This window comes from Aedes albopictus, chromosome 1 (assembly GCF_035046485.1).
Source record: "Aedes albopictus strain Foshan chromosome 1, AalbF5, whole genome shotgun sequence".
NCBI classification, from domain to species: Eukaryota; Metazoa; Arthropoda; class Insecta; order Diptera; family Culicidae; genus Aedes; species Aedes albopictus.
In genome coordinates, this window is record NC_085136.1 from 223,149,623 (window position 1) to 223,221,711 (window position 72,089).

Sequence of the window (72,089 nt, forward strand, 5' to 3'; positions counted from 1 at the left end):
TATCAGCCATTTTCGAGATAGAGGCATAAAATCAACAGAAAAATTAAATAAATCCAAGTAATTACAATTCCAAGGGCGATTTTCGAGTTGAAATTATTGTTTTGTGCAATAACTAAAGCTTATATTTTTATGTTGTCTCAAAAATCTGTATTAATCTGTAAAATTTTTCAGAAAATCTGTATACATATCTGTAAAATTTGAATAATTTCCAAATTTTCAAAAAATCTGTATTTCTGTATATACAGATTCTGTATCGAAAAAATCCGTAAAAATCTGTAAAATACAGATTATTCTGTATATGTGGCAACCCTGGTCGGAAGTAGTGCGCAGTGATGGAATTATTGCTGTGTGCGTACAAGATGCAAACGGTGCCCAAATGCGCTTCAAACGCGGTAACACATGTTACCAAAGGCAACGTAGCAACCATAGCCAATATCACCGCCAACCTAGGATCCAAAAGCTCCCACTGACATCGGGTTACTTGTTAGAAAATCTTACCGCAGTTGGTGCTCCCGCATTTGATATTTGCATTTTGAATGCACACAGCAGTACTCTTCTCATGAAGCAATTCGCGAGTGTAAAGCCAACACAAGACTTACTCACGATTCCGAGAGTAAACAGTGTGTGAGTTTATTCGCACCCGCCTGCTTCGCGAGTAAGAAGCAAAACAAAAACAGAAACACTCATGAGCTTTTACTCGTGAAGAACTAGTGTAGGTGCGGGAAGTGCATTTTGTTGTGGTTATAATAGCAAATCCAGTGATTATCCAACATAAACTATTGCGCCATTTGCACCCATTTAGAATCGACCGAAACTCATTTTAATCACAGTCGAATTTCGCACACGACTTCAGGCTGGAGCACACACCACGAAAAATGCATGTAATTTTGTGTCATTTAACGCCGACATATGACAGCGAGCAAAGTGACATAAAATTGCGATTGACTTTATTTTTACAAGAGGCCAGAAATGAAGCGCAATTGTAAATTTACTTCTCTGATGATGATTGTCTTGTAATATTACAGCAACTGAATCCGCTGGCCCGCTTGTCAACATAACCTCAATCCCTACATCCACTTTTTCCCAGACTTCGACTCCCCCGGGAAGTTTTTCAGACACATGTAAAATGAAATGATCAGAAATACCGTTTGAAAACACTTTATTTACTCTGCTTAATTCTGCTGATACAATTTGATTGCATTTTTAAATATCGATTCCACACCTCGGCCAACTTCAAGTTCCGGAATGTTGACTCGTTTTCCCTGGCTCATACCACTTTTGCATTGCCGTCATCGCGTCGCAACTGCATTTGCACGCGCGCTTACTCTTTTCCTCGATTGCTCACTTCACGGTGCACAATTCTCACTACGTACACAAGTAGGCATGTAATTCTTTTCTGGATATATTCCAAACTAAACTCCACAAAATTCCAATCACCACTTTGTTATGAATGATGGCGTATGACATTTCATCATCGCGAATCTTGCGTAGCTCTGTTGTGTTATTGATCATGTAAATATACGGTGCATCAAACTCAGAAATAAGCTTTGCGAATGAATATTGCAGGGAATTGCTTAAAAGTATGTCCAAAATGTTTCAACGGTATTCAACAAGGCCGGTTGAAGCTTTTTAATCATCAAAGACACAAAAATGAGTCTTATTTATGTTTATGTCATGATTGATTATGTCGGTTTGTTCAATTGTGTCACCATTAAAATTCAGAATTTCTTAGTGTGCACATAGGGTCCGTCGAGGTTTTCGTTTTTTAATCCATTTTATCATCCGTTGTACTAAAATCAGAAAACGCAAACCTAGACGGAGTGTAAAACACATTGCATCCGTTTTGTATCAAAACAAAGTGCAAATACAGAGGACATGTATATTAGAGTGGGTCATCGTTTATATGGAAAAAATGAAAAATTCAATGGTATCCCATCAGATCAAAGCTTTTTTGATCCCATTTCAGGACCCAAATAAGGCCGGAACAAATCTCATTTTCTTATTTTGTCACAGTGCTCGTTGACTCGTCAAGGGGGAGGATGATAAATAATAAATGTATTCGATGGAGAAATATCCAAACAATTAGGCAAAATCGGTAAACTCATCGGATTTATTAAGAAATTTTCTGGGAAAGTCTAATCATACCCTATTTTTTTTTTAATTTCTTGAACATTTTATTTGTGTCCCCCTCAAAATGTTGAATTCCGGCCAAAATTTTCCGAGGGGGCGGTGACATAAGAGAAAATCGAAATTTGTGTCAGCCTAAGTGTGCAAAATTTGGACACGGTCGGTTATGTCTACGTTTTGCGCATCGCGTTTGAAATTTGTATGGGGTTTTACATGGGAAAACACCCGTTTTTGTATTTCTCTCATAACAAGCTCGAATTTTACTAAAACCGTGTGACCGATAAAGTGAAAACATAGCCTAGAGTGTCCTGAAAAACTTTGTCGAAGACCGCGAAGTGATCTGATGCTTATGAAAAAAGTTATAGCGTTGGTATTGCTTGGCGAAACAGCATGATTTTGTTGCTATTGTTATTCCTTTACATGTTAAAACATAAACACATGCATGCGGTTCGTTGGTTACACTAGTTTACAAAATAAAACGAAAGTCGTGAACTTCTGTCAACGACCAAAAATTTTGAAGCATAATTTAGCGCTGATTTCGAAACCATGCTTCAAAAAATTTAAAGTAGAACAGTTTTTGAGTTTTAGCTCAATATCGACTTTTACAACTTTTTAAAATAAGGGATTTAATAAAACTCAAATATCTTGCGTTTTGTTCAACCAATTTTGAATCTTTTTCCATAAATTGAGAGCTCAATATAATACCGTTCGATCATCTGAATGCAGGTTTTGCGTCAGATTGATGAAATTCGAGATATTGACGAGTTTTGGAGAAAATCTCCTTAAATTTTAGCAAATTTTCCAAAAATATATGAAGAAATGTATTTTTTTCAATAAGAAAAAAACAATATAAAAATTCTTTCTCAACGTTTACTTGACATATCATATGTAGGCGAGTTACAGTAAAAAAATCAGCTCAATCGGAGCATTGCTTACGGAGAATGAGATGAGTGAAATGAGCGACTTTGCTTAAAAATAGAACAAAAATCGATTTCAAATCATCAACCTTGTATGGAAAGTCGAAAAAAATTCCGCTCTACTGTAATTTTTTTCCTTCGCGTTTTCGAACTCAGGGCATGATTCTACACCAAAAACGATCATCAGCTTACCGAGTTCAAAAATGCTGTAAACTAGTGTTATAACTATTTTCACAAGCATCGGATCGCTTTGCGGTGTTCGACAAAGTTTTTCAGAACATCCTAGGCTATCATTTTACAGTATGGGTTTGAAAGTTTCAGACAAACTTTATCAATTTATGGCTAAATTGCAAAAAAAGTATGTTTTCCCATACAAAATCCCATACAAATTTCAATTGCAATGCGCAAAGTGTAGACGCAACCGATCGTGCTCAAATTTTGCACAGATATTCAGGACCCGAAACGGAACCAAAAAAGCTTTGATCTGAGAAAACGGTTCCGATGACCCACTCTAATGTATATGGGATAAATCTATGCAATTCTGGCCATAATATTCTAACTAGGTGATTTGGAGCTGGTGAATCCAAGTGGAGATTTATCCTTTAGGGACCGTAGAAGCCATATAAGACTGAGGCTGCGACAGCAGCAGCAAAATAATCCGGCCCCAAAGGGTTAAGTTCTGGAAGAAAGGCTGGAGAATTGAGGATATGCTGGCGATTATTTCAACATTGCTGGGGGAAGTGGGGATTACATGTAGATTCGAGGAAATACCAGACAAGGAATTTGGGAAAGCATGAGAATCTGGCATGCAGTAGAAACAATCCTAGACGCTAGGCCCTGGTTATTAGAGATGACGGTTTTCTGTTTTTTAAAGGTTGGAGACTTGTGGGCGATGGGGGGGAGTTGGCAATGAAAATCTATGGTTACATTACTCTTCATAAGTATGGACAGTATACACTTACCCGAGCAGGAGAAGATAGATGTAGAATACCAAGCTCAACCCAATATCTACAACCTGAGTGAGGTATTAGAAAGCCCTGCCGGTAGAGGATAGCATTTGGGGCTCTCAGCAACTTAACTGCAGGGATTTTCTTTTCTGTGTATTTTAAATACTTCTAATCTTAGCGACGTAATCTTCGTTAGTCCTCAGGTTTTTTTTAAATATGATGGGTACTTTTTTGTCCGTCGGAACAGTTTAATACGATTCGCGATTAGTGTACTGGACCTGTCCGGCTGGGGAACGACGACGGACACAAACGAACAAACCGACGACGACGGCGCGACCAAAGAGCAGCAGGACAACGGAACTTTGTCACTAATCGCGAATCGTATTGAACTGTTCCGACGGACACAAACGAACAAACCGACAACGGAGTGGCCAAACCGCAGCAGGAAAACGGAACTCGTACCGCGAATCGTACTGAACCGGCTGGGGAACGACGACGGCGATTCAGTTCGCCAGAGGTGGATTACGCATACGTACCTGGTTTTTCCGTCCACGCTACCGACGAGAACCACTTTCGCTACCGAGAACCACTTTCGCTACCGACACTGAGAAACACCGACGATCGAGAAACGTTCCGCGACCGGTCGATCAAGCAAACTGGAAAGAAAATTTAATGACAAAAGACGCTCACGGACCAGCGCGCGCAAAGTTTGGATTGAATAAAACTTTGCGTTTGAGTTTGCGTTTTAGTACACGTTTAGTACTGCAACGCTAACTAAAACGTATCCAATGTGGGTATTAATTAATTGCCCCGTTTGATTCCAGGTGTTGGAAATCACCTGTCAAACGAACGAAAACCTCGACGGACCCTATGTGCTCCAGCCTTTCGCAGCGGCTGGCGTACACAAGTTCGGTTGAGTTCATGACAGGGGCGTCGGATGCACAACAGGTAAACAAAATAAGTTTGATTAGTGTGAAATTTCGCTGGGAAATGATGATTCAGTGGATTCTCAAATTACCACAGTAGTCTAAACATTAATGAGAAACTCAATAATGCTTTACGCTTCATTGTTCCTGAGAAGCAACACTGTCAGTCGTTAATACGCGTTTTTCGTCAAAATGCTTTAACTCACGAAGCTTCGCGAATCACATGCGAGTGCTTGCCAGCTTCGTTTACTCACGAATAAAGAAGTCCGAGTATTCTCAGGCCCCTGTTGTTCACGAGTATTTTTGTTTTGGTTTGTGTCTGCTCAGCTGCAATCTTCATCATTTTCCATCCCTGGTAGTGCGCTGTATAGTAAATCTGATGCTCTATACAGTGCACTACTTCCGACGTTAGGGGCTGTCCATAAACCACGTGGTCATTTTTTTGGGACTTTTTAACCCCCCCCCCCCCCCCCCCCCGCGTGGTCATTAATCCATACAAAAATTTTTAGTTGTCCATACAAAATGGTCATTGGCCGAACCCCCCCCCCCCCTCATGACCATGTGGTTTATGGACAGCCCCTTATGTTTAACGCATAGGAAAGGCAGCGGAAGTCAATGAAGTTACTTCCGACACCAATTTAGTGCTAAATCCACAATACCACGCGTCGAAGTCGAACGCCGCGGCTCAACTTCGAGAAGCTGCGTAACGTAAAAATGGCTCAAGACTACGCGCAGCAGCTAGCAGTGGCCCTACTAACGGAAGAGCAACTTGGCGCAGCTACACTTGAAGATGACTGGAAGAACATCCGATCTGCCATAGGTAGTACCTCGGTTGTAGCACTAGGCTTTGTGACTCCAAATCACAGAAACGACTGGTACGACGGCGAATGTGAACATTTGAAAAACGAGAAAAATGCAGCATGGGCGAGAATAAATAAACACGCAGGAGGGCGAATGAGGCACGTTAAAGACAGGCGCGGAACAGGCAGAATTCTGCCTTCCAGAGGAAGAAGCACCAGCAGGAAGAACGAGATCGCGAAGCTAAGGACACACGGAAGTTCTACGAGAAGTTGAACCGTTCGCGCAGAGGCTTTGTGCCACAAGCCGACATGTGCCGGGACAATCACAGGAATCTTCTCACGAGCGAGCGTGAGGTGGTTGAGAGGTGGCGGCAGCTTTAAGATGAGCACCTCAAGGGCGAAGGTGCAAACACTGAAGGTGGCGTAGTAACAGATCTAGGAGTGCGCTCGCGCGCATGACGAAATATTTCCAGCCCCTAATCTTCAAGAGATTGAGGAGGAGGTTGGCTGGTTGAAAAACAAAGCCGCTGGAGCAGGTCAACTACCAAACGAGCTTCTGAAATACGGTGGAGAAGCACTGGTGAAAGCACTGCACTGGGAATCACCAAGATTTGGGAGGAGGAAGTATTACCGGAGTAATGGAAGGAAAGTATCGTGTGTCCCATCTACAAAAAAAATATATCAATATCAGGCAATAGGTATCAGGCTGGATTCATACACAGATAAAAATAATGACATTTACACGTCATGTAAACTTGAGTTCAGTCATGTAAACTTAATGTTATGATGGTTTACATGATACATCATGTAAATTTGTGTTATATGTCATGTAAACACACAAATTCATGCTGAATTACATGACATATAATGGAAGTTTACATGATGTTTTATGACTTTTACATGATATGTCATGTAAACTTCTGTGATATCCCACGCTCCAATCATGTGCATCATATGTCACAGAATTTTACACTCTTTTTTCGATCTGTGTAGGTAAACGCACTACAACACGGATCGCATGTTCGCCATATGCCATGTGTTACAGAAATGAAGCGAATACAACGTGCCCACACATCACTTGTTCATCGATTTCAAATCGGCGTATGATACAATCGATCGAGAACAGCTATGGCAGATTATGCACGAATACGGGTTCCCGGATAAACTGATACGATTGATCAAGGCGACGATGGATCGAGTGATGTGCGTAGTTCGAGTATCAGGGACACTCTCGAGTCCCTTCAAACCTCGCAGAGGGTTACGACAAGGTGATGGTCTTTCGTGCTTGCTGTTCAACATCACCTTGGAAGGTGTTAGGAAAGCGGGGATAAACACAAGTTGAACGATTTTCACGAAGTCCATTCAGCTGCTTGGTTTCGCTTATGATATTGATATTATAGCTCGTAAATTTAAAACGATGGCGGAAACGTGCATCCAACTAAAGAGTGAAGCCTGTCGAATCGGATTAGTCTTTAATGTGTCGAAGACAAAATACGTGATGGCAAAGGGCTCCAGAGAGGAATCACCGCCCGAACAGAAGGGCATACCTTACAAATACCATGCGAAGAGCAACATGTGATCTAATACCTGAAATTGTTATTACCGCGTTATTCTACGAAATTTTCTGAGAACATCACAATAACTGTTGGAGGTATTTGAGGAGAGGTTGGTATTGTTGTGGTATTTGTTGGTTTAGCATAGATAATAGCCGAAGAACAAGTTTTGCTATTATATCATGAAGTCATCGAACAAATGAAACATTTGATAACAAGAAATGTTATTAGTTTGTTATTCAATAACTTTATGATTACAAATACAGCACTTGAAATATTAGGTATGCATTCATTTTTGAAATAATAAGACTTGTTATTTTCTAGGTGTTATTTATACTAAACTTTGGTATTCGTCTTTGTTATTTTGCCTCTTATTAATAATAGAGGGCATATCAAGGTATGATAGTATTCAAGATAAATACCGTAATCCGGGGTATCATTGATCAGCGGGGTAACATTGATCGGCTTGGTCCACCTCAGGAAATGTTCAAACAAGCATTTTACATTGAATCAGTTTCTGTTATCGAATGGTATATCGTAATCTGCTATCATTTAGCTAATAAATGACATGCAATTCATGAAAATGAATTTCATAAACATTGAAATAAATCGATTTTTCCATAACTGTGTTTCGTAACGCAATGAGATACATTGTCAAACATTCATGCTTGGCATGAATACTAGATAAAATATGAGGTTTGAAATCACTGTATTACTTCAATATGATATCCTAGAGTTGGATTAAATAAACGAAACTTTTATGAAAATGCTCTTTTTCAGTAAAGTATACGATTTATTAGAAGTCGGCTATCAATTCCTTAAACCATTGCCTATTTTTAGGCGTTATTCGTGGTTTAGAGAATTTCAATCCTAAAATAACTTAAAAAGTACATAATTTGTAAGAATTTGGACAACATATTCGAAATCAGCGACTCCGAATTTAGTAAGTAAGGGTATTTTCAATACAAATGAACATTGATCACTGACATGATCAATGTTACCCCAAATCAAAAAAATAAAAAATTAGATTAAAAAACCTATTTAAACATGTTTTAAAGTTTTACAATACTTTTTCGAGTGGCTTAACACATACTCAGAGGGCCAGTACTTGTTTTGAAAATATAAAACATGTAACGTTTGCTTTAACAAGAGAATTATTCAAGAAAGATCGAAAATTCTGATCAATGTTACCCCGGATTACGGTACCTTGATATGTTATTCACTTGTTATTTTCTTCTGCTCGGCCGCACACGCCATTCTGAATTTCTATCGACGGTGATGAAAGCGAAGCGGTTGAAGAATTCTTGTACTTGGGCTCACTGGTGATCGCCGACAACGACACCAGCAGAGAAATTCAGAGACTTACTGTGGTAAGAAATCGTGCTTTCTTTGGACTCCGTAGAACTCTACGTTCGAACAAAGTTCGTCGTCACACGAAGTTAACTGTCTACGAAACCCTGATTAGACCGGTCATAGAGGACTGAACACGAAGTAAGGACCAATGCGCCCTTGGAGTTTTCGAACGGAAGGTGTTGCATACCATCTACGGCGGAGTGCAAATGGAAGACGGGACTTGGAGAAGGCGAATGAATAACGAGATTCAACAGCTGCTGAGATAACATACCATCGTCCACACCGCGAAAATCAGGAGGCTACGGTTAGTGGGTCACGTCATCAGGATTTCGGGTAGCTTCCCGACTAAAATGGTTCTCGAGAGTCATCCGACCGGTACAAGAAGACATGGAGCGCAGCGAGCTAGGTGGGTGGATCAAGTGGAGGACGTAGAGTGAGGGCCATTTTTGGTCGGCGGCGACGTCATACCCGTCACACCCCACTAAGGGGCGTTTGGCCAATCTAGCTGGCCATAAGTAATTTTTCAAAGTCGCTCGTATTGTGAAAATGTGTACTGAATATGACACATGGATGGATAGTTGTGGAATAATGCCCTATACTCGAATATCCATCCAACAAACCTATACAAAGTCTGCTTTAGGTCAAGGATTGAGGAATTTTACAATTTTTGAGTAAAGTTTGTTTCTGGTTGTTTGAATATGTTTTCAGCTTTTTAAGCGCCATTAGATGAAAGAAGATAACGCGGATTAGATGAAAGAAGATAACCCATCCGAAGGGGGTTTGGATTGTGAAAAGAAGATAACCATGTGCGATTGTGGAATCGAGTTCAGTTCTAGGCCTGCTGGCGACGGAGATAGTCGAGTGACTCCGTAGCTTGAAGGAATAGAAGCGCCCGTCTAGCGAATTGGGAGTCGTGAGCTCGAGTCTCACCGGAGTACGTGGATTTCTTTTCATAATTTCAAATCTCAATTTGTTCATCGAGCACATGTTCTGTTGTGCACATGGATGTCAAAGCATTTTCAACAATGTAATTTCCCACATGGCTTGGTCAGCCAAAGCAAAATCAAGAAATTGACTTTTGTAAAAATATCTCAAGAAACTTGTAGGAAAAACTCTGAATTCTCCTGATGATATCCCTCGAGCTATCCCTGAAGGAACTGCTAGAGAGATCCCTAAAGGAACACCAGGAGGAATCTCTAATTGGAATTCTAGAGGAATTCCTGAAGGAACTACTGGATTAATTGCTGAAGAACCTGCTGTCGGAATTCCTGAGAGATCTTCCAAAAAATCCATGCGCCCAGGGACATCCCTGAGTCCTCCTGAATGAATCTCTGAACACCTTTAAAGGAACTTCTGTAGAAAAACTTGATTGAAATTTTAGAGGAATCTTCGAAGGAATATTAGGAATCAGAAAATGGATGATGAGAAATCCCTCCCCCTGGATATTCAATCTTGACGCGATGGGAGGGCTTAACCCAGCACGTTAGCGTCAGTTCACATACCACCGTTTGGACTTTGAACTAGATTTATCTGGTTCACGAGTTTAGCGCAAGTGAAGGAATTGGCCGTAAGTGCTAATGGGAACCAAAGGAGTATCCGTTGTGCATTTATCACAAGTTCAAGACAAGTTTTAATTCAGCTGGCATCTTTGCATTCTTTGAATTTTCTCAAATTTAACTATAATTGTTAAATTTAACGTAACGCAAGAGTGGGTAGGGGAAGTCCCTGCGTTTCACTCATCATTCATCACTTGAAATCGAAAGTACACAGGACAGGGGACGCTAGGATAAGTTGACTTACAGCCTTACAGATTAGGTTTCGTTAACAATTAAACTCATTACTATTAGAAAATTATGGACTGATTAGTTAAAGATAAAACTGTTGATTTTAGAAATGAGTACCTATACAGTGGTTTTTCGGTTTTATCACGATCAAAAAAAATTTTACCGTGATATAAACGAAACCGTGAATTTGTTGAAACGAGAAAAAAATGTATATTTTTTATTCAAAATCGTTCAGCTGCAAAATATATGAGTCGTAGTTCACATTTTTTTTAACAGTTTTGGTGGACTAGGCAATGCTGTATTGGTTTTATATTGATTTCGGAATGTTTTAGAACAAGTGTGATAAAAACGAAACGAAAATCGTGATAAAATCGAATAGAAAACCGTGAATTTGGGCGAGTAGTGATTAAAACGACTAGTGATAAAACCGAAACGCCACTGTATTTGTATTTCTTATTTTTATAGGTTTTGTAGGAATGAATATATAAAAGTTGACAAATAATCTTAATCATTGTTTATTTTTGACACAAAAAACAGCTGACTGACCTTTTTTGTTTTATGTCGTAGACGGTATTATAACACTGACCAAAAAAGCAAGAATTTAGTGACATGTTTCTTTAGGACTTAGGACGGTCGACAATATAAAGGGTTACGGTGGATATAATAATACTTCGGACTAAGATGATCACAGATATGCAGAAGACGACTAGCGAAATTAAGAACACATTTGACATATTACAGACTATATTTTGACATAAAACTGATATCATTACAACATCGAATGGAAGCTCAAAAAGTGTTGTCTAACACTAATATGAGAGTTATTGGTAATCAGCTTGAAATAATTTTAAGAATGTATTATAAAATAACTAAGGATATTATTTGATTATTGCTTGGAGAAGCTGTCAGAAAAAACTTGTTGCCCATATCGGCTAAAAACACTAGCTCTGGTAGCTGTCTCCAAATAATTTTCAGAAATATCAAATATTTACAAATTAGCTATGACTTTTTATTTGCTCTTTTTTGTAATATTTCACAGGAATAGTACTTTGAAGGCGTTAACATGGACAGCCTTTTTTTTCTCTCTGAATATTGTCCAGTGACCTCGGAGATTTTCGATTATTGGAATATTGTTTTATTTATCAATCATCTTTGAAGCTTCCATTCAGTTAAAACACTGGTGCGATGGGAATAGTTAAATCACAGTATTTTCAAAAACTACTACGACCCAATATTAATTACTACACACTTTGCTCAAGTTGACGACATCGTCTAGTCCATCGTGAGTATTGGTCCTAGCAGGGGGAAAGTTGGGAAAGGGTCCAGGCTTTGCTATAAGCTGTCCTGCAGCTCCACCTTGTCACTCTACAAAAAAGGGGTGACGAGAAATCGGTTTTTGCAGTCAAAATCCTTTAATAGTGATCGTGATATTTTTTATCTCAACTTTATGTAAACTTAATTTTGTTCGGCGTGAAAAATGAAAATCGGCGGCGTGACAAAAAGCGGCGTATGGCGCGTCGCCGATACCTCGTTCGGCGACGGCGTGAGACAAAAAGTGTCGGCGGCGGCGGCGTGGCGCGGCGGCGCACAGGTCTAGACCGGTAAGGTAAGTAAAGCAGTATTGACCCCAGACGTAAGTAATACGATTTATCGTTAGTTGGGCAGCTAATGCCAGAATGCTTCTTAGTCTGGGTATGCTCGAGTACGCGCACAAGATTCTAGGGAGCCACTTCCAGAATCGAGTACTGGTATACGATACAGAAGTAGGTCTTTCAATCAGTAGACCAGTACGATTCCTGATGAATATTTTGATATGAAATATCTGACAAACCGGCTCTTACAATTTCTGGACCGACGTTCAGGTGGTGGTTACTTATTTGCTACGTTGGAAAGTGGTATTTCATGTTTACGCCGCTTTTACGACACGACTGTTGTGCAAATGAACGATGCGATATGGAAAGATTTTTTGCTGTGTAGTATAAAACACTTTGGAAACCACTGACCTAGCCAGCTAAAAAAATGAAACCAGAACAGATAAACATAGCCGATTTGCTAGTCCAAGTTTTCCCGTTCGACATGCATAGAAACCATCAGACGAGACGGATTCTCCGCCATCGTCGGAGAGCCTGGGTATTTGTCAAATTGAGCTAATAAAATAAAATATTTGATGATTCCAATAAACTGACTCCGGCAGCCGGAAGAGAACTTCTTCGGCGTCGGTTACGAAAGGTCGTCTGTAGATTGGATTACCAGCATCGGAAGGCAACGAACCGTTCGGTTTGTAATCAGCATTTTCCCAGCGGCACCGACACCGATGAATGATTTGATGCCATATGTTAGGGATGGGAGATTTCTTCTGGCGGTAGGTCTTACATCATACAAGTATATACACGCTAACGCCGCTCAGCACTAAAGTGCATAATTTCCAGACTACACCAAATATGTGTAACCCTTGCACATTCACAAAATCAACTCCTGTGTCCGCAAAATCGTTAAATTCGCAAAAAAATTTGTACAGCCATCTAGCTAGGTTTACTAGTGACCTTGGAAAACAAAAAAATATCGACATTTCGCATCTAGACGAGTGTACGAGCTGTTTTTGAGAATGTGTAATTGTAACACATTTTTGTGTGGTCTGGAAATTATGCGCTTATGAGTAGGGCTTACACATTTTAGTGCTGAGCGGTTTTACTGTGTAGACGAGCAATATGGTGCAGAAGTCGAACTGCATTGACGTGTTATAAAGCTGATTGAGCATCAGAGCTTCAAGGGCAGGGATAAAAAGGTTGGAGGCAACAACTGTCCGTTCTGGGAAATATTGCAGTTCTAGATGCAAATAATTTACAAATATTGTTGGTACATATCAGTGTTCAATCTGAGATACATATTTGAAGTTATTGGGTTAATAGTCTTCCCACTATCCTCAAAATGTGCTATACAGTAAGGACCCGATTTTGTCAGCCCCTGGTAGCATTTTGGGCTGACAAAATCGGGTACCTGACAAAATCGGGACATTTTTTAAAATCATTTTTTGTTCATGAAAAATTGTTCTGAGCACGTCAGAGACGGAGATAGGCGTGAAGGGTCTGCTTTGGGTTCATTCAAATATTACGTAACGCCATTTATGGGGGGTCCAGCTTCATAATTGGCGTTATATAAAACAAAATTTTAAAATTTCTCTGTCAAAAATAGTTACGCGGTGGAGGGATAGCGGATAGGATCTAAAATTGCCAAATTTTGCGTTACGCAATATTTGAACGAACCTTTTGTGGTAAAAAAATCGAAAGCGTGTTAAGGGCACAGAAAAAATGGTATTTGGAAAAGTTAACATACAGTGCTTTTTTACAGCAGAACTATTAAATCTTATTTTTTTATTCTTGTCATAACAATCCTACTGGAGCACAGCCTTCTTTAAGCTTAAAAATTGTGGTCCACAGAAGACAGTTGACACTGGTTAGCGCAGTTCAAATCATAAAATCTAGCTTTAGCTGTCAACGAATGAAAATGAACCAACATCTGATTGACAAGTATAGACACTTATATCACATACAAACAGACGTAACACTTTCGAAATTTCTATCGATCACGCTTTTAACGATTATTTTAAATTTTCATAGTTGTGGCTTTCACAACCAGAGCGTGCGCATCGTTTTTCTATGCGTTTGACGTTTCACACTAGCGCTTTCTGTTGACGATATCGCACAACACAGTGATTCGTGCAACTTTTCCACCAGGTGATGGTAGTGTGAACTGGGCAATGGATTTCCATGAAAATCGTTCAAGGTGTTACGTCTGTTTGTCTGTGCTCATACTGTCCGAATTGGCTACGTTTCCGCGGCCTTTCCACTTTAATTTCCAGAGCCTTATCTCTAAAGAATCTCTGGAGAAATCTTAGAAGAAATGTTTGGGGAAATTTTTTGAGAAACTATCTGAGGATATACAAAACGTAACCCTCAAGACATTCCCGAAGGGATCCCGTAAGTAGTTTCTGCAAAAACCTTTACAGGACCTCCGGATAAATCCCTTAAGTAATTTCTGAAAGAATTCTTACTGCAATCTCCGTAGAAATCTCTAGAGGCATTTCTTTAGCATTTTCTGAAAAATCATTGAAAGAATCGCTATTGCAATCTGTAGGAATCCATGATTATTTCCGAAGCACAAGCCAAACTCTTTATCCACCAGCCGAACTTACTTCACACCGGCCGAACACACTTCTTCACTTTTTTCAACTTTTCACAGGAGCTCCGTTGCACAGAACTTCTTCGAAGCACATCGAACTCAAAACTGAATTCTCCTTTCCGATCACCGTTTCCGCAGCACTTTGTTCTTTATACATCTCTTACACACACATCTTCAAAACTTCTCGCACACTCTCTGCCTTCCAACTTCCTGTCTTGCCCTGTTTACACGATTTTAGACCAACTTTATTTTTAGACTAGTTCATGCTGTCATGCAGTACTAGAAAACTACACTCAACAAATATCAACATTCAAAATTAGTATTGCAGTTTTTTTTTCAATTTATCTCACTTAATACCTACATCCACTTCCACTCCTACTCTTATTTTTTAACTATACCAACACCATAATACCATATCAACATAAAAATACCGTTATAATATAATGGTATAATTGTACAAAACTTGGGAGCTTATATAATAGCTGTGTTTAACAATATGCTTACGTGGATTTATTTTCACTATGAAAGAGCGATTAAAGCAGATTAAAACTCTTCCACGGAAATTAATATAGATCGGTGTTAATACGATTTTCCAGCCATCAATCAGGCATTAGTAGAGGTAAAACATCAACTACAAGAAAAAAGTAATTCTTAACCTGATGATTAATTTTGATTTATCAACCGTTTTGCTCATTTCTGGGTACATACTTCACCTAGCCACACCTTACCCATACCTCAACACTGATTTAGATAAAATTGACTTCCCGCATCCACCCTCGAATTTGGGTGGAATGAACTCACTCTTAAGGTCCTATTAGACATGACAATATTTGACCAAACCAGCCCAACAAACGACCAACACAACGTGAATCAGCAACCTTGGATGAATATCGAGCTTGATGTCGGACTCGAGGTCGGACTTCAATAGGGCACTGAATTGTTTTGATTTTATATGGGATTTTGACGTTTCTTGGCCTTGTTGTTTACAAAGGAACGATATATTTTCATGCAGTGCCCTCATAGACTAATTTCAAGACCTCGATGTACCAAAGAAAACCATTAAATTTTCTGTATCCAGTCCGGTACCCAATAAATATTCATTACCGTGTATTTTTCGTGTAAATTACCTATTGTGTAAATTATATTTAGCGTGTTACACCGATCTGACAGCTCTGACAGTAAGGGACTAAACATAAATTACGTAAGTGAGTACCAAGGATTGTTCACAATCTGCGAACTTGACTGCGGAAAAGATCGCGACCATGACGCCGCTGGTGCCCTAAATCAAGTATTTGGCATAATGACAACATTCTAATGGCACCTTAGGTGGACCTTTATTATTCCGTGAATATTTTAAATTATTACACATACATAAATAATACTTACGTTTTCAAGAACCAACACGATCATTTCTTGCAAAAATACTTTTTCCGTGTAGAAATACATTCATATCACATTCAACGAAGGGTGGTATACCCTTTGGGTATACCTTCTTCTCGAATGTCACTCCGTCGCCTGCGATGGGTGCAACGTATCTAAATACCCAAGGTAAGAGATTCCCGCAAATGTCAAAAATGAGACTCACCAACACATCTGCGTTAGTTATGAAAAGTTGGTGTTTTTACACTAAAATGTCATTATTTCAGCAAAGTTTGTAAAGTTTTAGTAGTTTGGATGTTTCTAAATGCTAAAAAAATATGTTTAGAACCAATTAAAAAAAAATTGTTACCGATTTTCAAATGGCGATATTTCCTGTTTTATTGCATGGAAGCCACTTTTAATCCAGTAAGATGCAATTAAATAATTGCTTCTATGATGAGAGTGCTTAATTTCTTAAGAAAGTTTGCTAAATAGTGATGCGCCCATACAAATCAGCGCAAATTTCATAACTATTTTTTGCTTTTTTCCTTTTCTCACTAATCCGTGAATATTAGCGGGAATCTCTTACCTTGGTATTTAGATACTTTGCGATGGGTGTTCTGCTCGATGACAGTTTGACAACCGAAAGATTAGATAGAGTCTGTTTATGTCGTTTATATTGGTGTCATTTTCCGAAAGGACAATAGTATTGATATTGGTATTTACGTGTTACTACACCATCTTCTGTCAAATAACCATTATGAAATCGGCACGTAAAATGGACTACTCTCTAAAATAAATGCTCTCATTTTTGAGTAGCGCCCATGCCGCACAGGGACTGTGTTGGAAACACACATTTTTTTAAATTGCTCGCACGCTCACATTTTTGCAAAATATCAATATTTTTCGGTATTTGAAGGTGGTTTATAAACCCAGTGAGGTTGCCATGTCGAAATTATTGCAAAATACATGCTCATATAAGCGTACGAGCAATTTTAAAAAAATGTGTGTTTCGAACACAGTCATGTGCGGCATGGATGTTTACTAAAAATGTGCAGGCCGAACACATTTTTGAGCGTAGCCGTTTTTGCGTGTATGTAGGTATATTTTTTTTAATCTGAATTTGAAAAAAAAACGGGAAACGTTCGGCAGTACCGGAGAAGCATCAGAGTTCAACGGAAGTTATCTACACCGTGAAAGAAGACTCGGGAGACCCTGTGGAATCCGGAAAGCTCTTCCCCGCACCGAATGTCACCAGACGAATGATGAATGCAGAAATTTCCGGAAGAACTGCTGCCTCCCTCAAAAGGCTGGACCGAGTTCCGTCATTGTACGGAACACCACGTGACCAACTTCCTCCGATGGCAGGCCGGCACGATGCACAATCCCGGCAGGGCTACTGTCTATACACGGAGAGGGATCCATTCTCTTTTAAGAGGAGGGTCCTCACATGCTGCAGCCGAGGGATCAACTGGCAGCAGGTAAGTATAAAATAATTTAAAGTTAACCCAATTTGTTTGCTTGTCTTTTTAGGTTAAGCCCCATTTCTTCAATAATGATAGACGAAGATTACCGATACTGAAAGAGAGAAGGAAAAGGACAATAATGCTGACGGCATGTGTAAGCTCCCATCGGCTTTATCGGCATTTGATGACAATAGGTATGTCTACAACAATCCCACCATACGGCCATTCGATTTTTAATTATGATTTCCAGGGGGTTGATTTTATTTTATGGATGCTCTTTCTCTGTAGCAAGAGGAGAAAGATGTCGACGATACAGTTGCTCTTTAGTGGTTTATTAAGGTTTATTTAACTAGCCTACTGATTAGAAATTCTTTCATACAAGATCAATTTTCAAGAGTTGGAGAATCATGTTGCTTACGATATGCTAGGATACAAATCAACTTTTTTTTATTTTGTTCTTTTTCAAATTAATCAATCATTGAACAGTCACTTAACAACTAAAATTCATTGGTATTCGTACCAAAAGGAGTCCTAGTCGAGTCCTAGTTGCAACACGCTGTAACGAATTGCGGTAGTCCTACCAAGTAATGATCGTGCGTTTCGGATGGCATAGAATTTTTCCATTAAACGAGGTCTGTCGTCGCTGATAACTAATTCAGCCACAAATGTAGCAATCACCTGAATCTCTTCCTTTGCCGCATACGCTTTTAGTGGTTTGTCACTGCCTTCTTTGACGCAAAACAACCCAAGTTTTGATGAATCATTACTCATTAACATGTCAAACACCTCTCCTCCGACAGTATTTACATCAGCCCCAGAATCAATAAGGAATGGTATTTCAACCCCTGCAACAATTCCAACCACGATTTCATTGTTTGCAGCTCGACGGTTTGAACATTCTCCAAGTCTGCCGATACAAATGACATCCGATTTTGAATCATGTCCGTCGCAGTTTCTTTCGTCTTCGAGATCTAATCGTCTACCATTAGTGACATCGATCACCGTCGTAGTACTATCGGCGGTCACCAACTCGCCCTTAATTAAAGGGAAGGATATAAATTTGGAATGTTACATTATGTATCTATCGTTAGTCTTTGTTAATTGAATATCATGTTTATTTGTTGATTCATTTCTATTCAAAAATCAATTATTACAAAACGAATTCATTATTTCAGTTTTTCAAAGAATGATAAAAAGTGATTTCATTGTCATCGAAATTAAACAAACGGTTTAACACTTACGGAATCGTCCATCGGCGCTGAGTCTTCATCCTTAACGGCGGCGATCTTCTTCGCGCTGGCCGGTGAATCCTTTGTGTCGTCACTGTATCGGCGTTTGATCGATCCTGCTGAGCTTGCTCGGATGCTTGGTTTATGACAGGCCCGCTCGAAATGTCCCTTGACGTTACACTTACGACAGATCTTGTCGATTGCGTAGCATTCGGAGGCTTGATGCTGCTTGCTCAGGCATCTCCAACAAGGGGCCCGTGCTACCGATGAATTTCTAACAAATTCACGACGGCTGTATCCCCCACCTCTACCGGATCTCCAATTGGTAGGAAGCCGTTGCTGAACTCCTGCCCGTCTGTTTGCCCTACCAACACCGCTGTTTGTCACTCGGCTTGCTTGGCCACCGTAGGATACCGCCGCTACCTCGAGTTGTTCCGTTTGCCGATGATTTTTGGCAAACATCTCTTCGTTAAGTTGTTCCATCTCCAAAGCACGTACCCTTTCCAGTAGCTCTACCAGTGAACCTCTCTTGCGAAGAGTCTTCCTGGCAGTCTCGCGAACCTTTTGGTTGACGGCATGTGACTGAATGGAATCAGCTACGTGTTCCGCCAAGTTTTCTTCGTTGAAGTCACACAGCTTCGCCACTGCCATTACACGCTTCACATACTTAACGTCAGTTTCTCCAGACTTCTGGGTCAGTGATCGTAGTCTTTGGCGTTGCATAAAGATGTAGTCACGTGATCCGTAAAATGCCCCCAAACGGTGAACAGCATTGGCATATGGAAATAATACGGCATTAGGAGATTCCGGGTATGACAACGTGCTCTCCAAAATATCCAATAGTTTCGGGCCTGCCTTAATTCTGAAAATGTTCATTTTTGTGGCCTCGTCAACTACGCCCGCTAGCTGCATTGAAGCCTCCAAGATGTGCTTCCACTGTTCGTACGACTTACGATCGATGTCATCTTCTCCATCCATGGGTTTGCACTCCGGTACTTGCAATGATGCAAACGACAAGTTGCTCATGGAAGCCATTAGAGCAGAATTTTGCTCCTCTGCAGAGTTCTCACATCTTGTGGTCGAGTGCAGGCGGACAAAGCTTCCTTCTCCCATCGTATTCTCCATTCTCCTATTGCTGGATTTGGCTTTCTTAAGTTTGGCGACTAAGGAGGCGTTGCGCTTTCGTTCTTCTTCCAATTCTTTTGCCAATACAGATGGATCCTTAGCCGCTAATCTTGTGATCTTCCTGTTATTGGGGAAACAGAAAAAACAACGAGTTTATATTGGCTTCAAGCAGGTCTGCTCGTTGATTTAATGCTTATATCAGTCTTTTAACATCAATGTATAATTCATCGTACTCAATTCCATAAAACCTTTATTTAATAGGCAGTCTCACTCGAGTTAAATATCTCTTTTAGACACACCAATCCTCTCAAGGATTGAATTTTATTCTACGGATTTGACTTTTCAAGTCATATGTCAGTTGAATGTGTCAAGAACAAGGTTTCATATAAGTTTGTCATCGAGCAATTCAGCTCATTGATTTGATATTTGTATAAGTCTTTCAAATAATCGTATAATTCATCGTGCTCATTACCTATTCTATCCGTTGACTCATCCGAGTCCAGGGTCTAACTCACTGACAGCTTCTTATTCCCGAACATTGGCTTCTCAAGCCATGTGGCATCATCACTTCATTGAACCATAATCTACCCTACTTTCTTTAGACACACCAATTGGTTAACCCTCTCAAGGATTGGATTTCATGACACACATTATAATTCTCCTATTCATGTGTCGATGTGCCAGTTGTTCGATCACCTCGATTAGAGTCTCGCTGGTCAACTTTTCTTGGTTGAACTTCAATCTCATTCGCTGGCTCACCCGAGTCCAATGTCCTTTTTTTTGGACACACCAACCCTCTCAAGGATTGGAATTGGATTTGATTGTCCAGACATGCGTCAGACGTTAGATCAAAGTGATGCATGAATTAAAAATATGTATTCTATATATTTTTTTTTGTTAGATCTCCAACTCAATTCCTACATCAATTACTCAACTAAAACTCAAGACTGACTGCACATGTCAATGGTGTACTAACAGGTATGTTTTATTCTAATAATTCAACCAAACATTCGGATTTAACGAGTTGTTGAAGTTATCAGCCTCAAATATTCGTTTGGAATCCCAATTACCTAAACCATCTATTCAATTCATTGACTCCTCCGAGTCAAGTGTTCCGTTATAGACACAAGAAATCACCAACGGCTTGGATCTTATTCCACACATTAGACTATTCCAGTCATATGTCGGTCGTTCGGTCTCCTCCTCGATCAGAGTTTCCTTGGTCAACTCTACTTGGTCGAACCTTAATCTGATTTGCTGGCTCACTCGAGTCCAATGTCCTTTTTTAGTTTTGATTATTCCAGTCATACGTCGGTTGTTCGGTCTCCTCCTCGATCAGAGTTTCCTTGGTCAACTCCACTTGGTTGAACCTCAATCTGATCTGCTGACTCACCCGAGCCAAATGTCTCTTTGGACACTCCAACCCTCTCAAGGATTGGATTTTGCTCCGCACATTTGACTATTCCAGTCATATGTCGGTCGTTCGGTCTCCTCCTCGATCAGAGTTTCCTTGATCAACTGTACTTGGTTGAACCTCAATCTGATCTGCTGACTCACCCGAGTCAAATGTCTCTTTGGACACTCCAACCCTCTCAAGGATTGGATTTTATTTCACACATCTGACTATTCCAGTCATATGTCGGTCGTTCGGTCTCCTCCTCGATCAGAGTTTCCTTGGTCAACTCTACTTGGTTGGATCTCAATCTGATCTGCTGACTCACCCGAGTCAAATGTCTGTATCTCTCATACTAATGGATCTAAGAAAAACAATAATTCAACCAAACATTCGGATTGAACGAGTTATTGAAGTTACCAGCCTCAACTACTACGTTATCAATCTAAAAGGTTTTTTTTAGTTTAGAATTATCATTTTTTTTACCCATTTATTCGGATTGAATATATATATAACCTTCTCCTAAAACGAATTATTGAAGTTACCAGCCTCAAAATGTTCGCTTTGGAATCCCAGTTACATATACCATTTATTCAATCCGATCAGGTTGGACCTGATTCTTATCTGCTGACTCACCCGAGTCAAATGTCTCTTTGGGCACTCCAACCCTCTCAAGGATTGGATTTTATTTCACACATTTGACTATTCCAGTCATATGTCGGTCGTTCGGTCTCCTCGATCAGAGTTTCCTTGGTCAACTGTACTTGGTTGAACCTCAATGTGATCTGCTGACTCACCCGAGTCAAATGTCTCTTTGGACACTCCAATCCTCTCAAGGATTGGATTTTATTTCACACATTTGACTATTCCAGTCATATGTCGGTCGTTCGGTCTCCTCCTCGATCAGCGTTTCCTTGGTCAACTGTACTTGGTTGAACCTTAATCTGATCTGCTGACTCACCCGAGTCAAATGTCTCTTTGGACACTCCAACCCTCTCAAGGATTGGATTTTGTTCCGTACATTTGACTAAAGGGTGATACGGTCAAAATTTGGTCACACAATTGTTTTCATAACTTTAGACTGCGTACACCAAAACAGCTAATTTTTGGACCAGTAATGCTACATTATATGTAGCTTATACCATAAAATTTTCATCAAAATCGATTAAGTATTGGTTGATCTATAGATAAAACCATCGACCTACCTTTTTAAAATTTTGTACAAAGGCGCTCCATAGTAAATTTTCGGAAATTTAAGGTCAATAAAGCACAATTTTGATTATAGAACTACCAATACTGCTCCGATTATTATCAAAATTTTACAGTATAATACTATTATGAAAATATGTTCTTAGTAAAATTTTGAGCCAATTTGCATGAATACTTTCAAATTTGTAGCAGTTTGAATATGAAAAAAACTAACCGGGTGCCACTTAAGCAAATATAACTTTGTAACGGCTGGATCAAATTGAATGAATTTTTTACACAACATTTTTATATGCATACTTTACATACAGAAAAATTTTCATTGAAATCGGTTAAGTATCTCTGGCTCTATAAATAAAACAGTAAAAATGTGTTCTTATTTGGTGCAAAAAAAATTGAAATTGCAGATCTCAGAGTTCAACAATATCTCCGCAAATACTAGACCGATTTTGATGAAAATTTTATGGTATAAGCTACATATAATGTACCACTACTGGTTAAAAAATCAGCTGTTTTGGTGTACGCAGTCTAAAGTTATGAAACAAATTATGTGACCAAAATTTAACTTGACTTGACAAAATTTGACAAAATTTGACCACCTAAAAAATATAACTTTATAATGGCTGGATCAAATTGAATGAAATTATTACATAACATTTCGATATGTATACTTTACATACAGAAATTTTTTTATTGAAATTGGTTCAGTATTTCTGGCTCTATAAATAAAAGAGTAAAAACGTGTTCTTATTTTTTAATCCTCTTTGTATAAAATTTTAAAATTGCAGTTTTCAGGATTCACAATATCTCCGCGAATACTAAACCGATTTTGATGAAAATTTTATGGTATAAGCTACATATAATGTACCATTACTGGTTAAAAAATCAGCTGTTTTGGTGTACGCAGTCTCAAGTTATGAAACAAATCGTGTGACCAAATTTTGACCGTATCACCCTTTATTCCAGTCATATGTCGGTCGTTCGGTCTCTTCCTCGATCAGAGTTTCCTTGGTCAACTGTACTTGGTTGAACCTCAATCTGATCTGCTGACTCACCCGAGTCAAATGTCTGTATCTCTCATACTAATGGATCTAAGAAAAACAATAATTCAACCAAACATTTTGATTAAACGAGTTATTGAAGTTTTCAGCCTCAACAACTACGTTATCAATCTAAAAGGTTTTTTTTTGGTTCAGAATTATCATTTTTGTTTTTTACCAGGGTACGAAAAACGGATCACGCCAAAAAACAAACGCTTTGTCCTAAGCGGTGCATGTTAATAACAAAGGCGCTCCGCAACAAACGCATGTCAGACAATGAGAGCAACAAAACAAACATCGCTTGCCGTGCGTGTGCTGATATTCCGACTTTTCTGCTGAAATTTTCGACCCACATGAACGAATTCATAAGCATTTGGACGAAATAAGACTCTTACAAACCTCAGAGTTGAGTTTCAGTTGTAAAACAATGCAAAAATCACGATGTGAATAGATCGAGACAAATATTCCTACCGTTTTTGTTGTGAACAAACTCGGGAGCGATTTTGTCATTATCTGCTAACGAAAAAACAAAGCGTTGTTGCCGTGCCTTCTTTGTTGCATATTTTTCGCTTGCGGTGGCATATTCTGCGTACACTGTTTTTTACCCATTTATTCGGATTGAATATATACAGGGTGTTTGTTTCCGGAGTGCAGATATTTTTAGGGTGAATAGGTCTCCATGAGTTATGAAAAAGTGCCCAAGGAACATGGGGTCGGAAATCACTGCTAAGTGAGTTAATCACATTTTAAGTTTTTTAATTTAGCTCATTTTTGAAACCCTCTATCTACTAAACTATCAGTCGTACCATCAATGTCAACGCTCGAATTGAAAGCTAATGACTTCTACTATCTTAGCCTCTTGGACGTGAACTTTGTAAAATTAGTCTAAAAGGCTTAAATTTTCAAAACATTGCAAAACATGTCGAAAAAAACAGCTCTTTTTCAGACATTTTTGATGATTTTAATATGAAAACAAAATTTCTGTTAAAAAAGTTCTTCTACAAAACATGCACGAACTTGTTCTCTAAAAATGTTTCTTTGACAGCAAAACTCTATCTTTTGTAGATTAGCAAGAAAATGATTTTGAAAATATCGCTCCAAATTGCATCAACACCATGCCAAAAAAATGGTCATCACCCCATCCGTTCGTGCGTTCGTGTGATGTTGCTCTACGGTATGAGGACGACGGCAGCTGCTGGTGCTGCCGTCGCGAACAGAGAACGAGTTCGCTCTTTGTCGCGTTGTATCCCCGCCTGTGGAAGATTTCGAGGCGGAGTGTGGCTTCTGTGCCATATTCAGTTTGACGCGCACTATACACTTGTTTTGGACGGAGCGAAAGCGCTGACAAAAGTGTATTTACAAGAGCATCCCTTTAAATCCTTCGCACTCGTAGCTCTGCTGCGGTGCTGTTCAGATGGGGAGGTCTATGCGTGCGGGAATTTAGAGCATGCACTAGAGAATGCACTTATTAAATACATTTTCAAATGTACTAAATGTATTATGTGTAGCGTTATTCTTCTTCTTATTACTGGTATAACATCCCCAATGGAACAGAGCCTGTTTCTCAGGATAAACATGCAGCAAAAATTTGCGGGATTTCAAGGTTAATAATGCTCATAAGAAATCTGGGAAATACATTAATCATTTTAGAAGGAGTTGTTGGTTTTTAGAGAACGTTGGGGATTTTTAGGAAATATTGAGGATGTTGAAGGAAATTTAGGAATCATGTGGGTCTTCATGGGAAATGACGCCTTTGTGAAGTCTAAGCATTAATTTGGACATTTTAGGAGAAGTCGGCGATTTTTAGGGAACATTGGGGATTTTTAGGAGATATTGAGCATGCTAAATTAAACATGGGAATCATGAGGGTCTTCATGGAAAATGATGCTTTTGGGAAATCTGAGCATTAAGTTGGTCATTTTAGGAGAAGTCGGAGATTTTTAGGGAACATTGAGGATTTTTAGGGAACATTGGGGATTTTTAGGGAACATTAGGGATTTTTAGGAGATATTGAGGATGTTAAAGGAAACTTAGGAATCATAAGGGTCTTAATGGGAAATGATGCTTTTGTGAAGTCTAAGCATTAAGTTGGACATTTTAGGAGAAGTCGGGGATTTTTAGGGAACATTGGGGATTTTTAGGGTACATTGGGGATTTTTAGGGAACATTGGGGATTTTTAGGAGATATTGAGGATGTTAAAGGAAACTTAGGAATCATAAGGGTCTTAATGGGAAATGATGCTTTTGTGAAGTCTAAGCATTAAGTTGGACATTTTAGGAGAAGTCGGGGATTTTTAGGGAACATTGGGGATTTTTAGGAGATATTGAGCATGCTAAAGGAAACATGGGAATCATGAGGGTCTTCATGGAAAATGATGCTTTTGGGAAATCTGAGCATTAAGTTGGTCATTTTAGGAGAAGTCGGAGATTTTTAGGGAACATTGAGGATTTTTAGGGAACATTGGGGATTTTTAGGGAACATTAGGGATTTTTAGGAGACATTGAGGATGTTAAAGGAAACTTAGGAATCATAAGGGTCTTAATGGGAAATGATGCTTTTGTGAAGTCTAAGCATTAAGTTGGACATTTTAGGAGAAGTCGGGGATTTTTAGGGAACATTGGGGATTTTTAGGGTACATTGGGGATTTTTAGGGAACATTGGGGATTTTTAGGAGATATTGAGGATGTTAAAGGAAACTTAGGAATCATAAGGGTCTTAATGGGAAATGATGCTTTTGTGAAGTCTAAGCATTAAGTTGGACATTTTAGGAGAAGTCGGGGATTTTTAGGGAACATTGGGGATTTTTAGGAGATATTGAGCATGCTAAAGGAAACATGGGAATCATGAGGGTCTTCATGGAAAATGATGCTTTTGGGAAATCTGAGCATTAAGTTGGTCATTTTAGGAGAAGTCGGAGATTTTTAGGGAACATTGAGGATTTTTAGGGAACATTGGGGATTTTTAGGGAACATTAGGGATTTTTAGGAAATATTGAGGATGTTAAAGGAAACTTAGGAATCATAAGGGTCTTAATGGGAAATGATGCTTTTGTGAAGTCTAAGCATTAAGTTGGACATTTTAGGAGAAGTCGGGGATTTTTAGGGAACATTGGGGATTTTTAGGGAACATTGGGGATTTTTAGGAGATAATGAGGATGTTAAAGGAAACTTAGGAATAATAAGCTTCATGGGAAATTACGCCTTTGTGAAGTCTAAGCATTGAGTTGGACATTTTAGGAGAAGTCGGGGATTTTTAGGAAACATTGGGGATTTTAAGAGAACGATGAGGATTTTTAGGAGATATTGAGGATGTTAAAGGAAACTTAGGAATCATGAGGGTCTTCATGGGAAATTACGCCTTTGTGAAGTCTAAGCATTAAGTTGGACATTTTAGGAGAAGTCGGGGATTTTTAGGAAACATTGGGGATTTTAAGAGATCGATGAGGATTTTTAGGAGATATTAAGGATGTTAAAGGAAACTTAGGAATCATGAGGGTCTTCATGGGAAATTACGCCTTTGTGAAGTCTAAGCATTAAGTTGGACATTTTAGGAGAAGTCGGGGATTTTTAGGGAACATTGGGGATTTTTAGGGAACATTGGGGATTTTTAGGAGATAATGAGGATGTTAAAGGAAACTTAGGAATAATAAGCTTCATGGGAAATTACGCCTTTGTGAAGTCTAAGCATTGAGTTGGACATTTTAGGAGAAGTCGGGGATTTTTAGGAAACATTGGGGATTTTAAGAGAACGATGAGGATTTTTAGGAGATATTGAGGATGTTAAAGGAAACTTAGGAATCATGAGGGTCTTCATGGGAAATTACGCCTTTGTGAAGTCTAAGCATTAAGTTGGACATTTTAGGAGAAGTCGGAGATTTTTAGGGAACATTGGGGATTTTTAGGGAACATTGGGGATTTTTAGGAGATAATGAGGATGTTAAAGGAAACTTAGGAATCATGAGGGTCTTCATGGGAAATTACGCCTTTGTGAAGTCTAAGCATTGAGTTGGACATTTTAGGAGAAGTCGGGGATTTTTAGGAAACATTGGGGATTTTAAGAGATCGATGAGGATTTTTAGGAGATATTAAGGATGTTAAAGGAAACTTAGGAATCATAAGGGTCTTAATGGGAAATGATGCTTTTGTGAAGTCTAAGCATAAAGTTGGACATTTTAGGAGAAGTCGGGGATTTTTAGGGAACATTGGGGATTTTTAGGAGATATTGAGGGTGGGGGCTGGCTCACCAAAACTTCCGGTCCGCTTTAGTGCTTTATGCATCATTGTGGCCAGGTGTTGTTCTAGTTTTTCCAGCTGTATTGTAAAGCATGAGCGGTGATCCTTGGCATTCTTGTGTAAATTGGGGTACTCGGAATGTTGATCGATCACCGATTATTGCTGGCAGATGCAGTGGAAAGTTTGTCTTAATACGTATCAATCGTCTCTGACAAACGAGAAAAACTGACCTCACTGATTACCTGTCTCTGAGCCAAATTTGGTATAGAGTCTTCAGTCTCCGATTAATCGCTTCATGTTTGATAGAGGCTTTTAATCCAATGGGTTACATAGCCGCTATCCGAATGAAGAGAGTAATGTTCCGCGTAATATATCACAAATCAAAAGAGGTGCGGTACATTACGTGGAGCGGATATACTGAATTGGGTACCAGACCAAGTCCCTGCTGGGTGGCACGAAATAGGTGAGCCATAGACAATAGAATCGTCAATGTCGTAGGGCATAGTATGTGACTATTGTCGAAACAACACTATTTTTGGTCATTGTCCAACCAAAATCATAAGCGGCGTCTACTTACTCTAAGCGCATAACTATGTTAGGGTCAAGATTAGGATGAAATCATTGGTAAAATATAATAACACTTTTTAGTTTGTGTAGTTAGTTGAACTAGAGTTAACTTTTTATTGAGACATTTTCTGTAGGTTTATTATGGATTACAATACATTAGCTGTCCTTTAACTGAATTATTTTATAACAGTAAACAACTTTATTCCTTCTTGATAAAAGTTGTATTATCAAAAGCATTTCAATGTGGACAAAGAATTGCCAAACTATACATCTGATCAGATATTTTTCCGGTATTAAATTGGGGGTGGAGAGTTAAACACTTACGGAAAATAGTTTTTAAATGTCAGACAAACATCAAATGAACACAGCTACCAATGAACCAAACCTTCTCTACTGTCTTCTCATTTTGCCGCTTCCTATCCTCAATTGAACTTATCTGACACTAGTTAGGACTGTCTGTGGAAGATCCGGGTTTCTAATTCTGTGTAGGACTTGTTAAAACGGGATGCCTGATATGCACTGCGGACAAATGGTCTGGAAGCACTGAGCAATCACAATTACTGTCGTACTAATCATATGAAATGCATGCTTTTCTACTTACATCCCGAACGTCGCCAACCGGCAAAGAGGACATGACGAAAAAACGCGAGCTGGCCCTAACAAAAACTAGAAATGCGATGAAAATGGTCACCGATGCAACGATATGGAAACAAAATAGATGAGAAATTATCGACCAAATCAAGATCTATGAACATATCGCTAATGTTCTTTATCATTCTTTCTTTTTCTCGTTGCAGCAACAAAATCGAAACTTCTCTACTATCTCTTCATTTTCTGCCTCTTCCCATCCTATTCCCACATCTTCTTATATCCTCTACCCCATCTATTGAATGTATCTGACACTTGTTGGGACTGGTAACGTCAGCGCCTGCCTGTGGAAGATCCCGGTGTGCTAATTCGGTGTAGGACATGTTAACGGGGGAGGCTTAGTAGGTCCACATCTGCCCACAAGCAGATGGGCTGACAGTTGTCGGCCTGGGTGTGGACTGAGCAATTACAATTACAACATTGGGGATTTTTAGGAGATATTGAGCATGCTAAAGGAAACATGGGAATCATGAGGGTCTTCATGGAAAATGATGCTTTTGGGAAATCTGAGCATTAAGTTGGTCATTTTAGGAGATGTCGGAGATTTTTAGGGAACATTGGGGATTTTTAGGGAACATTGGGGATTTTTAGGGAACATTGGGGATTTTTAGGGAACATTGGGGATTTTTAGGAGATATTGAGGATGTTAAAGGAAACTTAGGAATCATAAGGGTCTTAATGGGAAATGATGCTTTTGGGAAGTCTAAGCATTAAGTTGGACATTTTAGGAGAAGTCGGGGATTTTTAGGGAACATTGGGGATTTTAAGAGAACGATGAGGATTTTTAGGAGATATTGAGGATGTTAAAGGAAACTTAGGAATCATGAGGGTCTTAATGGGAAATGATGTTTTTGTGAAGTGTAAGCATTAAGTTGGACATTTTAGGAGAAGTCGGGGATTTCTAGGGAACATTGGGGATTTTAAGAGAACGATGAGGATTTTTAGGAGATATTGAGGATGTTAAAGGAAACTTAGGAATCATGAGGGTCTTCATGGAAAATGATGCTTTTGGGAAATCTAAGCATTAAATTGGACATTTTAGGAGAAATCGGGGATTTTAACCCTTCAGCGCGCGCGCTGTTGTAAAAAGTACAACACTACCAAAAAACCTCGCTTTTCGTATACAGCACGAGCGTGGTGCAGTTTCGGTTGTTTGAAGGCGCGCGTCCTGGAAGGTTAAGGGAACATTGGGGATTTTTAGAGAACGATGAGGATTTTTAGGAGATATTGAGGATGTTAAAGGAAACTTAGGAATCATGAGGGTCTTAATGGGAAATGATGTTTTTGTGAAGTCTAAGCATTAAGTTGGACATTTTAGGAGAAGTCGGGGATTTCTAGGGAACATTGGGGATTTTAAGAGAACGATGAGGATTTTTAGGAGATATTGAGGATGTTAAAGGAAACTTAGGAATCATGAGGGTCTTCATGGAAAATGATGCTCTTGTGAAATCTAAGCATAAAATTGGACATTTTAGGAGAAGTCGGCGATTTTTAGGGAACATTGGGGATTTTTAGGAGATATTGAGGATGTTAAAGGAAACATGGGAATCATGAGGGTCTTCATGAGAAATGACGCCTTTGTGAAGTCTAAGCAATAAGTTGGACATTTTAGGAGAAGTCGGGGATTTTTAGGGAACATTGGGAATTTTGAGGGAACATTGGAGATTTTCAGGAGATATTTAGAATGTTAAAGGAAACTTAGGAATCATGAGGATCCTAATGAGAAATGATGCTTTTGTGTAGTCTAAGCATTAAGTTGGACATTTTAGGAGAAGTCGGGGATTTTTAGGGAACGTTGCGGATTTTTAGTAGATATTGAGGATGTTAATGGAAACATGGGAATCATGAGGGTCTTCATGAGAAATGACGTCTTTGTGAAGTCTAATCATTAAGTTGGACATTTTAGGAGAAGTTGGGAATTTAAAGAACATTGGGGATTTTTAGGAGATATTAAGGATGTTAAAGGAAACATGGGAATCATGAGGGTCTTCATGAGAAATGACGCCTTTGCGAAGTCTAAGCAATAAGTTGAACATTTTAGGAGAAGTCGGGGATTTTTAGGGAACATTGGGGATTTCAAGGAAATATTGAGGATGTTAAAGGAAACTTAGGAATCATAAGGGTCTTAATAGGAAATGATTCTTTTGGGAAATCTAAGCATTAAGTTGGACATTTTAGGAGAAGTCGGGGATTTTTAGGGAACATTGGGGAATTTTAGGTATTGAGGATGCTAAAGGAAACATGGGAATCATGAGGGTCTTCATGGGAAATGATGCTTTTGGGAAATCTAAGCATTAAGTTGGACATTTTTGAGAAGTTGAGCTTTTAGGGAACGTTGGGAGTTTTTAGAGAACGTTGAGGATTTTAGGGAGACGTTAAGGAAGTTGTCATGGGAAATGATGCTCTTGGGAAATCAAAACATTAAGTTGGACATTTTAGAAAAGGTTGGGGATTTTTAGGAAACGTTGGGAATTTTCAGAGAACGTTCTCTAAAAATCCTTATTTTCCCCTAAAATGTCCAACTTAATGCTACGACTTCACAAAGGATAAATTTCCCATGGAGACCCTAATGATTTTTAACTTGCCTTTTACCTCCCAATAACTCCATAAATCCGCCACGTTCCCTGAAATCCCAAACCTTTCCAAATAATTCCCAACATTCTCTCAAAATCCCCAACGATTCCTAAAAATCCCCAACTTCTCCTAAAATGTCCAACTCAAAGCTTAGATTTCCCAGAAGCATCATTTCCCATGAAGACCCTCATGATTCCTAAGTTCCCTTTAACATCCTCAATATCTCCTATAAATCCCAAACTTTCCCTTAATATCCCAAACCTTTCCAAAAAATCCACAACGTTTCCTTAAAATCCCCAACTTCTCCTAAAATGTCAATTTTAATGCTTAGACTTTACAAAGGCATAATTTTCCATGCAGACCCTCATGATTCCTAAGTTCCCTTTAACATCCCCAATATCTACTAAAAATCTTCAACGTTCTCCAAAAATCCCCGACTTCTCCTAAAATTTCCAACTTAATGCTTAGACTTCACAAAGGCGTCATTTCCCATGAAGACCCTCATGATTCCCATGTTTCCTTTAACATTCTCAATATCTCCTAAAAATCCCCAACGTTCGCTGAAAATCCCCAACTTCTCCTAAAATTTCCAACTTAATGCTTAGACTTCACAAAGACGTTCTTTTCCATGAAGACCCTTATGATTCCCATGTTTCCTTTAAGGACAAGGTATTTGGAGTACATAACTCAAAATTTCAAGAGCACCGTTTTTTAGAACCGTTTAACGGATTTGGATGAAAATGCATCACGCTAATTGTTCAGTGGTTGTCAACAGAGTGATGCATTTTAATCCAAATCCGTTCAACGGTTCTAAAAAACGGTGCTCTAGAAATTTTGAGCAATGTACTCCAAATACCTTGTCCTTAACATCCTGAATATCTCCCAAAAATCCCCAATGTTCCCTGAAAATCCCCGACTTCTCCTAAAATGTCCAACTTAATGCTTAGACTTCACAAAGGTGTCATTCCCTATGAAGACCCTCATGATTCCTAAGTTTCCTTTAACATGCTCAATATCTCCTAAAAATCCCCAATGTTCCCTAAAAATCCCTGACTTCTCCTAAAATGTCCAACTTAACGCTTAGATTTGCCAAAAGCATCATTTTCCATGAAGACCCTCATGATTCCCATGTTTCCTTTAACATCCTCAATATTTCTTAAAAATCCCCAATGTTCCCTAAAAATCACCGACTTCTCCTAAAATGTCCAACTAAATGCTTAGACGTCACAAAGGCGTAATTTCCCATGAAGACCCTCATGATTCCTAAGTTTCTTTTAACATCCTCAATATCTCCTAAAAATCCCCAATGTTCCCTAAAAATCCCCGACTTCTCCTAAAATGTCCAACTTAATGCTTAGACTTCACAAAGGCGTAATTTCCCATGAAGACCCTTATGATTCCTAAGTTTCCTTTAACATCCTCAATATCTCCTAAAAATCCTCATCGTTCTCTTAAAATCCCCAATGTTTCCTAAAAATCCCCGACTTCTCCTAAAATGTCCAACTTAATGCTTAGACTTCACAAAGGCGTAATTTCCCATGAAGACCCTTATGATTCCTAAGTTTCCTTTAACATCCTCAATATCTCCTAAAAATCCTCATCGTTCTCTTAAAATCCCCAATGTTTCCTAAAAATCCCCGACTTCTCCTAAAATGTCCAACTTAATGCTTAGACTTCACAAAGGTGTCATTCCATATGAAGACCCTCATGATTCCTAAGTTTCCTTTAACATCCTCAATATCTCCTAAAACTCCCCAATGTTCCCTAAAAATCCCCAATGTTCCCTAAAAATCCCCGACTTCTCCTAAAATGACCAACTTAATGCTCAGATTTCCCAAAAGCATCATTTTCCATGAAGACCCTCATGATTCTCATGTTTCCTTTAGCATGCTCAATATCTCCTAAAAATCCCCAATGTTCCCTAAAAATCCCCAATGTTCCCTAAAAATCCCCAATGTTCCCTAAAAATCCCCAATGTTCCCTAAAAATCGCCGACTTCTCCTAAAATGTCCAAATTAATGCTTAGACTTCACAAAGGCGTCATTTCCCATGAAGACCCACATGATTCCTAAGTTTCCTTCAACATCCTCAATATTTCCTAAAAATCCCGAACGTTCTCTAAAAACCAACAACTCCTTCTAAAATGATTAATGTATTTCCCAGATTTCTTATGAGCATTATTAACCTTGAAATCCCGCAAATTTTTGCTGCATGTTTATCCTGAGAAACAGGCTCTGTTCCATTGGGGATGTTATACCAGTAATAAGAAGAAGAATAACGCTACACATAATACATTTCTGGAGCTCGATTTGAATAGGTCGTATGTGATTTCGTCGATATAAAATTCGATCAGTTGGATTCGCTTCTTATGGCGAAAACTGTTAAAATTTAACAAAATTAATACATACAAGCGATTCCTTACAAAACAGGCTTTCGGTTTTATCATTAAAAGCCACTGAAATATCATCCATATTTCTACTATTACTAAAATAAACTGATCGAATTTTAAATCGACGAAAGCACATACGACCTATTCAAATCGAGCTCCAGATTTAGTACATTTGAAAATGTATTTAATAAGTGCATTCTCTAGTGCATGCTCTAAATTCCCGCACGCATAGACCTCCCCATCTGAACAGCACCGCAGCAGAGCTACGAGTGCGAAGGATTTAAAGGGATGCTCTTGTAAATACACTTTTGTCAGCGCTTTCGCTCCGTCCAAAACAAGTGTAGGGGAGCAAAGCCCAAAATGCCAAGATGGGGTAAAATGGCCCAACTCATAAAATCATTCCTGAATGAGACTTGAGCATTGCTATAGGTAAATGGTGTCAAGATATGTTTGCATCAAACATTCTTCTAGGAGCTAGACCACCAAACCCACGAAAAATCCTTTGATTTTCCAATGAAAATTGGCAACTTCCGGTTTTTCGTGCTTGCAATTAAGGTTTTCTGGTGATTTTATTACCAGCCAAGTGTTTCCAACGAGATTGAGGCACACATGGAGACGCATGGTTGTTGATGTCTAAAGTTTCCATGTTAGGGGTCATTAAAATATTACGATCATCGTTTTGCGGGGAGGGGGTAACACTCCATTTATTGAGTATACGAAAAAAGCGGGACAGAGGAGGGAAAAGGAGTCGGAAATGCCCGAAAACTGATGGACGTAATTTTTGAATGTTTTCATGAAGTGGCATCTTACCCCATGGCAGATGTTCGTTTTGCACCACTTCCGTTTTACGAATCAATTTTTAAAATCACTGAAAATCTATGAAAATGCAATAGTTTTGTGAATATTTTTGCTGAAGTATCGAGTAAATATTGTCTAGTTGCTGTTACCACTTTGGAAGCCTAACAAATGAGGCTAATTATCATTGAAAACGATGAAAGTTTGAAAAATGGCATTTTACCCCACTTGACCCTATAGTGCGCGTCAAACTGAATATGGCACAGAAGCCACACTCCGCCTCGAAATCTTCCACAGGCGGGGATACAACGCGACAAAGAGCGAACTCGTTCTCTGTTCGCGACGGCAGCACCAGCAGCTGCCGTCGTCCTCATACCGTAGAGCAACATCACACGAACGCACGAACGGATGGGGTGATGACCATTTTTTTGGCATGGTGTTGATGCAATTTGGAGCGATATTTTCAAAATCATTTTCTTGCTAATCTACAAAAGATAGAGTTTTGCTGTCAAAGAAACATTTTTAGAGAACAAGTTCGTGCATGTTTTGTAGAAGAACTTTTTTAACAGAAATTTTGTTTTCATATTAAAATCATCAAAAATGTCTGAAAAAGAGCTGTTTTTTTCGACATGTTTTGCAATGTTTTGAAAATTTAAGCCTTTTAGACTAATTTTACAAAGTTCACGTCCAAGAGGCTAAGATAGTAGAAGTCATTAGCTTTCAATTCGTGCGTTGACATTGATGGTACGACTGATAGTTTAGTAGATAGAGGGTTTCAAAAATGAGCTAAATTAAAAAACTTAAAATGTGATTAACTCACTTAGCAGTGATTTCCGACCCCATGTTCCTTGGGCACTTTTTCATAACTCATGGAGACCTATTCACCCTAAAAATATCTGCACTCCGGAAACAAACACCCTGTATAACCTTCTCCTAAACGAATTACACACTTAATTTTGATTACCGAGTTCGGTAATTTTTTGACGAGATTAAAACTGCTGAGCACCGAACTCGTTCAGCAAAAATGCATTGTTTACCTTTTCCATACGATTTTGACAGTTGTTTTACTGAGCCTCAGTAAAATCGATTACCGAAACTACCGAGATCGTACTGCTGTTATAATCTCGTCAAAAAAGTACCGAACAGGCAATTCAGAAATAAGTGTGTATTGAAGTTACCAGCCTCAAAATGTTCGCTTGGAATCCCAGTTACATGGGCGCCGTCCACAAATTACGTAACGCTCTAGGGGAAGGGGAAGTATGACCAAGCGTAACGGTTCATACAAAAAATTTAGGATTATCATACAAAAACGTTACGGAGGGAGGAGGGAATGTCAATTTTAGCGTTACGTAATAAATGGATGCTGCCATATACCATTTATTTATTTTTATTTATTTATTTGTTTTTTTTACCCATTCATGCAGATTGAATATATATAACCATCTCCTAGAACGAATTATTGAAGTTATCAGCCTCAATAACATTTGCATTACGAGCCATTTAAAATATAACCTATTCAACAGTGAGTTGATTTATTATTCATAATTGTTGCTACTGCCACGCAGATTCTCATCGTTGCTATCTAACATGGCGGCTGAAATATGCTTGAGTGGTTCAAATTGTCTTCGGCCCGGGTTTTTTTTTATTGACTCAATGGATCACTAAATTAATCCATTAATTACAGTGAATTTTGTATTTGAAATTGTTGAGAGTGTTCTTTGTCGTCACTGTGGAAATCGGTGAAAGAATTTTAGGATGAAAAAAATAAAATTAGTAGGTTTATCAAGATGGCCGCCAAAGCTCAAATACGAAAACGACATTAGCCTCAGATTCTGCCGCATTAACGTGACCGACAAAGCAGGCCAGAAATTCAAATTACCAACACCTCTTAACAATCGTACAATTAATACACTTTAAAACCAAGGCATGACTCTCGGCATGACTTTTTTTTTTACATGGCCGCCAATCTCAAATCAAGATTCAGACTCCGCCGCATTACCTTCAGAAATTAATGTTAACAATTATTTTGTTGCATCCGCATAATATTTTGAAAACCGGTGGATAGTTAATTACAGTGAATTTTGTATTTAAATGGTTAAGAGTCTTCTATGTCGTGTCTGTAGAAATCGGTAAAAGAATTTTGGAAAAAAAACAAATTTAGTAGGCTTCTCAAGATGGCCGACAACGTTCAAACACCAAAACGACATTAACCTCATATTCTGCAGCATTAATATGACCAACGAAGCAGGCCAGAAATTTTATTAATATATTTTAACTATCATGATATGACTTCCATTAAGCACAGGAACTTTGCAACTCAATTTATTGAATCTTCACTGTCGTCACGCAGATTTTCACCGTCTCAATTCAACAAACATGGCCGCTGAAGTATCTCTAATCATCATCGGTATGGATTTTTGAAATTTTGGTCAATTAAAATCTCCTTTGCACAATAATACAATTTTGGATAATTAGTTTCACTTACTTCTTTCCGGGAGCGTTGGTCGCATCGCTGATTGCGCCATTGTAGGAATCCATGATTATTTCCGAAGCACAAGCCAAACTCTTTATCCACCAGCCGAACTTACTTCACACCGGCCGAACACACTTCTTCACTTTTTTCAACTTTTCACAGGAGCTCCGTTGCACAGAACTTCTTCGAAGCACATCGAACTCAAAACTGAATTCTCCTTTCCGATCACCGTTTCCGCAGCACTTTGTTCTTTATACATCTCTTACACACACATCTTCAAAACTTCTCGCACACTCTCTGCCTTCCAACTTCCTGTCTTGCCCTGTTTACACGATTTTAGACCAACTTTATTTTTAGACTAGTTCATGCTGTCATGCAGTACTAGAAAACTACACTCAACAAATATCAACATTCAAAATTAGTATTGCAGTTTTTTTTTTCAATTTATCTCACTTAATACCTACACAATCTTTGAAGAAATCTCCTTGATAAATCCATGGAGGAATTCCTGGAAAAAAAGTACTTGGGAAATATCTGGAGCAATTTAAGGAGAAATGAATTGTTAAATTCAAGCATGAATTCCAGAAGAGTTTCCAACAAAATTTTCTAAAGGAATTTCAGAAGCAATACCAAGGGATTTTCGTAAAGAAATACCAAGAGGTAACCCTGGAAAAATATGAAGCGGAACCCCCGGGAAATCCATAGAGGATGCCCAATTGGGAAATCTAACAGAGGAATCATAGTGAAATCTCTAGAAGATTTGCATGAGTAATTACAGAAGGCATTAATAGAGGAACATTTTACGAAATTCTTAGAAGGATCCCTGAAGGAATCCTCAGTAGGTTGGCTCCAGGGACACGTTCTTTTCCATTTGGGAAATTTTCGCTTCCGTAGACTTATTCATGGACTAAAGGATATAGGAATTATTGCAGAAGTATCTACAGAATTCATTACTAAAGGAGTTCATGTAGAAATTAGAGCATGAGCATGAGCATTGGTGACCGTACACTTCGTAGTTGCTACTCCGTGATTGACCTGAGCTAGCGAAATTTCACAGAGAACCAATTGGTTGGGGCTTAGGATTTGCTACCATCCTCAATGTACACGTTTCGAGAGCTCAAACTTTATGGGGTCAATAACGGCGCTGGCCACGTCCTTACGGTCTACCGGGGAAGGGAAGGAATGTTAGTTCGACAACTGTTGCTACTAGAGGTTGTATGTACTACTGGACCCTCCACAGTTGTCACGGGAAGGAGTTTTATTAGTAGGGAGGGATTGATAGTTACATAGATCAGGGATACACTTTGGTAAGCGATGCGATCCACAGTGTTCGAAATCGATGATTTTACGATCAAAATTCAATAACTTTTTTTAGGTTGGTTCTAGAGGTTTGGCGTGTTCTACAAAGTTTTTCTGCATGTTAAAAGGCATCTTTTGATAAAATGTAATAAATGATTAATCCCCCTAGAAGTGAGATAAAAAAAATATTTTTTCGAAATATTTTTTTAGAGGTTTGACGTCTTCGGCAAAGTTGTAACCCATAATAAGAGAACAAAAATCGTAGAACATGTCGAAGCTCCATCTCTTACGGTTTTCGAAATATGGAGCGTTTTGTGCGAAGTGCCCCTAAAACTAGTTTTTTCAGTGTAGCTTCAACAGATAAAATCCTACAGTTTTGTGGCCTTCTACAAACTTGTTCAGGACGTCGAACTACACATTTCTTCCGAAGATGTCAAGTCATTTTATCTTAAAACAAAAAAGTTATAGGCAAATTTATCATATTTTAAGGTGTACTTTCACCTTAAGTAACTATTTCCAGCGCAAAATGGCGCAGATGGCTCAGTCGGTAGTTGAAAGATTAGACTTTTTACTATCACTTGGGGGTGGAAACCCTCGTGGGCAATAGTGGGAAGGGTGGTTTAAATGCATGACAAAAACTAATTATTTTGCCTGTAATACAAGAAAAATAAATAAAAATTAATCATTTAGGAGCCCGCAGTAATTTTTACTGCATTGCGTTATTTCCAGCAATATTTTACAACATTTTTGAGCATGATTTATTTATTTATTTACTTAAATTAGCGGCACTTTACACCAAAGTTGCATGCGTGTCGTTTTTGAGCATTGTTTTTATTAAACAGAATATTTTATTCATGATTTTGAATTCATATTGTTTACTATCAGATGGTCAGACAATTTCTGATAAAGTTACTTTAAAATTACCTGTTTGAAGTTTTTTTGGGGCAATATTCAAGTTAAGTAGCGCTAGAAATAGGAAGAAGGAAATATAAAACAGTTCAAGATGTGCATCAAAACACATAGTAGATTTTTTTTGTTATTTTTTCATGTATTTATATTTATATTTGTTGTTTGACTTTTCAACTACGGAATCAGTATCGGAAAACATCAGGAGAAGTTTTGATTCGTACGATAGCAGATTAACAGCTTTTTCGGTAATCCACGAGTTTGACTTACAACTGGGAAAAAATAGAAATATATCAGAAATATAAATCAATAAAATACAGGGGTGCCGAGAAATAACGCGATAGTTTTTTTTTAATTTCAAACATTATTTTAAATCTCTTGACGTTAACCAATTACATGTACGTCCCATCGTCTGCATCATGAGTTAATTGAAGTACTTTTCATATTTTTAACAGTACTTTTCACAAAAATCGGGTTGAAAATAAAATTTTATATCAAATTGATCATTTGATATAAAAGATAAACTTTATTTTCACCAGGAAATCGTCAAAATATGTATTGAAGAATGTAAAATTACAACTACCTTAATAAGAACTGCGAAGGTATTTATCAAAACGCATTTGATATCCTAACCACCGTAGCCATTCAATTTTATGACTATTGAGTAGGTTGTCATTCATTTGGGCATAGATATGTTGTCATAAGTTTGAAGAAATTCAATACTTTTATTTAGAACTAGCTTTAGTTATAACTCTCGGGAACAATATTTTGTTCTGATGTTTTAATTTTTAGTGATAAAAACTCACTGGTTTTTGCAAAAACGTTGTAAAATATTGCCGGAAGGAACACAGTGCAGTAAAAATTACTGTGGGCTTCTTAATTATTATTATTTTTTATTTATTTTGCTTGTATTACAGGCAAAATAATTAGTTTTTGTCATGTATTTAAACCACCCTTCCCCACTATTGCCCACGAGGGTTTCCACGAGGGTGATAGTAAAAAGTCTAATCTTTCAACTACCGACTGAGCCATCTGCGCCATTTTGCGCCGGAAATAGTTACTTAAGGTGAAAGTACACCTTAAAATATTATAACTTTGCCTATAACTTTTTTGTTTTAAGATATAATGACTTGACATCTTTGAAAGAAATATGTAATTCGACGTCCTAAACAAGTTTGTAGAAGGTCACAAAACTGTAGGATTTTATCTGTTGAAGCTACACTGAAAAAACTAGTTTTAGGGGTACTTCGCACAAAACGCTCCATATCTCAAAAACCGTAAGAGATGGAGCTTTGACATGTTCTACGATTTTTGTTCTCTTATTATGGGCTACAACTTTGCCGAAGACGTCAAACCTCTAAAAAAATATTTCGAAAAAATATTTTTTTTATCTCACTTCTAGGGGGATTAATCATTAATTACATTTTATCAAAAGACCCCTTTTAACATGCAGAAAAACTTTGTAGAACACGCCAAACCTCTAGAACCAACCTAAAAAAAGTTATTGAATTTTGATCGTAAAATCATCGATTTCGAACACTGTGCGATCCATGCAACCGTACAGTATACACACAAATGTGTCACCTCACAATTTGGATGAATGGTGAGACCATGAAAATTTTAATTGAAAATTTATGGAATGAAAAATATTTTGCGTCACCTCGCAATTGAGAGGACTGGTGAACCAATATGCTACTTGCCATGAAATCGACATATTGAAGCAAGATATTGTGCCGACACTAACAGTGACGGACCGCACAAACTTAGGCAAAATACTGACGCATAGTTACGGATCAAATCAGTGTGATCAGCACTGTAAGGTGCCGAACTGTACAAAAATGCAGGAGATTTTTTTTAAACACAAATTTAATTGAAAAATTTGGCCGACACTTGAAGTGACGAACTTTGCAGTTGTTGTTGAGTAAATATCTGAAGGATGATTTTAAACTAACAGATAAATTTACTGCATTTTTCAAAGAAAAACATGAGCTTGTTCACCGATCATCAATCATTCATTCGAGCACCCGTCGACCTATCGCTAAAACGATACAATCGTGCGACACTATTTCTCGACACTCGCATGTACAACAAAAAAAACATCACAATACTGAACACTGAACACCCGCGCATCTATTGTTTTGATTTTCACGCGAGACAATAGCGAACGCGATCGATTATGCTGAGATGCTCACCCCTTACAGGAGCGATGCATGCACAGCAAAGAACAACACAATACTCCTAAAGAAGAATTTCTGAAGGAATCTCAACAGGAGTTCGTCAACCTTGGGAGTATCATAGGAAGAATGCATGAACAATTCTTAGGGAAATATCTGAAAAGGTTCTTATAGAAATTTCCAGAAAATTTCTTCGAGGAACTCCAGCAGAAGTTCCAGGACTATCCAAACAGATATGTATGGCGAAATGCCAGCAGGATGTCTTGAAAGAATCGCTAGGAAAATCCCTGAATAAATTCACGTAGCAATTGTAGGAGGAATTATTGGAGAAATCCTTGGAGAAACCCCTAGATCCATCGCTGTAGGAGTTCAAGTAGAATTTTGTTTGAGAAAAAATGCTGTCAGAATATCAGCAAAACTTTTGGAGGAATCCTAGCAGGAGTTCCAGAACAAGTCTCAAGAAAAGCTTCTGGGGAAATCACAGGAAGAATGCTTGAGAAAATCTTAAAAAGACACACTTTAATGAATCGTTATTAAATTCCCGGAAGAATTCCGGCGGAATTCTTGGAGAAATAGCAGCAAAAAATCTTACAAGAAACCACGCAAAAGTTTTTGAAGGAATCGCAGCAAGAATTTTTGGGGGAATCTTAAGGGTTTCTAATGAATACAATTCTCACAGCAATTTTTAAGTAATCCAAGCAGGAAATCTACAATACAAATCTCATAATAAATCTAGACCAACATGTTGAAAAGGGCGGAACAACCATTGCATGTCTCAACTTCTTCCACCCCGTCTAGGCGTATTTCAATTTATTTATGCAAACTTATTTCGTTATCACATAGAAGGGAGTCTGCTCTATCTGTTACTGGTCAGAGACTACATGAAAAAATGGGTCATGTGCTCAGAAGGAATGGAGAAGCAAAAAATTGAAATGGTTGTTGTGCCCTTTTCAAATATTAGCCTTTCTAGATCAATCCAAACAAGTAAACCTAGAGGAATCCCAGAGATGCCGGAAAGAAGTAAATGGATCGACTTGTAATCACAACAACAGGCAGCGTTTATTATTTGTTTTGTTCCAGAGGAAATTAAAAAGAATAGTCTTTAAGCCCATATAGCCGATGTGGTAAGCGCACGTGCAATCAGTAAAACCATGCTGAGGGTGACGAGTTTGATTCCCGGTTAGCTCAGAATTCATTTCATAATCGACATTTCCTTAACTACTGTAACATTTGACAAATGTTTCAACAAAAAGAATCTGTTTCGGTATTTGTTTGATTATTCAAAAGCCATTTGTATTGTGATCGAAGAAGACGAAAAACTGTTGGATTATATAAATTAAATCATATGGTATAAAATCATAGGTATAAAATTTGATTATCAACCTTATTGTCAAGATCATCAACCATAATAATTCAAATTAATTGAAGTACTAGCACCCAGGATTTTCCGATAGGGCATTTCGAAGTCGATTTGTAGCGTAGGTAGCTCAGAACTCATAACTGCTCGACTAAGTCTGGCTCATGGGAACTCGAAGACTGCTCGATGTATGGGTGGGAGGCTGGTTCGCGGTTGAACCACCACACCCTACTTTGGATGCTGTAGGAGGAGGAAAATGAGAAAATCGGATGATCATCGCGCGTTGCCCAAATGTTCTACCTCTTGGGTATATAAGCTCCTGCCACCCATCGGCGGGCCTCTTTTATCATTCTGGGAAGCAACGATAGTGAAGGTTTGTAATACAAAGTGTTCAGCAAGTGAGAATCGAAGATTAATCGAACAGTATTTAACGTTCGGACAGTGAAGTCAGTGGGTAGAGATTATATCACCCCGCCGGTAGAAACCTAAAAGACTTTAGGAGATAATTCTCCAACAATCTAGCTCGCGATAAACGTTACCGAAGTGTGCTTTAGTGGTCACCTGGTGACAACTGGACCTCCTTATTGCCAACGTTGAGGCCAGTTTAGTGAAGAGGTCGTCTACCGGTTTGTAAAGTGAAGTCGACACTACGAACTGTCCGTAAAGTGAGTGGACCGGTAAGACAAGGTGTCGCGACCGTGAGCTAGATAATTCCTCTCGAAGAAACCAGTGATTGTGCAGTGAAGTGTTGCTCCCAGATACGCTGAACGGGTCGTACGTCAACTAACGACCGTGGCCATCTGCTTTGAACGGCCAAGCTTCAAGTTCCCTCTCCGGGACGAAATTCCGGCCCTGATACGGGTGAAGCGCTCCTGAACGACACGCAGCGACCAACGGTGCCACGGTGGTGAGCACGACACGTGACGACGGCGACAGAAACCCCATCATCAAGGTAATCGAGCAGTGAGCAAGAATTAGGCTTTTAGTATAGAAGAGATAAACGAACGTAAATGAATATAAGTTTTATCGGGTTGCTATCAAGAATTCAAAATTTGTCTTAGATTTTGTGCATATACCGAAAGAAAGATTTTCAGGTTGAGAACGTTTAGGTCTGTTACGGTGAGTATCTTCAAGCACGTGTGCCGACCCTGAGAGGCAATTGAGAGGTGAGCTAGCCTAGGGCGTACGGACGTCCATGCCACAGACGCGTGGGCGTCAAAGGGAGTAACACTACCTTGTGTATAAAATATCTTCATGATTACCACACGATATATGTACAAATGTAAAATAAACATTGGCTGTGGGGAATCTCAGTTAAAAATTGTAAAACTTCTCATAAAATACTAAGCTGAGGAGCAGGATGTGTCTCAGTTTGGAGCGTTACTCCAAGAAGAGAGAGAGCTGGAATCTTATAGCAATTTAAAACAATATTGGTTCAAAACATTGGCGAGGGTTGGGTACTAAAATTGCCTCAATGTGTTAGTTTGCAAAAAAAAAGTTTGGCCGTTTTCAAAAGTTACACGAGTTTTGTTCTTTGTGTAATTTTTCTATGACGCCTAAAGACATCAACTGCATTAATAATGATTATAAAATGGAAATTCTGAATGAAATACAAATTATTTTTTTACTTCAAAAAAGGCTGACAAAATCGGGTCAAAAAGCTGACAAAATCAGGGGTAGACAAATTCGGGGGTAGACAAAATCGGGGACTGACAAAATCGGGTCCCCACTGTAATTATAAAAATAAGATTATACATTAAGCTTCAGATAGAGTATTTACCTTGCACCAACTTTTTGAAGTTGAAGCAATGGTTCTGTGGAGCCATATCATAAAGCTAACTGACTTCATTTAATCCTAGGCTATTCATACTAGACACTTGTACTAGCATTTACTTACTTTGCGAAACCATAAACAGATTGGTAAGTTGTTGGCATTGTAAAGCAAGTTAAGTCAGATCAGAACTTCAGCAAAGTCTCAAAAATATTAAAATCGTAGCTTAAATTCAAAGCAATCTTCAGGGCAACAATCGCATTTTGTTTCACTGCTGCTGGCAGAAGCAGTAATTGATCCAATTTCTACCATAACTCATATAGTCGGAGCGTCATGACCTAGGCAATGATAAGGTTAAACTCCCCGCATTGCTCTGCAGATGATGCTCTTCGTTCGTCTGCAGGCGACGTACACAGAAAAAAATATGTAATTAAAATTCAGCGAGAAATCATGCACATAAAGGGAATGCTAGAGTTAGTGCATATTTACATGAGATATCATGTAAAATTACGTTACGTTCGTGTAAATTTCCGCCAATAGTCGTGTAACCGGTTAGAGTCCATGATGGGTTACGCGATGGTTGGCGGAAATTTACACGATGGTAATGTAATTTTACATGATATCTCATGTAAAAGTGCACTAACTCTAGCATTCCCTTTATGTGCATGATTTCTCGTTGAAATTTAATTACATATTTTTTTCTGTGTACAATAAATTAGGCGTTTGCAAAGTGTTGCGCATTGCCTGAAGCAACGGCGAGAACATCACAATTAGCAGTTGCAGCCAATTGAACCCGTTGCTATAGGTATAGATCTTTGTCAACCTTGGCAAAATTGAATTGAAACCGTCCTGTTTCGGGGTGAGTGTTGTCTGTATCCTGTTGAACCGCAGAGTAGTAGTAGTGGTACTATTATACACCATGCATTTCGGTCTGAAATATTATTCTATTGGAGTGTTTACTAATTACGTTGGAAGATTCTTGTTATGAATGTTTTTGCTATTTTATAGTGGTCATTAAACAATTCAACGCACAAGCCTTTGAATGAAACTACCCACCATTCTGTACGTAATAAGTGCACTGCCCCCCACCAACAAAGGCCATTTACCCAGTGGCGTAGCTAGGAATTTGGGGGCCCGGTGCGGAAGCAAATTGGTAGGCCCCCATGAAAATTACATAATATGTACATATTTTACAATGACAAATCTATACATTTAACTGTCGAATAATCTCACTGTTATATTTTGTACAAAACTTTGAAAAAATCTCGCTTTTTGTACTCAGTATTCTAGTGATGCTGGCAGTGATGGCCAACGGAAGGTTAAAAATTATCTATCTTATCTTATTTTCTGTTTTCCTTTATGATTTTTTTCGGGAGCGCGAGATTTTTTTTATAAGAATTATACTGAAAATGTTTTAACAATTTATTTAGAAATTGCACCAAATAATCATTTATAAACGCTTTCAAAGATTGCTTTAGTTTTTTATTTAAGAATTTTTTCTTGAAGAATAATTTGTATTCAAGAAACTTTTAAGTTGTAAATGCAAGGTTATCATTCAATATTCCTCTAAAAGCACTCCTTCAGGAATGATATTATTATAATTAGCCTTATTAATGAGGCTTTCAGTCCCTTGGCTGGTTCACCTCAGACATGCAGGAATGTTTTCAAAATACTACAGAGTAATTCAAAAGATTCTTGCAAAGGCTTCATCGAGTATTTCTTGAAATATTAGTTCAAGAATCTATCAATTATATTCTGAGGATTCATCTAGAAGATCATCCTAAGAATTCTTTCAAAATTCCAGAAAAAAATACTACAAAAAATCATCAATGATTCATTTAGAACCAGATGTTCTTCCAAGAAATTACATCGGGATTCCCTCAAAGGAAGAGAAGCCCCTCTAGCCTCTAGGGTTTCTTTAAACATTCTTCCGTTTCATTCAGAGAATCCTCTTAATATTCCTTTGGTGATTTTCCATAGATTCTTCAAGTATTTCTCAATTCTTCCCTCAAATAACTCTTTTAGATATTTCTCCAATAGGGTATTGGTTCCCTTATTAAGAATGTGGCTCCCATTTTCATCCTACGAAAATCAAAGGATTGAAGCGCCGTTTGTTTTGTTTCTTATTTTTGTATTTTTTGTTAGAAGTGAGCACGCATGAAAACAAAAAGAACGGATTCAATCGGTGCCGTAATCGCTTGTTTTCGAATAGGATGAAATTAGGAGCATGAGATTACTGATGGCACACAAACCCTAATTAAACTTGGAATTTCCTCAAGCATTCATCACTTATCTTAGTGTCTTTTTAAAGATTTCTTAAGAATTACTTCCTAAGATTACTTCAGAAATCCCACCAAAAATTCCCTTTTCCAAAAAAAAAAAATCTTCAAGGATTCTTCAAGAAGTTTCTGTAAGGTTTTACTAAGAGATTCATCATAGGATTCCTCCATTAATTAAACAAAATCTCCAAGGATTCCTACTGAAGAAATTGAATTAATTAAATTAAATAAATTAAATTAAATTTTTAGATGGACTTCTGTAGGAGTTCTGTAGGAATTCTTTCGAAAAATCCTTCTGGACTTCCTCTAACGAATTTTTCAATATCCATCAACTCTAGGAGTTTTCTCAAGAGTTCCTTCAGGAATTTTTGCTATTATTCCTCTGGGCACTTTTAAAAAAATCTATTTCTCCAGAATTTATGATTGATTCCTCCAGAATTATTACGTTATTATTTTATATAATCCGTGATCACTTCTAACAAATATACAAAAATAAGAAACAGAACAAAAACGCTTCATTCCATTGTTTTGAGTAGGATAAAAATGGCAGCGTAAATGGCTAAATAGTAAAGAAACAGATATCTTATCTTATCAAAACAAATAACTTCTCCAGAAGTCTCTCCAAGGATTTAGGAAATGTTCTAAGCTTATTCAAAATTTTAAAGGATTTCCTTTCCAGCCTTTAGAAATTGCTCCCAAAATTCCTTCAGGATTTTTTCCAGAGATTTCTTTAGTAATTCTCTTGCGATTTGCCCGAAGATTCGTTCAGATTTTATTCAAGTATTCTCTTAGAGTTTCTTCAATTGATTTCATTCATTCATTCCTAAACTGATTTTTCCAGGTATTTTACAAATAATTTTGTACAAGAAATCTTTTGGGGTCTTTTTATGCAAGGAATTTTTCATGTATTTATTTAATTACTACTGCAAAGGTTTTCCGGAGGTTCTTACACAAATTCCTCCAAGAAATTCCATAGGAATTCCTCCAGGGGATGCATTGAGTGTTTTTGCTAGATTTTTTTTTAGAAATTCCTCTAATAAACCTATTCAATGAATACTTTAGAATCTCAAAGAAAAAAAAGAATTCTTTCAATTCTCACAGAAATTTCTCCTAGAGATTCTATAGAAATTTCTTCATACATTTTTAGGAAATTGTTTGTGATCTCTTCTGGTAAGTGGGCTTCGTGGCCGAGCGGTTAGAGGCGGCAGTCGTTTAGGTGTCTCGTAAGCCTCGGAGTGTGGGTTCGATTCCCGCTCCAGTCGGGGAAAACTTTTCGTCGAATTTTCTCCACTGGGCCACTGGGTGTTATATGTGTTCTCCGTTGTCGTATGTTTGTAATGTTCAGTCTGTAGAGGCCGCAAGGTCGAAGACAGTGTTATTGTCTTTTTTAATCATCTTAATTTTTTGGAAATTCTTTTGGTAATTCTCTTGAGATTTTTCTCGGTCGTTCCGTTGTAAATTCGTGGATTTATTTTTAATTTGCAAAGATGTATCTCATAGAACATCAAAAGTAATAACAGACGGAATTTAATATAGAATTATCAGAAGAAATTTACAGAGAAATTACCAAAGAAGCTTTTAAAAGTTGCCACTTAAATTTACAAACGAATCGACTAATTAATTTTCAAAGTACCTGTATGTGTCTCTGACAGGTTTTGGGCCGCTGAATCCGAATCCGGGCTCAGATTTGTTTCAGGACGCCACAATTTTGAGCTATACCTCAATTTATAGGGCAAAATATGCGATTTTGGGCTTTTTTGACTGCAAGCCGTTAAGCATGGACATATTTTTTTTAAGCAATTAAAAGGTAAAATGGCCAATTGACATCTAAATTTACGACTCACGCAAAATATTTCGTTTTATCAAATCAAATTTGAAAGATTTAAGCATTTTATGTTAATATGTGAACTTGCATGCAATTTTTGGAGGGTGGTTTGTATCGTACCTAACATAACCGCGGCCCAAAATCTGTCAGAGACACATTAGTTTGCTCTTGAGACAGACCAAAAGTTAATTTTTGTTACGCTGTGCTATTGAAAGAATTACAATAGTAATTGTCAGGTACATGAGCAGAGGGACTGCTGGCAGAACTTTTAGAGAAATTGCTGAATCCCGTAATAAATTTCCAAACCCAAAGAATTTCAAAAAGTTCTGTCAAAGATATTTTCAAAAATAATAACCTAATTCAACTTTGAATATTATTGCCGAGAAATTCCAAAAGAGTTATGCCATGCCGAAATAGTTTTCAAAAACATTTGCATAGAAAATTCCAAGAATACTCTTATAGGAACTTTCGGATCAAATCCAACCGAAGCATTTCCCAAGAATTTGCCAAAAAAAAATCGCCAAAAGATATTTGAAAGTTTTTTTCAGGTAACTGACAGAAAACTCGCCGAATTAATTACCAAAAAAAGAAAATGCCAAATGAATTACCCAATCAATTCCCGTAAGGATTGGCATAGAAGTTTCCAGAAAAGTGTTAAAGTTATTCCGAAAGTTATTACCAGAGGTTTTCTCAAACGAATTGTCAAAAAAAGTCAGTGAAAAGTTGCAGACGGAATTCCCAACAAAATTTTCGTAGAAATAGAAATCAAAGAAGTTCGTAGAAATAAAAATCAGAAGCCATTTTTGTAGCATTTCTGAGAATTAGTTGAAGAAGTTTCCAAGGGAATGCCTAACAATTAATCAAATATATCGTCAAAAGAAATTTTCAGAGCAATAGCCGAATGGATTCTCAAATTAATGTTTAAAGATATTCCTTAACGAATCTGTACACGGGTTTCCGAATTAATTAATGAAAAAGATAAAAAAAATCCGAAGAAATACTTCAAAAATTGTAATAAATGATGTAAAAATTCTCACAGGAATTGCTCCAAGAGATTCTACTGGAATTCCTCAATGAATCCTTTAGGAATTCTTCCAAGGTTTTTATCAGCTTTTTTTCTATTGATACCTTTAACGATTTCTTTAGCGATTACACCAGTTTCGTCCGGATTTCTTTCACGAAACTTCTAACGAAATGTTTCTAACGATTTCATCAATATTTTTTTTCAAGTGCGGAGCTCCAAGAACTCTTTCTTGGATATCTTTTACGATTCATCTGGGAAATACTTCAAGGACTTCTTTACAAATTCCTCGAAGATTTTCTGCGAAAGTTGCAACAGCGATTCCTTAGGAAACTTCTTCTTCAATCCATTGAAGGATTTTCTTCAGTATTATGTATTCCCAAGAACTCTATAAAGAGTTTCTTAAAGATATCCACAAACGATTCCCACATGTTCTCTTCAGCATTTTTTCAGAGGAATACTTTGGAGTTCCTTCAAGATTTTTTTAGAAACTTCTTGAAGGGTTCTTTTTTGCACTGCCCCATACGATTTTTCTTGGAAGTCCTCTAAAGGATTTCTTAAGAATTTGTTCAAGCATTTCTTTAGTAATCATACCTGCAGGGGTTTCCCATAAATTCCTCTAATAATTTCTGTAGAAAATCATTGAAAGATTCCTTAGGCAATGTTTTTAAGTCCTTTTTCACAATTCGTTCAAGAATTTTTTAAGAAATTCCAGTAATAATTTAATCTTTTCATCAAGGATTTTGTTTTTCAAGTTACGTATAAAAATTCGTTCATGGATTTCTCGAAGTTTTTCTTCAGATAACCCTACAAGGATGGACACATTCATCCCGAAAGAATTCCTGCACAAACTTCCTCAGGAGGTCTTACGTTATCACCCAAGGCCTCCTGCGGAAATTCTTTTGAAGATTGTTTTTTTTTATTTGCACCAAAGAACTTAGAATTCTTTGGAATTTCCGTCATTGATTTCTTGAGAAATTATCTAGGCATTTCATAATTAGTTCTTCCAAAAATCCCTTTGCTTACAGATTTTTTTCAGAAATCCTTTAAGTAATTATCCATAGTACTCCTAGTACTTGTAGTACTACTTCATAGTACTGTAGTAATCCTTCCAGAACATCATCAAATATACCTCCAAAATTAATCCAATGATTCTTTCCTAATACATCTTAGAATTCATCTAGGCGATTCTTAAAGATTTTTTTTTTAGAATTTCTACAAAAAATCCTACAGACATTTCTACAAGAGTTCCTTCGGGAATACATTCAAATTTCTTTGGAAAATCTCCCAAGGATCCATTCGGGTATGGCTTCAAAAATCTCAAAAAACCATCAAATATATTTTCCATGAGGAACTACTGCAAGATTCTTTCTTGAAGAAATCTCTAAAATCATTCTTGGAGAAATTCCTTGAGGTCCATCTGAACACGCAGAAAAATATATTGTAAACTCAAAAAAATTACGCATAGTTTCAACAAATTTTATTGTAGACTCAGCGCTTACCAGTACATTGTGAAACAATTGACGTGAACATGTCTCGAACGCAGTTAAAGAAATATTTCCATAACATTCGAAATGGTAGAAGTTAAGCAATATAGGGCAATTTTTCTATATGTTACCATTATTTGTGAAATGACATATTATTACAAAAAGATTTTCACTAAAAATATTAATGTATATGTTAAGTTGACGATGTATTTTAAACGGTCTACATTTGATTGACGGCAAATAAATAAATAAGTAATTTTTGTTGATTTAACTAATTCACAATTTCATCACAACAAGTAAATTTGTTGTTTCTAAAAATGCTCGAAAACAACTAGCTGTCAAAACCAAAGCATAACTTTCTTTGAAACAAATCTACAAAAACAATGTCTTGAAGTAACAAAAGAAGCCACATTGAAACTAATATTCATAATTGTTGTTTCAACAAATATACATTTTTAAATGGACAAATCCTATTATTAGATATTGAAAACAATTTCATTGATTAGGTTTTATTTACATGTATTTTCGTGAATAAAATACAAGCATTTTTCTTGTCCTTTATATTAAATTACACTAGCTTAAATAAAATGACTGCTTCTACATAAATTTTCATTCCGTTTTCAGATAGTGCGGTGCGGTTCCTTTTAACGAATGCGTGCCAACTTCGCTGAATATCCGATCTGGAAAAAAACAAAAACAAGTTCTGAAGTAAATAAAAGAAGCAATCATATATAATTCAATACCGTAGTTGAGCACTTACCTTTATCAACAGTAGTATAATAAAAAAAAAAACACGAAAAAAAGCCAATATTATGAATACTGTTCGTCGCACTTTCCCCCAACAGTTTCGCGCAAAGAATGGTCCACTGTTTATCTTACAAATACAAAATGGTGACCTTAATACATCCCGATTGTTGATTCTACAAAATTATTTGACCGAAACAATATAAGATGTTTGTTGACAACAAAATCTAGCGCAGATATTTCATTCAATTAAAAAAAGAATGTTTTGATGATATAGAAGAATAGAAACAAATAAAGTGATGAATTGATTTAATCCTTACAAGAATGGTAAATTCAAAGCGACGCGTTCTTAGGTTTAACATGTCGATATTTTTTCTGCGTGAAGGATTACTTGAAGAGTTTCATGATATAATCCTTGAATGGCTTTATGAACGGTTCCGAAATGTATTTCTGAACGACTGCTTGAAGAAATTCTTACAAAAAAATCTTAAAGGAATTCCTGGAGGATTGATAATTGTTTGAAGAAATTCTTGAAGAAATGTCAGGAGGAGTTCCTGAAGCAATCATTGTAAGTATTCGCAAACCAATGCTTAGAAAGTTTTCTTAAGCAATCCCTGAAAAAAGTTCTGAAGTAAATCATACAGGAATTTTTGTAGAAGTCTTTAAAGTAACTGCTTGATAAATCGAAAAATATATTCTTGCCCGAAGGAATTCCCGCAGAAACCCTTCAAGAACGTAACATGCGTTCAGTTCTTAATTTTGATAAATGGGGCCCCTGAATTTCAGCTGCTATCTTATGCTAAATCAACACCCATGTTTGGTTCTGTGGTTAGGATATCAGGGACATTTTCATAATGCTCATGAATTATACTTCCATATCGGTACTGAATATCGTAAAATTCAATTTTGATTTCGAACACATTTTTTATTGCAGGTGCAAAGAGTAGTAATCAAATTAATACAAACAAAACTAACGAAACTACATGAATAAAGTGTGTGCATTTATAATTGTTAATAATAGAACATCAAAATAGCCATCTGTGTTCCCCATTCCAAAATCTCTTGATAATCACGAAGAGGCCCATACATACCTATCAGCAGATCGGCAAGTATTTAACTTATACTTATATGTAGGAATCTTTCGCTAATCACAGAACTTTATTCAAACTGGGCCCCCGAATTCAGGGGGCCTCCAAACCAGGGAAGGTTTATAACACTAGACCTGCCCTGATTTGGAGGCCCCCTAGATTCGGGGGCCCGGTGCGGACCGCACCCTCCGCCCCCCCCTTGCTACGCCACTGCATTTACCGTGAGTTCAGCGAATGGAAAATGGTTCCGCCAACGTAACGTCGAAATTCATGCCGAAGAGTGCCTTTTCACCGATGCGTGTGCTGCTGACGCTGTACTGGGAAATGTAACTTCTGGAGGTTTGACTTTCCCAGCACTGTTTTGTGGCCATTGGCGTTTGTTTCAGCTTGAACCGGTTGGAGTAGTCCATTCCAGGGCCACCCCAAGGAAACTACCAATGGAACGATGGAATGGATTCTAAAATGCGTAGGTATTCTAACTTACGATGTTTCGATACCGATGTGTTCTCGAAGACGGTTCTAAAACAACCGCGAGTTCTTAAAGTTCTTCAGTTATACCTAATTCTAAATGAGTAATGAAAAATATAGTTATGAATAGAAATAGGAGGCTGAGCCGCCCCTGTTTCAACTCTGTGCCACAGGCTTTGTTTCGATACCCTTCGATTCCCTTTCGCTGGAATGATGCGTAGCAAAAAGGGAACTTTGCCCACATGTTGTGTATCAGCTCCCTACCACAGCGATGAGAGCGCGTCGCGTCAGTGACCCACTCACCGGACGAATTTATCGGCCTCCGCACGGTCATGAATCAATACAAAGCTTTTCGCTTACAAAGCGGATGATGCACTGCCGCACATACATACATACCAGCCTAGTCCCGAATTCCCAACTGAAAAGCACGTAGGTAAATGGTTTTTCCTGAACTGGATAGCTTTTTGTTTCGCCGCATGACGAATTCCTAGAATCCTGAGTTTGATTTTTGGGCGGTTTTTAAACAGAATCAACTTTGCTGCAATAAATTTTCACGCATGGTTGAGTGGACCCGGTATGGACTTTCTGGAGCCGCACACAACAGCTGGAAGCTTACCATAAAAAATAAGTAGGCATATTAAGTTTAAGTGATTATACGCAATGAAATTAAATTGATAATAATGTTCGGGGGAAATGATTATGAATTAAAAATGTATAGATTATTATGAACTGTTTTAGAAATGTTAGCGCTAATAAATAATTATCTTTTGTTTAAATTCGAGTGAAATGTTAGGAAAAGTCAAGCTGCAAAACGTGAGAGAAAGATGCTAACTTTTTCGTGCCTTATTGATTCTTATATATTCACCTAATAGCGGGATACTTGGAGGTCGATCATAGACGCTATCATGTCGGTTACAAAGACCGCCAAGAAAGCGCTCCAGTGAAGGAGGATATGCTACTGGGTAGTATGACTCTGGATGTAAGGAACGCGATAAGTAGTGCCAGTTGGGCGGCTATTTCCGATGGGCTCCTAAGACTAGGGATACCTCGGTACTTGTACAAGATTTTCGAAAGTTACTTCCAGAATCGAGTACTAGTTTACGACACAGAAGTGGATTGCAAGTGCTTTCACATAACCTCAGGAGCAGGGTTCGTAATTTTCGTTTCAGCGATACGAAATATGCTTTTCTCACGGTGCACACTGTTTCCAAAGGCTCAATTTCGTGATCGAAATTGTTTTGGGCATGAACAATTGATTTTAGAGGTTTGGTGTCTTCGAAGAAGTTGTTTGGTATATCAGAGCTCTTCTTTTGGAAATATCACTAATGTGATTAATCCACCTACAAGTGAGATAGAAATTCGATGTTTTTCATAAGTGAAGATAGCGTGTTTATGTCTTCAGCAAAGTTGTAGAAAATGTCATTATGAGAAAACTTGCCGAACAAACTTTTGCTCTATCTGCTCAATTTCTAGAGATATGAGCCATTATTTGTGAATGACCCCTTAAAATCAGTTTTTTTGTTGTAACTTTTTCCAGACATTTTTGGGAGTTTTCAAATGTTCTACAAAGTTATTTAATATGACAAAATACGTGTTTCTTCTGAAGACGGCAACATTGTATCTTTGATAGTTTTTGAGATATTCAATAATTTATTTGAAAAAATAGCCTTTCTTACGGCTTTGTGACATTTACAGAGGCAAAATGGGGCAAGATTTTTCAATTGAATATGAAAGAAGTTTATAATAGGTATACATTTTGTTTCAACTCAGGCTGGACACTTGCTTCCTTGACAGTAAAATTGAGCTGTGAAATATTCTAGTTCGTAACTGAAATTTTCAAAAAAACTCAAAAAGTATTGAAGATAGAACTTTGTCGTCTTTAAAGAAAACATGAATTTTATCATATATAATAACTACGTAAAACATTTAAAAATTCCTAAGAATGTCTGAAAAAAGTTACAATGAAAAAACGGATATTTAGGGTCGTTTTCAGGAAATGACCCATATCTTTCAAAATGGAGCATATAGAACAAAAGTGTGTTCGGCAAGTTTTCTTATAATGGTATTTCCTACAACTTTCCTGAAGACATCAGTATACTATATTCACATATGGTAAACACTGAATTTTCATCTCATTACTAGGTGAATCGATCACAAAAGTAATACCTTCAAAAGAAGGATTCTTGTCTATCAAACAACTTCTTGCAACAAACTTTTGTCCTATCTGCTCCGTTTGGAAAGATATGGGTCATATTCTGTTAACGACTCCTAAATATCAGTTTTTTCATTGTAACTTTCTTTAGACATTTTTAGCAATTTTCAAATGTTCTACAAACTTATTATATATGATAAAATGCATGTTTTCTTTAAAGACGACAAAGTTCTATCTTAAGGCCGCACGGGACGACGTGTAAATTTTCCTATCTTCCCTCTCTTTCTAACAATTTGCCTCGCGATTTTGAAGAAGCAAATATCAATTTCCACTGCACTGACGTAGCTGAAACTTTAGTCGATTGTGCACCACAAGTGAGCAAATGAACGATCAAATTTCTAGTCAGTAATATGAAGTAGAAGTTGAGATTTGCATCTTACTAACAACAGAGCAATGGCGGACAATTCAACCACCGTCCCGTCCGGCCTTAAATACTTTTTGAATTTTTTTTGAAAAATTCAGTTACGAACAAAAATATTTCATAGCTCAATTTTTCTGTCAAGGAAGCAAGTGTCTAGCCTGAGTTGAAACATAATTTACACCTATTATAAACTTCTTTCATATTCAATTGAAAAATCTTGCCCCATTTTGCCTCTGTAAATGTCACAAAACCGTAAAAAAGGCTACTTTTCAAAATAAATTACTAAATATCTCAAAAACTATCTTAGATACAATGTTGCCGTCTTCAAAGGTAATACGTATTTTGTCATATTAAATAACTTTGTAGAACATTTGAAAATTCCCAAAAATGTCTGGAAAAAGTTACAACAAAAAAACTGATTTGAAGGGGTCATTCACAAATAATGGCTCATATCTCTAGAAATTGAGCAGATAGAGCAAAAGTTTGTTCGGCAAGTTTTCTCATAATGACATCTTCTACAACTTTGCTAAAGACATAAACACGCTATCTTCACTTATGAAAAAAAATCGAATTTCTATCTCACTTGTAGGTGGATTAATCACATTAGTGATACTTCCAAAAGAAGGGCTCTGATATACCAAACAACTTTTTCGAAGACACCAAACCTCTAAAATCAATTTTTCATGCCCAAAACAATTTCGATCACAAAATTGGGCCTTTGGAAACAATGTGCGGTGGCGGGAGAGATATTTTCACTATTTTGCTTGAGGAACACTTTTCCTCTCCAGCATTTCTTTCGAGAGCAGCGATTCATAATAATTGAATATCGCTTCAACCTGCGGATAATTTCTTTTCGTTCTGTCGAATTTTCAATCACCCAATTCTCACGAAAAACTGTTCAAATCAGATTAAAAAAAATTGTGCCCGCGACGGGATTCGAACTTGGAACGTTACTAATGTCGAATTCGTTTATTCCCGACGGTGCACTGCACCGGTGTAGCAATTGACACCGGAAAAACGATCGGTTTCGGTGCAATTTATTGACAGTGTTGCGAACACCCCTCTAGTAGTGTCGCATCTGCTGCCCAGCGCCCTGCACATTCGGTCGGAGTGACATCTATGTCATAGGACGGAGTGACAGATTTGGAAGTGTCAGCGAATAAGGGTTAAACAATAAGATCTTTGAAGCGTGAGGTCGCGATATTGAATTCGATTTATATTTTTCGTTTGATTTTGTTGAATTTGTTATTATTTAACCTATTAGTTATCATTAAGCGTTAATTCAACTATCAGGTGAGAACTTTGTGCAAAACTAGACTGAAATCGCCCATAATAATCAGATTTGTTCCTAGAGTCGCATGTGAGGTTATCGAACGAAACTGGTCCGTCACCGCAGTTGTTATTGACTATAAGGTAAATTCGCAATTACTAAATCTTGCGTTTTCTAAAGAAAATTGTTCAATTAGGCCAGCGATATTTTACCTTACACGATCTTTGATAACACTGAGCAGCGAGACGTTAAATCAATCATTACACGCATAAAACGTGAGTAAACATACAGTTAACAACATAACCAAATTCCTAATCATGAGTCTGTAATTATAGGAAACTTTAACGTTACCCGAATAAATACGTTATAAAGTTCGTGACGCCTTTTGATTCTGTTGCTACGACAACAGACAGTTTATGATGGTATTAATAAGAGCGCGTGTGAGCGTCAATAAAAACAATAAAGGATATCAAAAATAAACATAATCAATGTTTTCATGATTTCCGTGATGAACCAAATTATTTTTATTTAGTTTTATTTTTTCCTTTCTATATCCAATTTAACAATTTTAAAAGTTTTCAGTAATCCACTTGTACATGATAAACTTGAAAATTGTTATCCAATGTTTCAACACTCTTACATTATTTATCTTCTTCAAATTCTCGTAATATAATAATTTTTCAATTAGAAGCAACTTTTTATAATTTAACAATTTCCGTTGCCTAATGAAAAAGCTTACATACAATCGTAAACGATCTACGTGCACAAATTTAACACAAAATGTTAAAGGCAGTTCAATAGAAAACGTTTAGCTACAACGTAAAAAGGAAAATAAATAAATGCTTTAACGTTATTGAAACGCAACTCGTATTAAAAACGTTTTAACCATCCTTCAGTGACATTTGTTTGACTTTCAATGTAATTATAAAAATTCAATATTTGTTGTGAGAAAAAAAATACGGTTTTTGAAACTGGCTGTACCTACAAACTGTTACTTCAGTAATATTTCAGCCTAATTTGAATTAATAGATTTTTATTCTATTCTGGGCTTATTAATACATCACCATGCGACAAAAAATTCTGATTAAAAACATTAAAAGTAATCCACATATTTGCGATAACAAAAAAATAGTGATGGGAAAAATATACGTTGAATCAACTTTTTGAAATTTCATGTTACCGATAAATTTTTAAAATTCCTCAGAAGTTGAAAGACGTGATAATCATCGATCAAGTTTAAATAATTTTTAAACGCACAGATTTGCTGTTTGGAAGTTAAAACATCTCAAAATAAACGAATATTCAAGATTTTTTTTTATTTAATGCCGAAGAGAAAATCATCATTCCTACCCAAACAAAACCACGATACAAGTTCAGCGATATGCATGTATTGGTAAATCTAGCTTTGTACCTGCTACACCGCGCTCAAACTGGGTGTAGCATTTTCTTGCACCGGTGCCAATCGGATGTCAAAACAGAACAGTACCTGCGAATAAACGAACGGTTTCGGTCAGTGAAGAGAATTGTCAGACAAAAGAGGCACAAAACAAGCAACAAAAAAAGCGCGACGATTACTCTTTATCCCTACTGGTAACAGATAATGACATGACCTCGAAAATTTTTGTTGCAGACAAAACAGAAACTGAATTTGTTGCGTACTTTTCAACTCGTGGATAATCAATTATTACAAACCCAAAGTCGAAACTGTTTGATGATAGATCTTCAGCAAAGTTGCAGTGTTTACCTACTCGTAGTTACTGTTCGAAAATCGCAATGCAAGGCTGAAAAATCCCTTAACTCTTGGTGTACGATGTTTATCCTATTATTTTCAAGTTGGGACAATCTTATGTCGCATTGGGTGGATTGTCGCAACAAATACAGGTTGCGACATTGTCTTTATTGTTGCGCGATGGTTGAATTTTGATTCACTGGTTTCGGTGCAAGTTTGCTACACCCGGTGGCAAAGCGGTGCAGGCGGTGCAAATAAACGAATTCGACATAATAAAAATAACCGCGACACGCGCACTCTATCCACACCACCACGCCAACTACACAGAGGGAGTAGAACAGGGGTTCCCAACCTTTTTGAGGTGGCGACCCCCTTTAAGAAATGTCAAAACATCTGCGGCCCAATGAAATTTTTAGAAAAAAATATGAATTAACGGAACGAAACCGAGTTTTTTGGGTACAGCGACGTAGCCAGAAATTTACTGTGGGAGGGGTTTTCGACGATCAATGTTTTTTTTTGCTTCGACTCTCACATTTCGTAAAAATTATGTCATGTACATTCAATTTGAACCGTAGCTGAAAAATGGCGGCGCAGCCGAAAATTTTTTCTTCTGAAGGCGTTTTATACTGAAAATTTGTTCCTCAAATTGGGTTGTTATGTGAATAAAATATTGCTATTTTCTAAAGCCTAATAGAAAGAGCTCATTTTTATGAGTATAACGTGATTTTATTGGATTCTAATACCTTTGTTTGATAGTTAAATTAACAAAACATTTTTAATTTTCGTGGATAGAATGACAGTTCAATCGATAAAGTAACAGTTCGACCCGAACAAAAAAATTTCCTCATACAAACTTTAAATGCATTTTTAAAATAGTTCCCGGACTCCAAAAAATATGAAATTTTGGATTTTGACTAATTTTTGGGCGGAGAATCCGATTATGAAATAATCCAGATACCCCTAAAGAACCCAATTGTGGCTTTTAGGTGTGGTGGTATACAAAATTAAAAATTGGTGTAATTTGCACAATATAGAACTAAACAAAAACATTTTTTTTTTTGGTACCATCGCGGCCCCCCTAAACTGGCTTTACGGCCCCCCAGGGGGGCGCGGACCACCGGTTGGGAACCCGTGGAGTAGAAAATTCACTGCATAAAACCAATCGTCGTCGGCGTCATAGGAGTCAAGGAAAGACAAAGGGTAAACGAAATTCTCGCCGCTTTGGGAGTAAGGGGCTGTCCATTAATTACGTAAGGGGATTTTGACAGTTTTTGGACACCCCACCCCCCCTTGTAAGATTTTTTGTTTGAGAACCCAAATATTTTTGTATGGTGGGTAAGATTTCTCAAACCACCCCTCCCCCCATAAACCCTTACGTAATTAATGGACAGCCCCTAAGTGAAAATAAGTTTTCACTCTTCTCTTTGTGCGGGAGATTTCTTAAGCCACACCCTTAAATGAAACAACACAGCGCACGAGTAACTTTCACGCAGCGAGCAAAAAGACAAAAGAATTTTCACGCAGATTTGTGTAACACCGGATCAGCACTTTTTTTGTGTTGATCCGGTGTTACACAAATCTTCGTGAAAATTATTTTGTCTTTTCAGTCGCTGCGTGAAAGTTACTCGTTGCGCTGTGTACATCGAGTTCTGCGTGCAGATGTTCGCTGAAAATTGGCGTAAGGGAGAATTCTATTTTCGTGAGAATGAGCGAAAATTCCGAACGCTGCTCAGGAGTCCCACAAAGTTCCAATCTGGGTCCGGTGTTATGGGATGTCATGTACCGACAGTGGGAGTGGCAATCGTCGGTTTCGCTGACGACATTACGCCATTGATTTGGGTGACAAAACGTCGATTTCACAAAACGTTAAAAAGTGTGTAAGCAAAGTCCAAATAAAGTCGTAGCACTCGGGCTCAGACTGAGTACCAACTCTAGTACTGCATTTGGTCCCCGGTACCCAAGTTTGACATTTGACTGATTACCTCATTTTTATTAAACTTGTTCCTTAGTAACCTATGACAACCAACGTAGATATCAACACTGGATGCAACATGTCAAACTCTTGGGTTGTCTCAACTCTCGAAAGACTCTTATGCTATAATCTGAACTCTCTGGTGCTGTTTACAAGGGACGACTAGTTTGAGCTTCAGAGGATCAGCTCTCGATGTCCAGCTCCCAATACGGTTTTCTTCCACGAATCAGAAATGCAAATGGATTACTTTTTCTCTTTAATTTATTAACAAACATATCTAGGATGTGTACATGTTGTTTTTTTATAATTTATATCAATGTACATTTTAACTTTTTAAGCTAATTCTACACCATAGTGAAGAGTGTTTGGCCGGCCGATAACGCTTGGATAAGCAAGAACAGGGCCCCGTCCGGACGATGGGGACTATAGGAATGGTGACGTTGGAGATCGAAGCGGTGGCATCGTCAGGCGGGTAAACGGGGCGACGAGGTGGTAGGTTGGTGGGGCATATCTCATTGGGTTCGCAGCGAGCTAGATACACTCGTTACACTGTTTGGCCTGGGGGTGGGGGCTCGAATTGGGCGACGGACTTTTCGACTGAGGGCGCGAGATGACGTCCTGCTCAAAGTTCTCATAATTGACGACGACGAGGACTCGTTACCAAAGTTGCACAACGAGGGCTGATAAAGGATGTTTCCAATCTTCTAACAATAACTTCCGTTTCCTTAAATAAAATAAATGTAAATTGATTCAAGAAAATTATCACACAAAACGTTTCTCACCGGAGTTTGATTTTTTCTTGTTTATATTTGTTCAAACAGTAGTTACTCATAGCAACATTAGCGGAGTACTAGATATTCAATTTGCAGAAGAGCGCAAGGTAACATTATACGCAGGTATTATATTTTTATGGTCTAGTACTTCATGAGCCCCGAAATTTCACACCAATGTATGGGAGTTGAACGACTTTATTTGGACTTTGGTGTAAGTGTTCGCAGCTCAATGTGGAGTGTTTTTGAGATCTTGTGTAAAATTAAAACGGGTTTTGTGAAAAAAGGGTAGGTAAATGATTAGCTGACTGAGAAAATTTCACAACGCATACGAGCACGTGTTGTACAGGTTTCTCCGCCAGTTAGTTGTCAGGCAAGAGTAGGCTAGTCAATCATACTGCGCCACCATTTATGAAGTTTCACAACCCACCACAAGAGGGAAAGCATGATTCTGTTGGTAGCCTGAGAGGGGTGGCACAGTGCCTAAAAATTCAGCCAAATGATGTTCAATCAGTGCGAAAACGAACACAAATACTCTAACGCAATCACCCACCAGCAAGAGTCCGAGAATGAACATGACAAAGAGAAAGCAAGACAATGAGAGCAACGGCTCGTAGTGTACTCAACTGTAGCTGAAGTTCAGTTTTGATCTTCACCGCGGGCTCGATGAATATGAATTTGAATTTTTTATATTGGAATTGAATTTTTGTGATTTTAGGCTATTTATGGCACGCAAATATCGAAATGTTGCCCTAATTCTATTTATTATAACTATGGGAGTTTTTCGGCTTTCAGTCACGGAAAAAGCGTTGATACTTCTATATCATTGCCAACGTTTCGATCCTTGGGTTGGGATCTTCCTCAGGGCTCGAGCCCAACCCAAGGATCGAAACGTTGGCAATGATATAGAAGTATCAACGCTTTTTCCGTAACTGAAAGCCGAAAAACTCCCATAGTTATTAAAAATCCCAGTCGAATCTTTCTATTTATTATGCAAGCTTTAGGTGAATGGTATGAACCAGCAGCACATTTTGCTTTTAAATCGTGTTTGAACCAAAAATATCAATTGAAGATGAATATGCGGACCTTGAATATCAGTGGGTGGTCGAAATTCAGCAGACAGCGAGGTAATGAATTTTTCGTGGCTTGAACTTCAGAGAGTGGCACTTGTGTTGTCAAGACGATAATCAAAACAAAAACAAATTTGCGACGCAGGAGCCACTGGGCGTCGGTGCGGACGACTATAATTTGACAATTTAAGACACTGGAGTGGCGATACGGTAGATCCACCAGGACGGAAGGATGACGAACTGATTAACGGGGACACACGAACATTGTCTCGTTATCACGGGTCACTGCCCGAGCGCTGAAGGTTGGTCAGTGACTGATTTTGCACTCCATGATGCTTTAGACTGAAACCACCAACTGAAAAGATTGAGTAAAGAGTATAGTGTGGATGCTTAGTATTTTTGGGCTAGTACCTACCATATCCTGTGAATACCCCCCCCCCCCCCTAACGTTGCAAAGTACGGCCAAATCCCGCCGTAAACCAAACCAGACGCCCTTGAAAGAGCAATGGGCCCATTCACCATCACCACCCTAAGGTGCCAGAGATGCGGGCGGCCGACGATAGTTAAAGGCCGCCAACGTAGCCAACGTAGAAGGAAATTGCGACGTAACGGTTAAAGTTTGTAGAAGGGTCCCCGAAGTAGTTAAGCTGGAAAGGTCCAGAAAGTATAGAAAAAGAGGTCGGAAAATTCCGGGAATAAGAGTAAAAGTAACGTGACGAGAGTTCTTTTATTATATACGACAGTGTGAATGTATTCCCTGCTTGCGAAGACCTGATCTAAAAACATGCCGACCCTGAGGATTCTCATAAAGGCACCCTTTTAAGCTTTTGGCATTCGAAGTCTTTCGACGTTTTGTCCCTGAGTGTTGCAAATGCTGAGAAGACTCCCACGTCCAGGTATTTCTGTATTCCAGATCTGAACATCTCGGCAGCCTCTACAGGAGCTATTTAATAAGGCCAGGCCAATACATTGCATGCTCCAATTCTTGTCCGATGTATCGCGTTTAAAGTCGTTGCCGTTGTATCAGTTCGTGATCTTTCATTTTTGGTCTCTGTAACGGTGTTTGGGAACAGTAGGTTGTTGGCCTAAGGTCCCCTATCCACCATGGTGCTGGATGTTAGAACAGACACTGTTTGAGCTGCAACTCCGTTAGAGATTTTCGGGAAGCTTCAGAGGGTTCTCAGATATCATTTAACAGTCAACACTGTTATTGATGCAATTTCTAGCAGATATTGCCAGTTAAATAATAAATAATAATTAATTATTCAGTTTCAGGAATATTGTTATACAAATAGCCATATTTTTGAGTCCAACGTAAAATTCTAGACAAACGATTTAAAAATGTTATTTACGCCCGATTCTTTTTTTTGCACGGGTCTAGTTTTTGCTATAACTCAATAAATTTTGAACCGATTTTCATTGCCAAGATACGCTATTGCGACTGATGAGTTAAACATCTATCTCATGATCAGCAACCCAACTCATGAGATGCGGTTCATCTCATTATCTACGGACCGGTGAGTTGCAACGGATGGATACTATATGAAGAGAGGAGAACAAAAACAAATTGATAGAAAAATCATTGAAGTCAGAAGGCATATGCATACTTTGTTGACTGAACTCTATAACTAAATCGTGAATTAAGTAATTTAGGCTAACACAAATTTCGATTTTCTCTTATGTCACCGCCCCCTCGGAAAATTATTCAACATTTTGAGGGGGGACACCAATAAATTTTTTAACAAATTTTAAAATTTTAAGGTGAAATTAGAGTTGCACAGAAAATTTCTTAACAAATCCGATGAGTTTATAGATGTTGCCGAATTGTTTGGGTATTTCTTCCTCAAATACATTTATTATTTAGTGTCCTCCCCCTTAGCGATCCAACGAGTATTGTGACAAAAGAAGAAAATGAGATTTGTTCCGGCCTTATTCCCTTATTAAAATAAGATGGAAGAGTGTGACTCGCATGTAGTTTGTAATCACTCTAGATTTGTTCTAGTGGGTATGTTAGATCAAACGTGTAATTGGTTATATGTGAATATTCTAGGTAACCGAATGCCATACTATATCTAGATGAATTGTTGATCTAGAATCCAATCCCACTATTGGTGAGAGATCCTTAAGGTGAATACATCACGAAGCCACACTTCGAATTTTCAAAAGCACAAATCTGAAGAACCGAGGGTTGGTTTGCGCTGAAAAGTTGATCGATTGGTCAACACCAGCAGGTCACCAATCGATCAACTTTTCAGCGCAATCCGTCTTTTGATTCCTCAGATTTGTGCTCTTGAAAATTCGACGTGTGGCTTTGTGATAATTTACCTTAAAAGTGTATAAAATTGTTAAAATCATATATAACTATGACTTGCAGAGAATATCAGCGTACACAGGTCGTGAGAATCTGATTTAGGGCACTTTTCGTTTATGTTCAATTCTCCCCCGGTAAGACAATCATACCATCCAAGTTACTGACGAGGTTAATGGAACAAATCTATATATATATAAATGAATTTCTGTTTGTCTGTCTGTCTGTCTGTCTGTCTGACCGTTATGCATTCGGCAACTACTGAACCGATCGGTGTGAAACTTTGTATGTGGCTATTTTGGGGGCCGGAGGAGGTTCTTAGCTTGGTGTGAGACCTCTCCGGTCTCTGTAACGGAAGGCTCCCATACAGATGACTTCGCCGGGGACGTCCCTATGGAGCTGTGTGTCATAAAACACAGTAGGCAGGCAGTAAGACGTTTGCCGGCACAGCTAGTAGTTTATATTAATTCCAACTAGAACCTTTTAGGTTTCCTACACGCCTCTTCTATGCTCACGATTCAACATAGAATTAGAACGAAGGGTCTAAACGTAAGTTCTAGCTATGTAACAATCCCATTGAAAATACCATAGAATGCAATCATAATCCAGGGGTTCCACACGCTATGCATATGAAACATTCGAAATGTAATCCTAAACTACCATAAATTTCTACTTAGGCTGATACAAATTTAATTTTGACTTTTCGTCTCCCCCCCCCCCCTTCAAAAATTTTTGGCTGGATTTTGCATTTTGAGGGGGCAGATAAAAAATATTTATCAAAATATCGGGTTTTGCCAAAAATTCTTTAACAAATCCGATGAGTTTGAAATATTTTTCTGATTAAATACTTTATTATTTTTATCCCCCCCTCGACCGGCCAAAAAGTGGACAAAAAGTGAAATAAACATTTGTAACGGCCTTATGAGAATATTGATATTGTTTAGCGTTGTATATTCAATTAATTATTCAAATGCTTTTTTACAGGAAATTACATTCTCCCAAAACCGAACTGCATTCCATCTTCAATGAAATGCTTCAGGAATTCCTCCAGAATTTCCATTAGAATTTTCTCTAGCGGGTTCTCTGGACAATTCCCTAAGGATTCCTCTAGGGAAGCTTTCGTGTTTTTTTTTTCAGAAAATCATCCACAGACTCTTTCAAAAACTTGTACGATTTTTCATTTTAATACATCATCAGACATGGTTTTACCGATTCCTTCCGAAAATCAAATGTTCAGAATTCCTTCAGAAATTTCTCGGAGGATTTCTTAAAAAGTCTTAATCATACATTGTTATAAAGTTTCCACACAAATTCTTTCATTGATTCCTTTAGAAATTATTTATGACACTCCAACAAAAATGTGTACATTGATTCTTCCAGGTATTGCTTTAGCATTCTTCTAGGGATTCGTTTGGAAAACCATTTCGAAAATTCTCCAGGGAATTTCTTCAGAAATTCTGTCATAACTTGATCCACTGGTTTCTTCAACAAATCTTCCAGAGATTTCTTCATAGATTCGTAAAGGCATTTCAGCCCACCAGAGATTCGTCCTTGGAATTTCTCTGAGGATTAAATTGAAAATACCCACACGAAAGTTTCCATGATTTTTTCAGAGATTGAACCAGAGAATCCTACCTACATTTCTCCAGAGATTCTTGCATTATTACTTTGACTGATTCAGACAGGAATTCATGCAGAGATTACCGCAGGAGTTAATACAGCGATTCCTGCAGGACAACCTCAAAACATACGTCCATGCATTGCCCCAAAAATGTCCTCTAGGCATAAATCTAGGAATTTCTCTTTGGAGTCCTAAAATTATTTTCTAGGAATTTCGACAAAAATTTCTGTAGAAGTATCTAAAATTTTTCTGTGGATCAATACAAAGGCTTATCCAGGTAGTTTTAATAGGTATTTTTACAGAAATTCTTCTAGAAATACGTCCACAAATTGCTCCAGGATTTTTTCTGTCCACAAATTGCTCCAGGATTTTTTTTGATAAGTCCTGCAAGAATTTTAAGATTCCTTTAAAAATATCAGCAGCGATTTCTTTAGAAATTTCAGCAAGGGATTTCTTCAAAACTTCCTACTTGGAGTTTTTTTAGGAATTTCTAAATAAATTTATCTGAAAGTACTACAGAGATTTCTTTGGAAATTCTTCCAAGTGTTCCTCTGAGAATTCTTTAGCAAATCTCTTCAGAGATTTTTACAGAAATTACTACAAGGATTTTTGTTTTGAAAAAAATGCTCCAGCGTTTTTGTTAGAAATATTTTTTTAAATCTTCCAGGGGTTTTTCAGAAGTTCTTACAGAAATTGCACAAAAATACTGAAGGAAACCCTGAAGGAATTACCACAAGAAATTCCTAGATGAGTATCTGAAGGAATCTTCTAGAACATTCCTGATGATTGAAGAAATACTTGGAATCGTTTTGGTGGTAGGGTGGCTCCACCAGTTATCGCACTACCTAAGCAAAACTATTTCTACAAAAATAAAAAGAAGTCCGACGAATGTCATCGATATGTCTAATGATAGATTAGTTATCATACTTTACAGGAAAAATATAGAAACCGAGCCAAAACTACTTTTAGTATTTTTTACAGCGTGTGCCAATGATAGAAACCCTCCCAAGTAACAATTATACTTTTGTGGCAATCCTGAAGTAATTTCTAAGATAGAATCATAAAACTTAGCAATAAAGCTCTTTGTTCTGCAAATCTGAGATAAAATAGGTATAAAACATCCATAAGACTAATCTGGCCCACTCTTCAGGAGATCTTCAAAGCTGCTTTTGAATACTGCTTTGAAACTAGTTGTATTTATGTACATGCGCTGATGATTGATTATAAGAACTCCATGAAACTTTAACAAGAATATCTTGAGGCATGTTGATCTTTTAGCTGTTTTTCTCAAAAGTGTCAACAATGCATAATAAATGAAATCTTTTACCTAAGCATTATGCAGATGCAAACAAGTTTTGTTTCATGGATGAAATATTATTTGAACTGCGCATTAATTTTCATCAAATTGAAATGGCTAAAACATTTAAATTGCCTGACAGATCATTGATGACAGGGAATCGAAATTTTCCGTGCCATACCCACTTTTTCGTTGATATGCCACCCAAAACATATGAAAATTATAAAGCGCCTCAAAAATAATATCAATCATTAATATACGAAGTCATAAATTTCCATTAAAAACAAAAGGCTACGCCACTTTTTCAATTCTTTCTAACCATGGCTGCCGTTTCAAGCGAACAAAACTCATGCAGCCGCCATCAATTGTTATTACCTTTAATCCAAACCCCCTCAAAACAATGATGGAACCAAGTCACCTTGCATGAACGCTACAGCCTTTATTGAAGATTGTTTTTACTAGTTATGATCTTAAGGCAGATTTGTTCGTCTTAAATGAAACGTATTCGTTTTATACAAGAGTAACAGTCTTTGACAATTGTTTGTTTACGTTTTCCATGCTAGAAAGTTGTCTCTGTACATTTCGCGGTGTTTCGCGTCGAGATGTGCCAATTCTATTTTGTTTCCCTGTATTATTGCTATAAATAATGAAGTGCAACTTACTACAATTACACTATTTGGCATGAGCTTGAGCAGAGTCACAGTTAGTACCCATTTAATTTTCGATTCGCATAGCTGTGGCCTGTGTGAGAAACTGGTTGAAGGCAGGACGACAGCAGCCAACTACTCGCATTTTTGATTGGCCGTAAAATCATTATTTCGTTGACATGATTACTTTTTAGCACAAGAATGGTTAAACTATCAGTGAGCAAACATGTTTATGTGTTTATATTTGCATGAGAATGCGGTTTTTCAACCAATTTGTTGCATTCATTATTTGGATTGAAAAATAGTTCATTGTCTTTATTTCGCATAGTTCTTGTTCCAGAGTAATGGCTCTAGCTCAAGAATAGAAGGCTTCAAGAAGTTTTTAAAGGAGGATTAGCCAGATGAAATGCACTTGAATAAACGAAGCATAAACTTTTAATAAAATATGTTGATGTTATGTGTTGAAAATAACTGCAAATACGCATTAAAACTTATTATAAGATTTAATGCTCTTGCAAATTCAGTTGTTTTATGCGCGAATTTCAAAATTAACTTGAAGACAATTTAAAAACCGCAAACGAACGAAGATTGTTTTCTCTTGATAAAAACAATTATAAATTTTCCATGAATTGGTCATGCTGTGATAAAGCTCCCATAAAAATAATCAAATCTAAAAGGAATTGAAATTGTTACTTGGGCTGTACCAGTTATGGACATAATTGTTAATTTGGGTTCCACTTTGCACTATTTACATGCATTCCTTATGGGATTGACCATAACTGGTACACTATGGCGAAATAGGGTGCAAAGAGGCGGAAAAGTTAAGGAAAATAAGTTATTTCTATCACAATTTGCGCAAATTGTGAAGTTTGAATGATTGCAGCCATCTTTTGTGATTGTGATCTGTTGTTCACGATTTTTTTCTTCTTGATCTGCATCATTTAAGGTTGAAAATCAACTATGGCGAATTTGAGGTACTATAGCCATAACTGGTACACTGAGCCTAGTCATGAATGAAAATTCCTGAAGCGTTTTCCGGAGTTATTTATGAAGGATTCCTAGATAAATACCAGAAAGAATATCTTATTAAACTTTTTGAGATACCTTCTTAACTCCTTAAAACAAGTTATGAGAAGAAATCCCGGAGATTCTGTAGAGGAATTTTTTGCAAAAAAAAAAATCTGAAAAATGTCCGCAGCAATCCCAACGAAAATTTCAGACAAAGCTACTGGTGGAATTCTTGAAGAAACCTCGCAATAAATTTTTGAGGGTTCCCTGCAAGAATTTGCGATGGAATGCTAGGAAGAACACCCGGATATACGTCTGGAAAAAAAATAAAGAGTACTACGAATGAGTGTATTCAGTTATTGTACCATTTAATTACGCCCTCTTTTGCTTATCTTTTAACAGATATGCGTAATTTGACTACAAATTGTAATCTCCCTCAGTGCCAGTTATCCGTTGTTAATTCTTCTTAATTCTGAAAGTACTACCTGAAGGAAATTCTGCAGAAACAATGAAAAAACCTGGTTGATTTCTGGAATATTTTTTTGAAAAATCCTTGAAAGAACATCTAGAAGAAATGAAACACTCTTTGCGGGTATTGAAAGAATAAATTCTTGAAAAATATTTAAAAATGCCATGGAATAGATTCTGAAGTAATTTCTGCAGCAATTGGCTTCTTTAGCAGTGTTGAGATAATTCCATATTCTGAATCTGCATGCAAAACTGAGCCGAAATCCAATTTTTCATGAATTTTGGTGCCCGGGAACCTATTTAAAAATCAGTTTGAAGTTTGTATAGGAGCGATTTGTCGAACCACCCCTCGTCGCATTTTGTACTGGGCGGAGCTGTCAAGCAGTGGGCCAGCTGTCAAAAGGTGATTTCGAAAAATCTCTTTGAAATTGATTTTAGGTATCTAAACAAAGTTCTAAAAATCTGAAAAAAATCATAGAGGCTTAGAAAAAGGTGCTCTTTTGTTTAAAAATATAAAATCATTGAATTTTTCTTAATTTAAAAACCCAATTGCTGAGAGAATCTTTGTATATCTACTTGAACAATGGCCTAAGAAAATGCTAAGTAATCTTTAGGGCCGATTTCTTCACCCTGGCTTAAGCGTTAAACCAGGTTTAACTATATGGGTAAGCCTGGCTTACCGGTTAAGCCGGAGTGAAGGAATCGACCCTTAGAGGAATTTATGGAGGAACTTCCAAAATAATCTTTTGAGAATTTTCTAATGAAACTTTTTAAAATTTTTGGAGAAATTCCCGAAGAAATCCATGAAAAAAATTGTAGAAGATTTAAAAAAAATACAAATGAAGAATTTCTGAAGTAATCCATGAAGAAGAAAAATCTCTTGTGGAAAATCAACAAATCAGTGCAATCCTTAAAGGTTTCTCAGGAAGAATATCTTGAGGAATTTCTGAAGAAATTCCTGGAGAAAAATTGATATTCCTGAAGAAACCCCCAAAGGAAATTCTGGTTGTACAACTGATTTAATTGTGTAGAAAATTCTAGAAAAGACTTACATTTTTAATAAGTTCTTGGATGAATGTTTCGAAAAATTCTGGTTGAACTCATAAAATGAATACCTGTAGGTTTGCCTCTTCTGCTATATGTGAAAACTAACTGTTTTGTTAAAATTAGGCTGATACAAATTTAATTTTAATTTAACGAGACCAACGGTAACGACCCCAGCGAACAAAAAGAACTTGCGATTGGAAACTCGGTACGTGGAGCTGCAGATCTATCAACTTCATTGGGAGCATCCGCATACTCGCCGATTTACTGAAGGACCGCGGGTTCGGCATCGAAGCGCTGCAGGAGGTGTGTTGGAAAGGATGCATGGTGCGATCGTTTAGAGGTAATCATACCATCTACCAGAGCTGCGGCAACAGACGCGAACTGGGAACAGCTTTCATCGTGATGGGTGATATGCAGAGGCGCGTGATCGGTTGGTGGCCGATCAACGAAAAAATGTGCAAGTTGAGTTTCAAGGGCCGATTCTTCAACTTCAGCATAATAATCGTGCACAGCCCACACTCCGGAAGTACTGATGATGACAAAGACGCATTTTACGCGCATCTTGAACGGAAGTACGATCGCTGCCCAAGCCACGACGACAAGATCATCATAGGAGATTTGAACGCTCAGGTAGGCCAGGAGGAGGAGTTCAGACCGACGATTGGTAAGTTCAGCGCCCATCAGCAGACAATCGAAAACGGCCTACGACTCATTGATTTCACCACCTCCAAAAATATGGCCATAGCACCTTTTTACAACACAGCCTCCCTTATTGTTACACGTGGAGATCACTACAACAGACAGAAT

The 72,089-nt window shown here is 37.7% G+C and overlaps 1 protein-coding gene across 1 annotated transcript; it reads right to left on the minus strand.

The window, feature by feature from the left end:
* Positions 1–18,613: 18,613 nt before the first annotated feature.
* Positions 18,614–37,534, minus strand: LOC134285485 (uncharacterized). Its single transcript, XM_062846300.1, has 2 exons — positions 37,096–37,534; positions 18,614–19,886 (listed from the first exon to the last, which is right to left on the minus strand). Exons 1-2 carry the CDS (start codon positions 37,146–37,148, stop codon positions 18,629–18,631), a joined length of 1,311 nt encoding a protein of 436 aa, XP_062702284.1. The 5' UTR covers positions 37,149–37,534; the 3' UTR covers positions 18,614–18,628.
* Between the last annotated feature and the right edge of the window lie 34,555 nt (positions 37,535–72,089).

Coding starts and splice junctions, on each gene's coding strand:
- LOC134285485 (XM_062846300.1), bottom strand. CDS start 37,148: ATGGATTCCTACAATGGCGCAATCAGCGATGCGACCAACGCTCCCGGA. Junction 19,887..37,095: donor ACCAACGCTCCCGGAAAGAA/GTAAGTGAAACT, acceptor CCCCAATAACAG/GAAGATCACAAGATTAGCGG.